Here is a 60,948-nt window from a genome sequence, read left to right as displayed (position 1 = left end):
TGCATCCTCCTGGTCTCAAAGCTATGGGACATCTCTGGGGTTCCCAGCCATGGGCAACATAAGGCAGCCACCTTGTAGGATACCTGCTGCATAGCCAGGGCCAGGAGTGCTTGGGAGAAATGTTTTTCTCCTCCCTCCATGAGGCTGGAGGGAGCATCTGGGTGAGCCCAGTTAGCTGGGCTGCACCCACAGAGGATGCCACCATGGGCATGGCAGGTGTTGGGGTGGCTGATGCTTGTGAGACATTGTGGTGGTGGATGGGGACAAAGCTTGCTGCTTTGAAGGCAAGTCCAAGCCAGGGAATTGTGAGTCAATGTATAGACAGGAGTAAAATACTAAATAAGAAATAAATAGAGAAGAAAGTCATAAATAGAATTGAAAAGTATTAAAATAACAACAACAATAATAATTAAAAAAGGTATCATCGTGGTAATGTGAGATTGCAAGAACAGCACTGACCCTGTGACCTTTAAGAAATGCAGTAGCTGTAGGCTGGCTAGGTTAAGATACACACACATATATATATACATATATATAAGTATATATATATATTTATACAGTTTTTCATGTTAATTTAACAGCTAGTTTTTAAAACCCTTTTAAATTAATTATTAAAATGTGTTTTAAGTACAGATGCATGTAGCTTAAAAACTACCAGAACAACTGCTTTTGAAGGTTTGGGACGGGCCCCCCTTCCAACGTTACCCAGAAGTTTGAGTGCAAGGGACTGTGCCGGAATGGCAGCAGCACCCGGAGAGGTGAGGCAGAGCCTGGTGAGCAGTGGGGCTGCCTGCAGCTGGAGGTGGGAAGGGAGCCCTGCACAAGGGTGTCCAGGGAACAATTCCCCTTGCCGCGTGGTGTTTTCAGGCAGGCTGAGGGCTGGGCACATGCAGTGGTGTTTAAATTATACTGAGTCCAACATGTGCTTTCCACATGAATTTTAAGGTGAGAGAAAGTGGGGGCCAAGTTTCTCTAAATGCCAAGTCTGCTGCCAGGAGACTCTCCTCTCTCTCTCTAACAAGACAGGGATACAGCACTTAATCCTCTGGGCTGTTAAACAGCTTAAATGAAATGCTGGCCCCATGGAAGTCTGTGAGGAAAAGCTACCTTTTAACTTCAGTAGGGAATGTAGCTAAGCTCTTGAACAGATACAGCCCTCCACTGGAGCTGCCTTCAGGCTTGCAGGCTAAGTGAGACCTGTCCCCATATGGCTGCCTGCTCCACTGCCCTCTCCTTAGCTCTGCTTGTTGCTAATTTGCCTTGTCAGCAATGGTACCGGACTGTTCAGGCAGCAGCCCTCCACTGATTGCCTGCTGACACTGGGAAGCATCAAGATCCCCAGTGTGCCTGGGAAAAAGCTCTCAACACTGTGCTCAGCTGCCTGCACAAACCTGGACCAAATGCCTCCTGCCACCAGTCCCTGGGTAGCTGGGAAGCTCAGTGGCTTCTGGGGTACCCAGTGGGGATGTATACCTCCAACTGATCAGCATGATCATGCCTGGTTCAGTGATCAGCATCGCTTTCAGCATGTAAGCCACCATGCCTGAGGTCTCAGCTGAGTGTTTACGCTGGGATGTAAATCCTGGCTGCTTGTGATGGGAGAGGCCCTGGTTATGTAAACGATGTGGTGAAATGCATGCTGGCTCCCTGTGCATAGCAGGAAATGCATCTCTTAGCATTTCTGAGGAGAGAAACTGTACTACTGGTGTTTTCTTATCCCAGTAAATATATTACTTTTGACCTAGCAATAGTGTATCATTAAGGCAGTGTATTGACAGTCTAGGCACTATGGAAATTCTTGTATGGCTCATTAACCTGAAGCTGGACATTTGGTTGTAGCTTATTTGGAACTTTTTCCAAGACCACTAGATATTCCTGGACCTTAAACCACAAGGTCCCCTAACACTGAGCATGAGGAAAGAGGGCAGAGTGACAAACCAGTTTTTCTGGGAGTTGTATCCTATAATTCCCTTGCAAATCTCGGAGATGGCTACCCCAGCTCAAGCCCAGCTTGCAGTGCCACACTGTGTGTGGCTGGTAGTGCTCAGCTGACTTTCAGCTTCTCCTTGGTGATATTTCAGTGGGGTAAAAGGATGTTCCAAAATTATTCCATGTACTATGATCACTGAAAAACTTGTAAAATGTTTAGCCTTGCAAAGGAGATCTTAACAGCTCTGTGCAGGTAAGAGCACTGGGACGGAAAAGCAGAGAGGCATGTTGGTTCACACAAACCAGAGAAGTTCTGGTCTCTTCTACTTCCTCTGCAAAGTGAAGAGGATCTGAGGTGGCTGGAGATGGGGCAGTATCACCTTGTTCTCCCCTGAGCCCCTTCCCAGCCTGTTCCCTTTGCCGTCCCTGGTGCAGAGATGCGTGCAGCCATTGTGTGCAACAGGGCACTTGGGGTGGAGGGCTGAGGGAGAGCCGGTCATTGCACATGTCTGACGCCAGGATGAGGTGTATGAGAATTTGGTGGCCTTGTGCTACTGTGGCAGTGTGCTAGTGCTTGAGCTCTTTCTTAGACAGTCTTTTTGGGGACTTGCAGATTTACATAGCAGTTGTGCTTCCCTGCCAGAGCTGCTGTCTCTAAACTGAAGTTAATAATTCCCGACCGAGTGAGACAGAGAAAATCTTTTCCTGTACCACCATGCTTGTGAGCCTCAACATAGACCACGACTAGGGAAAGCAAAGCCCAGGCACTCCCTGGGGCATTGAGCCATGCTGGAAAACTTTTGTTTGCTGGGGTGTGTCTCCATCTGGGTCACCAGAGGGCTGGCAAAGACTCTCAGTGTGATAACACCATGCCATGGTGGGTAAGGGGGCATCCCCTTCACAGGACTCTACAGCTCTGCTTCCTCTCAGAGTACAAGATGGAGTGGGAGCAGGGTAGAAGGAGGTGGGCTAATGTTGCCTTTTTTCTAGCTTTGGTTATCTTCCCAGCTCTATTTCCCACTCAGCTGTGGGAAGTCATAGCTCACGCTGAAATGATGTTGGCAGTGTGAGAGAGTCTCTTTGCTGGTGCCAGAGTCCCCATCCAGTCCCTTGCCCAGGGCAGAATATGTGGGGGGGTGGGGGGATGGGNNNCAGGGGGTGGGATGGGAGAAGCTGCTGGAAGGCCAGTGGCCTCTTGCTCTTTGGAAAGGCATGTCTGGTGTCAGAACAAACAGCGGAAAGAAAAAATGCCCAGGTTGTCGGGGAGGTGGCAGTGAGAAGGGATGCATTCCATCCCAGATCTTGATGGAAGAGGTGCTGCTCCACAGACTCCCTCTCCCTGCCTGATCCCAGGAAGCCGGGAGCTGCCACGTTCATGCTGGAAACACTCCACTTACATTAACATATGTACTTTATATGCCTAGGGTAGCTAAAAGTGCTGCATTCAGATCCCCGAGGAGGCAACTGCTGTCTGGAGTCCAAGCGGATGGATTTATGGGGCTGTCCCCACATGCTCTCTCCATGTCTGGCGGGCACTGGGCTGCAGCCCTGTCATGTCGCCCAGGAGATCGCGGCGCTGTGCTCCTTTGCTTTCATCCTCAGGGCAGCGATGCTGGAGGTCTTGCGGTCCGGCTCGCTGTTCAGCTCGTAGCCATTGAGGCTGGGGCTCATCCCGGCTGTGCCGAAGAGGCCACCCATGTGAGTCTGTCCCACGTGGCTGCCGGGCCCGGAGACTCCAAGGAACTCGGAGACACCGCCGGCCGCATGGGGGTGAGCATGGGGGGACATGCAGGAGGGCACCGTCTCGCAGGGGACCACGCAGGCAGGCACAGGGGAGGCGGCTCCATTGTTGCCGATCCAAGAGGGGTTCTGGATCTGGGGATGGGAAAAGAAGCGTCAGGGCTGCCCCATGCAGGATATTTTGGGCATCTGGCCTGGGGGAATGGAGTGTGCCCAGCCCCAGCGTGACAGGGCAGCCTAGTGGAGGGGCAGCCAGTGAGATGGGTATGCAGTCCGGTCTGCTGGGCCCTGCCAGCTGTGGCACACTCAGCCCTCCTGCAGGCAGCAAATCCACTCCAAAACGTGTATGCCAGCCTGGACAGGGGCAGGGAGTGCAGCAGGATTACTCACAGGGAGCAGCATTGTGCTCCTTCTCTGCCACAGCATCTGTTTATTTATTCCTCTCCCAGACACTCTTACTTTTTTTGTACCATGAGCACTTTTCTCAGCGCAGGAAACTTTGTGTCATCCATGGTTTTTCTGTGGTCCTACTCATTATGAAGGAATCAGGCAGAAAGCAGTGATGTGAGGCTGCTCATCCACCATCCTTCTCCAGCTTGGGGCAGCTGCAATTGCCTAGGCAAGGGTATTTTGTACCACACAGACATGCCTGTCAGAACTGAGCCCTCAGCACAGGCAGCTTCATCGCCCCTCTCCCCCAGCAGTGCCCATCCAGGCAGCATCACCCACCCTGCTGCAGAGCAGAGCCCTGCAGGGCCACCTCGAGAGACTATCTGGGATCCTGCAGTGTTACTCATAAAATGATATTGCAGAAAAGAGGAGGGCTCAATATTTGGCAGTGGAAATAGGTGTGCTGCAGCAGAGGGCACATGGGCATGCAGGATGAAAGCAGGGTGGAGATTAACAGCTGGCTGGAGCAAGAGAGCAAAGGGCGCTTCATTCCACTGCCCCTTTCCACTGCTTGCCCTTGGGTCTTCTCTGATCTTTTACCTTCTGCAAATTGCTTTTCAAATTTTTAAATCTCTTGTGCTGGGAGAGGAGAGCAGTATGGAGGGAGAGAACAGTGTAAGTTACAAAGGCAAGAGAAGGACATGCTAAAAAGGCTGCTGAGAGTGTTCTCTGCTTGAAAAGCTGCTTTGGCATCTCAGCTGTTTCAAAAGGGTTTCTTGTTCAGTTTATGGGAGACGCCAAGCGGGAGAGAGGTCAAACACTCCTGGCTTGGCTGCGGGGTAGCATTGGTACAGCACTGCCTGGGGAGGCAGCTGACAGACAGGGTGGCAGAGAGGGAGGGCTTCCAGCAGAATCTGTGAGGACAGTCAGGTTCAGAGCATCATGCCTGCAGAATTGCGCCCTTGAGCAAATTCTGGGTGGTGGGGAGAGGAGTGGAGGAAGGCGGGAGTGCTTTGTGGGGCACAGCCTAGCCCTGGAGCTAGCAAACCCCAGTCTGCCTGGCATCATCTGAAGTGTTGTGAAACTGGGGCTGGCCCAATGTTTAGGAGGTTATTGTGCTGACAGGTTTTCCAAGACAGGAAGCTAAGAAGGGAAGGCAACCCTGTGACTTGCTTCTAGGGTCAGGGCAGGAACGGTTTCAATAGGACTCAGAAGCAGCCTCAGGTACCCCAACAAGGCAGCTCCCTCCCTTCTTCCTTTGGAGCATAAATCTACAACTCCCTTAGGAAGCATCCCCAGATGTCACCAAGTGTGCTGCGTGTACCACAGCCCATCACTGGGAGACTGCTGTGGGAATTTGCCAGGGGAAAAATGCTTTTATCCAACCACCATGTCCAAGAGGCATCGAAACCAGACATGGTAACAGGAAGCCTCCCTAGGATCTGCTATTCTTTAGGCATGAATTAGCCTTTTGGATCTTTTCAAACCAGTGGAAAGTTAGTGGGCAGCAGCACATGTGATAGGATATGCTGAGCAGGGTGCCCAAGGGTGCTGCTCTGTATCACAGTGCTGTGCCTGGTACCTGCTTTAAAGATGGATGCTCTGGGTCAGGGCATGAGGGAGCCAAGCAAGACACCTGACTAAAAAACTGCCAGCCCTTTGCCTGGCAGTATAGCCCCGGTGTCCCTGCAGCCTTGCCTAAGGGCAGGTGGATGTGCCTGAGAAGTGAAGAATGGCTTGGGGAGGACTGGGACCAGAGGCAGCGTGTCCAGCAGGCACAGTGCCCAGGCAGGGGGATGCACTCACCTGGGCGTAGTTCTCAGCACGGGTGAGCAGAGGCAGCTCGTAGGCGGTGGAGAAGTGGGTCCGGACCTGCTGCATCTGACCGAACCGCTCCCGCTTGCGCCATTTGGCTCGCCGGTTCTGGAACCACACCTGGGGAGAGGTGACAGCAGGGCTGTGAGCAAGGGGAGCCCGGCAGTGGCTGGTAGCCCGGCAGCCCTGAAGAGCCCACCAGAGGGCAGGGCCTCACCAGGCGGGTGGTTTGGTATGGCACAGAGAAGGGCACTGCTCCACACACACGCTCTGCAGGGGAGAGACGGTCCTTTCCTGCTTCTCTTGAGGGTCTGGGGACAGCCTGTGCTCCTAGAAAGGGAACACTCTGTGCAGAAGGGGATGTCCATCTTCTAGTGCACAGCCTCTCTGGGGACATTCTCAGCTCTTGCCTCCCACAGCCTGATTTGCCTTGGAGTAGCCCATCTTTCTCTCACCCCTAAATCTGTGTTACCCAGGCTCTGCCTGCAGCTCTCCTGCTGTCAGCGAGTCTCAGAGGAGAAGTATGAATACATCTGTGTGTGCTGCTGCCAGGCTGAAAACAGCAGTGATGGGGCTTTCCCCAAGACTAATCCTGGCTATGATGATGTCATTGACTGCAGCTTGCATTTCTCACCAACTCCCTCATTTTTCTTAACCGCAACAAGAAATACAAAGCTGAACACCCCTTCCCTCCTTAGCTGCAGGAAAGGACAGGTGTCCTTCTATAGCATCCTTTGGTTTACACTGAGTTTTCTTTGCAGGGTTTGCTACTCTTTGCTTCACAGCGCTGCTCAGATCCCTTCAAGGCAAAGACCAAAACTCTGTTTCTGCTCTTATTTTTACTGGCTTGACATCAGTGTGGATTATTGCACTGTTGTCAGCACCATTGCTCCTGATTTGCATCAGCCTAAGAGAGATCAGAGCCTGGCCCAGTGTCTTCAAAGCCTCTTGAAGCTCGTGAGTCAGGGAAACACATCAATCAAGAGCTGCTTTGAAGGCACTGAGAGATGAGGGTGATCACCAGGGGCTGGGTTGTGCAGGTCACGCCAGTGCATGAAAGGAGCACTCCTGGAGCCTCTCAGCTCTGCTTCAAGTTTTACACGGTGACTCGCTGCAGTGGGCCAGAGAGGGTATTGCTGACAAGCAGCTTGGCCCTTCCCACGCCTGGCCGTGGGGCAGCTTTGCTGCTTGCCAGGCACCTGGGGAGAGCAGATGCCAGGTAGGAAGCTCATGTCTTCACAGGACAGCAGAACAAGCCAGGTGCTTGGTACAGGGTGGGATGGCAGGACAATTTTTGCAGGGGCAGAAGTGCTGTGGCACCTGCAGCTTGAATCAGTGCAGCCAGAAGCTGCTACAGGGAGGGATAAGGGGTTTGGGTTTCTGGTCTGAGCTGACCTTCCCACTTGTGCTGGAAGAGTTGTTTCAGGCTCTCCTACTTCAGTTTCTGCCTTCCACCACATAGACAGCCTTGTGCTGGTCTCTCGCAGCCAGGCCTGTGGTATGAGTAGGCAGCTGAGGGTCTGGCTGTGCACTGTGGTCTGCTTTGGGCAGGAGCAGATAATGCAGCTGCCAGGCACGTGCTCCTCATGTGGGCTGAGGATAGCACAGGGTTTAGTGCCCGGCCCCATGGCCATGGCAGTGCCACTGGTGTGGGCCATCCACAAGCTGGCCAAAGCAGCAACCTGCTTTGAACCCCCTACCCCAAATCAAAAACCCTGTGAGTGTTTTCAGTAGGTGCAAAAGCGTGGGGAGAAGCATCCTAACATTATCCCAGCTGCGCACACGCTGCACATGCAGGGCGTCCTACTGGAGCAGGTTTGATGCCTCAGGCATCTGTCTGTTTTTCTTCTACCTCTTCTTGGCACAGCCACTCCAGCCCAGCTGCAGGCCAGTCCCAGGGCTGGCCTGGATCACGCCGCTTTGATCTGCAGATTCAAAGTTAGCGGTGCTGACCTGGTTCCTCCTCAGGCGGAGGAGGCCCCGCTGTGCACAGAGGGGTGCAGAACAGGTAGGGAGCAGAGTGCTGGCTGTGCATGAGGCCGGGATGAACATATGCCAGGCATACGCGGCCGTTCCCCGTGTGGTGGTGAAGGCACGGGCTGCCTTGCTCGCCTGAGCATCCCACCTGGGAGCAGGGTGGCCGAGCTCGGGCCCCCACGGCAGTGTGTGGCTCTGCAGTGTGACCTTCGAAGCCATCAGTCTGTGCCCTCTTCTTCCCAGGACAGCACAACAGCTGCCTTGACAGAGCAGAGTGAGGTTTTGGCCTCTGCTCTAACACATTTACTTATTGGATTGACCAGAGCAAACTGATTTAAACTGCAGTTCCCAAATTGCCACGTGGCTGGTGGGCTGGGACGATGTGACAAGTCATCACGTTAGGCTGAAGAAGAGTGTCTTCAGTCCAAGTGTTGGTGTCACAGGCACCAGAGACACACTGACAGCTGACAGTGAGCTCTGAAGCACTTGTGGCAAGGTTTAGACCGCTTTTTAAAGCTCTCCTTTCTTCTCTGGTCCAAATCCTTATAGGTTCTTGGTATCTTGCAGTTGGGTTTCTCCAGGCCTCCACAGTGCTCCGAAGAAAACAAGACAGGCATGGCTACGTATAATGTGAAAATGTCAGCAAAAAACCTCAACTAATCCTCAGTATTTCCACAGTCTTAGAAGACACCTGCTTTTAAAAAGCAAATCTAAACCCAAACAGAAGTTCATTTTCCTTTCATTGCCTGTCACTCCTTGTCAGGAGCGGCTGTTGTGGGATGGGAATGTGGCAGCAGAGGTTGCACGGGCTAGTGCATGTCCTCTGGGGTCAGGACGGGCTACGTCTGCCATGCAGGGGCCAGCAGTCACTGTGGACTGAATCTCAGTGTTAGCAATTACAGCAGGAGTGTATGGTAATGTCATGTATCTGACTCCTGCAGACAATGCTTTGATAAGCCCTGATGTAGCAAATCAGCCCTGTAAAAATCTACAGAACAGAGAATGTTTCATGTGTCCGTAAACATTCAGCTATATGTGGTACCTAAATCCATATGCATACACAACTGATGTGCTGTTGGGGGTGGAGAGGCCAGAAGTGGCCTGAGACAAACCAAGGAGGCTCCTGCTCACTCTCTTGCTGCCTCTATCCTCGCACCCAGTGGGCACTGCCAGTCTGCCCCTGCCACTAAGCCCCGTGTGCCCTGCACAGGGCACAGGTGGATGGGCTCAGCTGGGACTTAACCCAGGCCACTGACTATGTCTGGATAGTTTGGGGCTGCATCACTGATTTGTCCTTCCTCCAAGTTAAAGAAAAGGTGTTTTCCCCTCTCTCCTACCCCTGCCATGGCAGTGGTGGGTGAGGCTGACCTCTGCACATGTCGTGGTGGGCTGGTGGCAGCTGTGGGGTTCTGCTCATGCCCTGTCCCCAGCACCTCTCACTGCATCACTGCTCTGATGCAGGTAAGAGCTGGCCCACCATGTTCAAGTCTCTTGTGCCTTTACTCTCTTCTGGCAGCCCTACAGCATCCATTCTCCCCATTCCTGTCCTCTCACCCTGCTACCCTCCTCTCTCTGCTCAGCCTCCATCTGTCTGTGTTCAGGACCCCATCCCTCTGTGAAAGGCCAGGCTGTCTCCTCTCTCACCAGAGATGGACACCAGTCCTTTGCTTTTCAGACTGCAAGAACAGAGCCAGAATTCATCCTTGAGTGCTGAAACTGGACACCATTTTATCAGTGGCCTGGAATGGGAAATTGGAGCCTGGGATGAGAGAATTGAATAACTCGAGCTTGTTTTCATTTCATGTTTAATTTCCTGCAGGCTTAGCTCAGTCTTTCCGCTCCTTCCACCAGCCTCCCAGGGTTTTATGGGGGAAAAGGGATCAAGATATATTACTTCTTGCTTTGCTTTGCTTTTTTCCTTTTCTTTTTTTTCTAAGGCGGTGATTTCGCTTCAGCGGAGTTTGACATTTCCCTCTCACTTTCAAGCCCCCGCTGCATCACAGGGTCACCGCCAAAAACATTTCATTAATGGTCCCAGCAATCATAAAGCTGGCTCTGAGGGGGGCCTGGCTGAGGGGTTATATTCCCTGGCTGTGAAGCCTCCTTCCAGTCCCATCCCTTTCTCCTCTCCCAGAGAGCAGTCCAGGAGGCAGATACTGATAACCCAAGAGAGATAAGCAGCCAGGGCCAGGCTAGCATGAGCTTGGGACATGCCTATGTGTGTTTCTGTGCAAAGGGAAGGAATAATGTGTGAATACATGTGTCTGCCTTGTTTTTCTAGCACCACTGCCTCAGACATCTGCTGCAGACCTGGATGAGCTGAAAGAGCCTCAAGCAGTTGCTGGTACCAAGCAGAAGCTCTTTCTGGGCCTCTGCAGCCCCAGACATGGAAGAGGAGAAGAAAGGAATGGGATGTATATGGTGTGTAGGACCTACCTGAACCCAGCACCCCCGTGCACACTTGCAGTTTTGTGGCTGAGCCATAGCAACCTCTTCCTGGCTGTGCCTCTGCACAGAGCTTATGCATGGCTCCCACTTTGGAAAACAGGGATGTGCAGTATCTTAATAGTACATGGAAACAAGGGGCAAGGCTGTGAAGAGTAGACAGGGAAATGTTGCACTGCATCACAGAGGGAATTAGCTTTGGCATTGTCAGACACCAGTACAGATGGCTGGAAACTGAGGCAAGCAAGGAAATGGAGCAGGAGAGGGGCCAGGCCATGGAATGCCATTGCTTCACAGACAGTATGGTCCACCTCGTGTATGCTGCTGGCATGGGCTCTTCTCCAGACACCAAAATCTCCGGCAGCTACTTCACTAATGAAGCATGAGCTTGGGAACGGGATGGAAAAATCAGAGCTGCAGAGCCTGTCTGGGCCCTGCATCTGCTCCTGCCTGCAGTGCAGCTGGTTATGCTCCCCAGGAAGCCAAGCCTGGCCAGAGGGGATGACCTCCAGCCAAAAGCCGTGGGAGGGAGCATCACACCTTAAACCTGTGCATTGCCTTTCTACCATCTTGCTTTGCTTAGTTCAGCTTTGCAGGCAGCTGAAGCTGACCTCCAGAAAACCATTCCAGGGCAGGATTATCCCTTAGATGACCATATCTTCTTTGGGAGAGGGACTACTGTGCTTCCCTCAAAGCTCGTGGGGCTGCAGTAGGTGTGTGTCCAAACACCCCACAGGAGCCAAGCCTTTCCCAGTGCAATGGAGGGTGTCTGAGTACCTAGCAGCTCTTTGGCTTGCAGGGGAAAAGTAGTGAGGGGCTTGTGTCTAATTTGTGATTTCCACCCTCTAGCCCTTGGTCCTGGCAGTAGGCATTTGCTTCACCATCAGCCTCCTGAGCTGCAGCCCCATGCCCGTACCCACTTTTGGGCTGGGAGCTAATGGCCCTTGATGCCACACTGCTGGTGTTGGAAGAGCAGAACTGCCCAGGGGGTGGGAGACCAAAAACAAGGCTAAACAAGCTATAGCACAACCCAGAGGTGGAGACAGGCACTAGGTTGATTCACTAAGGCTTTGTCTCCAAAAGCCTCTCTCATTGGAAGAGCAGCCCTGTGCCACCAGCGGAAGAGCCCTCAGACTGCACCTCCACGCCTCGCGGGGGCTGCCACTGCCGTGCCAAGGCCAAGCAGCTCCCTAACCAACAGTCTCATCCCCCTGGGAACATATCTGAGATACCAGAACCTGGGCTGCATCTGGGCCTGCCCAGCCAGCACCTGCTGCTCTGGGCACAAGCCTGCTGGTCCTTGCTCTCCAGTGGCCGGAGTGTGCTCTGCTGCTGACAGCACGGCAGTCCTACATCACGAGGTGGTGGCCTGGTGCCAGCCCACAGCCCAGGTCAGCAGGTCCTTCCCGGCAGAGCAAGGGAATGACTAAAATGCAAGTGCTTACCCCTTTCACCATGGGGTAAGTGCACGAGCAGCCAGGCCACTCAGACAAGCCCTTCAGCAGCTCTGTCACACGAGCCCTGTCATCGCCCTCCCAAGTGAGAGGTGGCACTGGCAGGGAGGCTGTTCTTGGCTGCCTATGGCAACAGGCTGCTGGCACGCTTATCTCAGAGTAAGCTGAACCCCTCTTTGCCAAATATACTCCAGGCTACCTAGGGAGTTCTTCTGCCCTCAGCTGAAGTGTGATCCAGTAGTGAAGTGGGGGAAAACCCCAAAATGAAGGGTCATGTGTAAGGAATGTGTAGATTGCATCTGCCTCCCCTGCCCTGGCTCTGATGGACAGCCCTTCACACTGCCTGGGACGACACAGTAGCTGCAAACCCTGGCTCAGAAGCGAGCAGGAGGAGCTCGCCACCCTCCAGCACCTCATTCTCATTCCTGAGCTAAAGGAATGTCATGCACTGTGCAGCCAGTAACCCGATGCTATGCCCGGAGTCCCAGGAGACCCCATTAGCACTTGTGGTGCGTTCTTGGGAAATCAAGAGCTGCATGTAGTGGCACAAGTAAAGAGCTGATGTTTGTAGCACTGCCCTGCTCTGCCCATCCTGCGGTGCTCAGCATGCTGCACTCAGGACCAATGGGAATCGCACTGCTGCCTACTGAAACGCAGCCATGTCCAGCCTGAAGAGAAACAGCTGTGAGGAGGAAGAGCACACCAGCCCTGCAGACCAGTTTAGGCCAGCACACAAGAAAAATTCTGCTTCTGGTTGAATTCAGAAGTGAATGTACAAACTAAAATGGACTTAAGCATGGATGTGGACCTTATTTGCAACAACTACTTGTAAAGATTAAAGCAGAGGCTGCCTGGGAGCTGGGAATATTCCTGGTATAAAAGATAGAATCAGGTGTCTCCATGGGCCAATTATTCTTGATGCTAGTGCAGGTTCTGGGGGTGGTGAGCTGACAAATGCCTGCAGATGGAAGTGACAGGATTAGCTGTGCTGGAGAAGGAGCTGGCCACCAAGGTGTGAGCTGCGGATGCCCACTGCATGCAGTGGTGCTCCTTTTTGCACATGCTTCTGAGCCCTGACATGCCTCCTGTTTAACCTTGGCTCACAGGAAAGAGCAGTAGTCAGAGAATCATTCCCTCCTGTGATGTGCATTTCGGGTCTGCTGGCCCCCCAGGTTAGTTCAAGAGAGCTAATTCATGAGAGTTGGCACCTGTGTGGGTGGGGATGATTGAGACTGTCAACAGTGAGGCTCTTTGACTCTCCTGCTTCTCCTAAGGTGGTGCGTGCACCTTTGGCCTCCAGATCTCCAGCTTTCATGCAGTCTCAGTACTGGCCAAGCAGCAATAAGAGCTGCCTCTCTTGCATCACCACGTTCTTGGCACTGAACTCTCAGTCACCTTGCAGCCCCATCTGCCAGAAGGAGCCGATGCTGTGGAAAAGCTTGCTCCCACTCAGACTAATGAACCTGTGTCCCCTGCAAGCCTCCTGAAGAGAGCAGGTTTTGTGCAAGCTTTGTTCAGGGTGGTGGTGAGGCTTACCCACCTGCTGTCCCATTAGCTCAAAGGCAAGAGTGTTTCTGTGAGCACTGGATTGCAGGACACCAGACCAAATAAAGGAGGTAACACCAGTGTCACATGTGGATGTACCTCCTTGTGCTTCCCCAGTGCCACAGGTTCTGATTAGGGCTCAGCTGCCTGCAGCTTATGGCGGGGCTGCAAGGGAACTTCAGAGGTTTTTTGCAGCTCATCCAGCCCTTAGGCAGCCCCAGGATTTCCCCCCATACCTGTACACGAGCCTCGGTGAGGTCTGTCCTCATGGCTAGCTGCTCCCTGGCATAGACATCGGGATAGTGGGTCTTCTGGAAGACCTTCTCCAGCTCCTCCAGCTGGTAACTTGTGAAGGTGGTGCGGTTCCTCCGCTTTTTGCCCTTGTTGCTCTCCGAGTCAGCCTTGTCCATGGGGCTGGGGAGGTCTGTGCTGGCCCTGTCCTGGGGCACCTTCACCCCGGCCTCCTTCACGCTGAGGTAGCTGCTGTCCATTGCTGAAGGGTCGGAGCTTGGCTGCAAGTCAGGCTCTCCCAATCCGCTTTCCTTACCTGTTTCAGTGGGAGGTAGGGGAGGGAAAAGGAGGGCAGGTTTGACCAGGGGTAGGGGGCAGGGAGAGAGAGAAAAGGAAACACATGTAAATATTTTGACCTATTTTGCCCAGCACAGATGGGCAAGAGGAGGTTGGGGCAAGCTCTCTCAGTTCCTGCTCCCTCTCAGAGACCCAGGTGGGAGAATGAGCCCTGTGCACTCAGGTACACACACCCCAGCAAGACTCTCCTTCAGCCTCTCAACACCCACATCAGGGTTGAACACCATGGAGCACTACATTCCTTGGTCCTGGTCACAGGAAAGGTCTCTGAGAGGTACCCCTCTGCTCCTTGCTCCATGCAGGTCCCCTGTAACCAGCCCATGAGTGTTTCCCTGCTGAATAACACAGCATAGAAAACCAGAAGTACAGAGCAGCCACGAGGTGCTTGGTGGGATCTGTTTTCTGCTCCTGCATCCTCAGGCAGTGCTAGTGTGTCAGCAGAGGTGCTCCTGACTGACAGCCCCTGTCACCCCCACAGCCTTCTGCCAGGACTGGCACTGCTTTTTGGCAGAGAGGTTATGAAAGGGGAAAAGGACAGGTCTGAGACACCTGCAGAAACAGCACCCCCTGTGTGCAGGGCAGAGGAAAATGAGAGGAGTGTGACAGCAGTCTGGGGGGCTGTTCCCACCTGGTTGCCCTCAACAATTGATAATTAATGAGACATGACATGTGAGAGCAGTATGGCAGGCAGGAGGAAGAGGTTTTAACCACTGAACTGAACTGTTTCCTTTCTAAGGCTTAGCAGCTACAGTAAAACCACCATGTAGCTTTGTAACAGGGTATATGCATCCTCAGGCACAGGCACCGTGTGTGTCCTCTCCTGCACACCTCCTGCCTCCAGTGACAGTCATGTCCCTTTCATGAGCACGAGTGATGCTACGCCAGCAGGACCCTGGTGGGGATCCATGGCTCTCCCTTATCTGATGCCACTGCTCTGCATGGTGGGCTGAAACCAGGACAGAAAAAGAGGGATCTGTGTGAGCAACTGGCCACCTGCCATATAGTGCACAGCCAAGTGTGATGCCTGGCCACACTTCTGCCTGGGACCTGAGGGCAAAAAACATGGTAGCCCTACTGCAGGCTTTAACCTTGAGCCAATATGCTCAGTTCCTAAATGTGTGGGAAGTGATACTGTGGTATTTTCTATCCATGCTCTCCTTACCAAGCCAAGAGCACATCAAGTGTCTCATATTTTTTTGAAATTTCCCTTTAGTCTATTTTTAGAACTTACCAGGCCAGGATCAGTCTTTCTGGGAAACAGTTCCACTATTTAGTGATGTCCCCACTGGGAGCTTTTCCCAAGCAATGTGATAGGGTCATTAATGCCAGCTTAGGCATCTTAGCCTGTGTCTTTGGCAATACTCATCTCTTGTTACAAAATCCTTTTGCTAATTCACTGTATATTTACAGTTTAGCCCTTCTGTGAACAGATCTGTCACATCTTCATAGCCAAAAACCCATGAAAATTGTTATGAAAAGGTGCACAAGGTGTACAAGTCCTTGCTCATCTCTCACTCTTACAGCTGAAAGGCTGCACTGAGATGACTGGGATGAAACCAGGAGGGTGAAATGTAGCTATCACCCTCAGGCATGAGGGCAAGGGTGGCAAGGTAAGCCTGGAGGGGTGAGCTATGAAAGGGATTTGGGAAGAAAATTGCCCAGGTGGTACAGAGGGCTTGTAGGCAGACCTTGGATGAAGGCAATGGAATCACCTGCCACTTTCACCCTACTGTGATTTCAGATTTATTGCTTTCTATAATATTGTTCCTTCAGACTTTTGAAGATCTTCCTATAAAGCTTACCAAAGCTTGATATCTATCTCAGCATTCTTTGCTTTGATCCTTGGGAACATTTTGCAAAGATTTATGCTCCCTGGGTTCCAGGACCAGTGTCTAGGCCAGTGACTGACACACTGCCTCTTCTTTGAACCTGCCTTCTCCAACTGGCTGACCTCTCCCACTGTTCCTGGGGGATGCAGGTGGACAGACCTGTCCAAAATGGGCTGGGACAGTGCCCTGCCCCACAGCCTTGGTAAGTCATAAGTTACGGACATGATATTTATAATTTTTACAACTGAAAATAAAACAGTTCCAGAAAGTCTGCAGCAATGGACTACCACCTATGGGACTCAGTAGAGACAGAGTAATAAATAAAGTATACCAAGGGGTTGGTTTTTGGTTGGTTTTTTTTTTTTTTTTTTTTTCTCTCTTTCTTTTATTATTTATGATGTCAGGAAGCTCAGTACATTTTCCCCTACAGCTCTGCTCTGGCTGCCTCCCTAACTCCTAAGCCCCCTGCAGTTCCAGCAGCAGCAAACACAAGACCTGAAGCCTTTCCTTGGGAAATCCTCTGCTGGTTTTTATCTGCTTCAGAAGCTCAGTTAGCTGGGGAAGGGTCTGCACAAACATGCACAAACACAAACACACAAACACACACACTCAGAGGAAGAGAGAAATGCTCTGTGTCTGTTCTAATTTCGTTGACAGCATAGCTCAAACTGCAGCTGAGAGCTGGGCCCAGGATTTTCAGCAGTGATAAGTTATCTCCATCACAAACTATCAGCCCCAAGGAGCAAGGACTGTCCCTGCTGCACACACACTGGGTGTTCCCATGCTGCTCCAGTGCTCCTGCACTGCAGCAGACATGGGCTTCTTCACCTCCAGCCCCTGAGAGCCCTGCTAGGGATGAACTGTTTCCATGGGAGGGGCAGAAACTCTGGGATGGAGGGCCTGATGGCAGTGCTGGGAGGGCATGGTGTGCATCCACCCTCAGCTGAGCATCCCAAGAAACAACTCTCATTCCCTAGAAACAGGCTCCCTGACCTCAAAACAGTCACGCTAACTGCTGAAGTGAAACAAATTGCATACATCTGCATATGGATATGCCCAGACTTCCTGTAACAGGAGATGGCCTCAAAGTTTCAGTGCAAAGTTTGGGGTGTCTGTTTCTAATCAAACCTAGAGAGACCTTGAGTTACATATTGTGAAGATCTCTATGACAAGGAGTTAATGTGAGCACCACTGCACCCTTGCAAGCCCGACAGCAGAGCTTGGTGCCTCCTGCACTGCTTGTCATCCTTGCCCTTGTAGCAGTAGAAGGAGGATATTTTCTGACTTCCCACAATTATACCCTGCTCTTCCAGTGCCTTGGCTCCCTGCTCTTCCAGTGCCCTGGCTGCCTGCTAGACCATCAGCACTCCCAAGACCTTCCCTGAGTCACCCTGTGTCAGCTGACAAGGGCAGTCCAGGATAACTGGGCATGTGGGCCCCAAGCATCTTGCAGCTCCTTTTGGGCAGGAGGGATGCTGCATTTCCACTTCTGCAGGGGATATGCAGAATAATGCCTTTCAAATCTCACCACATCTGTCCTGGGAACCCTACAGAGGAGAAAGGGGGTGCAGGAGACACAAGACCATGTTCACCTGCGGCCATGAGGTAAGGCCCTGAGACAGCAAGGCATTGTGCTGCTCTGCTGACATGCTCCTGAAGGGAACAGCCATCTTTATCATGCTGTCAGAATGTCTGGATTCACAGCTTGTATCTGTTTTGTTCCTCAGGTGTGCTATTTTGAGAGGGTGCTGAAGTAAAATCTTGGCTACGTACAAGCTTATCCATGGAATTTAATTCAGAGCAAAGTCAGTTTTGGTGCATCCACAGGGATGGAGACTGGGACATTTCCAACACACAGCTTTGGGTAGGTCTGCTTTGCACAGCACATGTGTGACAAGCCACAGCTCCTGCCTGACAGGCTCCTTCACACAGATCCTGGGGTGGCAGTCCCACAGCCCATAAGGCTGCAGGAGAGCTACATGGCCAGCACAGCACAGGGACACAGCCAGCACAGCCTGGGGACACAGAGAGCACAGGGCAGTTTCCCCGGGGCTCCAGGTAAAAAAGCCTGCTGGGTCTTGGCACTGCTAATGTACTGCTCTGGCAACATCTTATCCAAGCTGTTAAGTCTCAGTGAAGAGCTGATGCTATCCCAGTCCTGGGAGTCTTCGAGAATAGCCTGGAACTCCTGCTGGCATGTGGCAGCTCACAGACATTGTCTGCCTGTGGACAACCCATGCCCAAAGAGCACGGCACAGGTGGCGTGGGGCTGCACCAGGCTGCCCCTCTGCTCCCGCACTAAATGGCACTGGGGCCTTCTGCCTTCCTGTCCAAGTGTGGGCACAGGAGTGTCCCCCCCTGCCCACCCACAAATTCCATGGTCTCCAGTGCTGGCCACTTCAGGGTGCCTCTCCTTGCCTACACAGGCATGGTCTGACTTTTCATAGCAATGGCCCTTTAAAATAAAAAAAGCTCTTAATGTCATTCTCTCAACTCTTGCTTAAATACCAGTGCTAAAATTTTGCCTAGAGGGGGTTCAGGCAGTGCATTTTACACTTCTTACCAAGGCAGATTTGCACCACAGCCCAGCCAGCACACCTCAAGGACTTGGACAACTATAGGAACCTTATCCAACTCCTGTGATCTTGCCTTGACACATGCTGAAATGATTATACTTGTTTCTAAGCTGTCTGTTGCAGTCTTCTGCCTCCTATCTGTCATTAAAGTCTAGAAGTCAACACAAGACTATTATTTTTAAAACATTCACATTTTGGGTTATATAGGAAAAAACGAAGTGACTGAATTTTAGACATATAAAGACCCAAATATTCAGGTTTATTTCTGTTCAGGGAGTCAATGCTCTTGCAGTCTGCACATGTAGAAAATATTTTAACATATTTTAAAACATATTTTAAAATATTTTAACAACTTTTTTAGTTGTATGTGACATCACTGATTTTATTTGCAATGATCAGATGCTTAATCATACTTTCACTCTTGTGCCCAACTGAAGTGTAAAACTGGGCAGCATTCATCTCTTAAATGCAGGTGGTATGATTCTAGATAGGACACAAACAATTGGCTTCATTCTGGAACCTGCAGTTACCATCTGCTGCTCAGCAGAACCTGGTTGGAGCATCTCCATTTCAGCTCTGGATAAGGATGAATATACAGCCTGTCCATCCCTCCCAGACTGGGCCTCCTTTGGTTGATTCTGCAGAATCTGAAGGAAGGCTGAATAAGGTCTATGCTGTTCCTCTGCTCATGGTACAGCATTCACTGACTTCCCATTGTGCTCAAGAGACCAGTGCATGAATGTTCTCATCTGCATGGACACTCTGTCCATCTCTGCTGAGCTTGTCAAAGCTGCTGGCACTGCTGCTCTGCTGCCTGCAGCCACCTGAGGCTCTACAGCAAAGAGGGGACACACTCAGTGGTTACTCACGATGGAACTCACAGACTAAAAGTAGCTGTGAAATACCTGATCACCTTGGGGAGCTAATTACAGGCAGAGTGAAGTCCTACAGAAAAGTCTACTTGTAGAAGATTGAAAGGGAACAGGAGTGTTTCTCACTACTGTGCCCCTCCTGACCACACCTAGGACTCCCCTCTTTGAAAAGAGACTTATTTTTCTGATCAGAGCATACAGCAGGAACAAAAATAAGGCCTGGAGCAGAAAGGTCTAAAAACCTCCTTCTGTTCCTGAAAAGCAGGCTGGAAACAGTGTCAAAGGTCCCACACAGCAAGTCCATGGGTGGATTTTTGGTGGCCCTGAAGCCAGTGTATAACTTGAGTCACTGGCTCTACCTCTGCTGTGTCCTTGGGAGATGTTTCTGTGGGTGTTAAATTCACCTCAGCCCTGGCTGCACTTAAGCCCTTGTTCCTGGCTGGTTAGTTCTCCTGGACTAAATCACTGCGCGAGTCTGGGGACAGACAGCTTAATAAACATTAGCTCTAGTGCTGCTGAGAAGTTTACATCACAGCAAGCGTTGGGAATATGCACTATTTACTTGGGAAAATTGCTCTTCCTCTCACTTTTATTCTGAACTAGTTTTTTATTTTTCCCCCAATACAAACATCTGTTTTTAAGGGCATGTGTTGCTTTATTGCCTGATTAGCTGGATTCACACACCCTGTGGCTACTTGGGGAGGGCTCAGCATTGTCTGTACAAATGCAACATGTGCTGCTTGCTCCTCTTTCATGTTTTTTAAAGGACGCTAACAAAACTGGCTTTTACATAAACAAATCAATTCTGAAAACTCTGCATAGAAGCTGTGGCTAGAGAAAAAGGCACAGCTCATTCCCCAAGTCCTTTTTCATGTGGCACATCCATCTGAAAAGTAGGAAAGTGCTGACTAGCAAATTTTGAAAGCACAAAAATGCTTCTAGCAACCTGCTGCAATTGCAGTTGACTTTCTGGCTCCCAGAACAAGATATAAGGAAAGTGCAAGAAAATATACTGCCATTGCCTCCATGAAGAGAAAATGAAACTGCTCCATTGCATACCATAGCTTTTTCACTACTGAATGTGAAGGGAGATTATTGTTTATGCCAGTATTCTGGAGTTGGACATCTCAGTTCTCTTGCTGATTTCCCAGTGACATAGTTTTTTCCTCTCTGACACCTGAAGGTCTTCAGTGTTGCAGGGGGTGGCACAGTGCCTTGGGGATATGCCAGGATCAGCCACAAGATGACTTTTTAAGTGACAGCAGATGGAAGTGACAGCCACCTCGGTGACATCAGAGCCTTGTTAGATTCCACACAGGTGTCCCAGGCACAGGGCTGGGGGTGATCAGCTACTGGTTTGCAGCATGCCAGGCCATGTGCTAAGTTTGACAGTATGACAGACAAGATGGGTCAGCTAATGAATTTTAAAATGTCTGATTTCCCACATGTCCCCCTGGCATGTCACAAACAGCTAGGAAAAAATGGTGGATTTCTGCTCTATCCTACTTGTGGCTCTGCCTAAAGCAGTGCATGTGAACCAAAAGCCATCTAGAACCTCTGAACTGATATATCCCCAGCGAGTACCAGCCAGGGAAGATGGATAAGGCAGACAAGTAAGAGAAGGGGGCTTGAAAGGGCTTTCAGTTTCCTCTTGGCTCTGGTTTTGATACCTTTTGGATTAGTCTCCTCCTTCCCAAGCAGTCCTGCATGCCTTGCCATGACAGTGATCACCTGAGGGTCTTGCTTTTTCCTAAGCTCCTCAGAACCAGATGTAAGCACCTAACTGCTCTGAAGACTTAGATCAATGCTGAATGGATGAAATATATTATTCATTAAGAAAAAAAAAAAAAATCAGCATCACTAATATAGGGAAAAGTATTGAATGGTATAATCTCAGTCATAGGCTCATACCTACACACAGAACTGACAGGTCCTCAGTGCTGTTTGCTGAGGACGTTCTCCACAGACAGGCACTCAGGGTTTTGTACAACTTGATGCTCTGTCCCAGTGTTGGAACTCTGCTCTGCTCCTCTCTGAGTTCTCCTGCTGGGACATCCTTACTGGCTATCAGCATCTGGAGCAACGTCTGCCCGACCCACCAGGTCTACCTTACTTTGGGATCATTCAGTTATCCCTCTGTTGTGTTGTTAGATCCAGCAAGGTTGCTGATCCTCTGCTTGGATGCTGTCTCCAGCTGAGTTAGTGACAGTAGCATCTAAGGCAGCCAGGATTCAGCACCCTCCCTGTGCTGGGCCCTGTGAAGTCAGGCCCTGCACCTGCAGCAGGGTAAGTGTGTGCTGTGGAGCTCTGGGGCTGACAGCACTCAGTGCCACTCAGTGCCTGCAGTAGCACTGAGTGCTGTTCAGAGTGACAGATGAGGCTGATGCAGGGCTTAGGGCTAAGCTCTCGCTCAGAGGAAAAGCGTAAGAGTTCCCATCAGATGCAGATTTATGTGTTCATCTTAACCTCACCCGTGCCGTTTGGCACTGCAAGGATCTGAAAAGATTCCTCTCCCCTGAGAACTGCAAGAGGAAAGGGGGTTCCTCCACAAGCTGTTGTCTTCTCCAGAGGTTTCCCCTGCAACCAGTCAGTGCCACTCTCTTCCCCACAACATGCCCTGGACATTTCTGCTACAATTTCCACCCCAGGATGTGTGCTGGATGAACAGGACTTCTGCTCTGACAGGGTGAGAGGGAGGTATGAGGCAGTCATGCACCCTTCCACATCTCAATGTGTGTATTGCCTCCCATGCCAACCACACACCAAGTGAGGCACCACTGGCCATCACCTGTGACAGAAGGTATAAATCAGCCATCTAGTTAAGGAGGGAGTGGGGGATTCTCCTTCCTGCTGGTGAGGAAGGCTGGTGAGACAGAGCTGCCTGAAGGGAGTTGATCCTTGCTCTGATGTCTGGCTACGGCACAGTTTAATTCCCTGCTGCCAGCTTGCAGAGTGATTCACCCCACCCTGTGGGTCGGTGCCTGCCCGGACGCTGTTCACGTCATTGGGTTAGTTGGTCTGTCTGCCTCTCTCTGCATTCTTCTGTCTGTCTGCTTTGCAAAAGCAACCTGTCTGCAGCAGAGACAGCCAAGTATTGCTGAAGTTTAGCTGCCTCCCAGAGGTGACTTCTAGTTGCCTGTTTTGTGCTGCTGGTAGCAGGGCTGGACCTGCAACCTGAAATTGCCAACTGAGAAGAGGGGCAGGAGGAGGGAGGTCAGGACCATTTTGTAATGGGCTGGGCAAGAGCTCAGCTCCGTCTGCCTTATGAAGTCCTGGTTCAGATTAATGACAGATGAACTTCAATGGCTTGTGGGCCCTGGCCAGGATGGTGTCCAGCAGGCTCTGCCAGGCTGAAGCAACCAGCCTGTGGCCCTAGTCCAGGAAGGCACTGCAGCATGTGTGTCCCTGGACTACCCTTATGCTAAAGTGCAGCGTTATGTACTTCAGATGGGCAGTCAGGCAAGCCCAAACAAATCTTCCCAACACCACTCCCATGGTGCTCCTTGTGCTTCTCAGTCTGGGCCCTCAGGTGCCCCCACGGAGAAGACCTGGAAACTGCCGAGTCTGGATGAGATGCTGTGGCAACCCATTGGAACCCAAGTATGACACATCTCAGGGGGATTTGAGTGCTACCAGTTACACTTGGAAATTGGAAAGCTGGACTAAAAACAACCAAAGTTGGCTGAACCTCACAGAACCACAGAAAGGGTTGAGTTTACACATTGAGACAAAGTTTGGGCAAGATTTCTTAGCAAAGCAGTTCTGTTGTTCTTCAGTTTTATACAGCTGATTAGTAAAGAAAGGCCCAGGCGAGGGAAAAAAACCTTCAGCCCTCCCCAAACCTGCCTGTTCTTGGAAGAACATCTATAATTTATTTTCATTCCAACTGCACATTGCAAAACTCAAGGCCAGCCGGGTCTGGGATAACTCCTACAAGCACTAGGCTTTTAGAAACATTCCAGAAAGAAATTAGGTTTCTGGCTACCAAACTCACTAATTCACCATCACTGGGCCTGGGCAACAGACTGGCATCAGCTTTTACTGGCAGAGAGTAGCAGTGCAGCAAAATCCCAAAGAGAAGCAAGAAGCAGCACAATCAAACTGGGAACTTGCCAGCCTAGAAGCAAGATAATAACCAACAGCAAATCTGAGAGCAGCAGGTTGTTTCCCCTGACCTTTATACCCTCATCATGAGAGTGGGGCAGTGCTGCAGCTCCACAGGGGTTTCCTGCAGAGGAGATGCTGGTGCCAGTTGGGGTGGGAAAGTCCAGGCTCCTGACACGCTCTGAAGGTAGCAGCAGCAATGCCTGGTACCAGGGACTCTCATCCCTTGTCTCCATGAGCCCACATGCAGTGCAGGGGGTACACAATGACATCAAGGTCTCTCTGAGCTTGAGAGTTGTTTTGAGGTATTGAGGAGACATGGCTGCACTGCATGGCCTGGCCATGAACTGCAGTGTGTCTACGCCACAGCTGTGGAGAAAGGGCAAAGACAGAAAAATCCATCTAAGGCCGGCTTGCTTGGAAACTCCAGTTGAACCTGACACAGTCTAAACAAATATTTTTTTAAAATTACTCAGAATGCCCCAGTCTACTTATATGTATCCCCAAAGACTGTCATAAAATGTCTGCAGAAAGGACTCCGTGAACCTCTCCTGCCCTGCTCTAGAGGCACATATTTCAGCTCCAGTCAAACTGAAGTTTAATAAACCTTTGGCCTCTGTAGGTTCCCTCCAGCCTCTGCAGCAAACAAGTCTCCCCTGCCTCAGTCTGGCTCTGGGTCTGTGTTGACCACTGGTGTTTGCTGTGAGCTGCCAACACCACTGCAGCCTCTGATGGGAGACCACCATTAGCTGTGAGTGCTACTCTCTTGCACCTCACATTTAGTTCTGTTGGGGCTGTGAGGAGCAGGGAAAGAGTGTTTGAAACTCTCCCTCATTTGTCATCAGCTCTGAAACATATATACCAACTTTGGACTTCTCTGGGGCTTTAGCTCCACACCCTTCATGACCCAGATGAGAGAAGGTATATGTTTACTATGGAGAAAGGATAATCTAAGTCTTTTGAATGATTCCAATAGCTGACACAAGCCACTGTGCTTAGTAAAATGCTGGGAAACCCTGCTTGCATCATGGTTTAAGTGCAATGCTTTCCTCATCCAAAAAAATACTTATGTTTTGTTCAATAACCCCCTTTAATGAAGTTTTGCCAATTCATCAAGGAGTAAAATTGATACTCTCTGACTTGACCAATTACTCTCATGAGACACTCGTGCAAGAGCCCAAACACATGGTTCCCAAAGGAAAGGGATGAAAATGATTTACAGAAGCAGTGAGGCAAAGGTTTATTGATAATGAGGCACTAAGAGGAAATGGAATGGATGTGCCTAAGATTCCTCTAGTAAATGAACAACAAATAGTATTCACAATCAGCAACTTACATTTTTAATTTTGAGCTGAGAATAACAACATTCACAGACTCACAGATTATTCTGAGTTAGAAGAGACCAACAAGGATCATTGAGTCCAAGTCTGACGTGAATGGCCCATATGGGGATTGAACCCAAGATGCAGGTCAAATGACAGTTATTAAGGAAAAAAATTCCATTAAGTACTGAGCAAGGAAAACATCCACAAAAGTATGCTCTTACTTGTGAAAGGGGAGTCATTAATTGCTCAAAGGGTAAACTGTTCTTGTCAAGTAATTCAGAGAGCTATGCACTCTGAGGTCAGAGAAAGGGATTTCATTTCACTTGAGAACTACTTCACCTTGCAACACATATAATTGTCACCAGGGGGGAAAAATGAAATTAAAAAAAAAAAACCCAAAACAACTGAAAAAACCCAGAAGTAGGTTTGCATGAGCCAAGAGCATTTGACCTTTACTTTCTCCTCCATCTCTGAGTGTCAGTTCTTTTCCCAGACTGTGCCTGGTGAGCCACATTCCCACAGTGACTGCCCATTCTGCGCATATTCTCCAGCTAAATACTTCTTGCTTTCTGGGTCTTTGGATCACAGACACTGGATCCCTCTCTATGGTGAACACTTTTCTCATCATCATCCAGTGTTGGAAGGTGATCATTATTTACTGCATGGCATCCACACCCTGTCAGCAGTGTTGTTTGGGCTCCCCGCAGCATCCACCGAGCTGTGCCAGAGGGTCCCACAGAGATGCCCGAGTCACAGCAAGCCCGGTGAGGTCAGGCACTGCTATTTCTTGTGTTGTGTAGATGGCAAAGTGACACAGAGCCACCAGGCACACAATACACACTCTAAGCCTGAGTTTTAAAAAGTACTTAGCACTGTCTAATGTTTTTGCAGCCTGGAGGTGAAGGTCCTGTGTCTCTCAGATGCCCTGAATCATGCAAAACCTTTGTGTCTTGGCCAAGTAGATCTAAACCCTCATTCAATCTAAACCGCCATTCAATTCAGCACACTCCTCAGCCTTCAGAACGAATTTCTGCCACATCAAAATTCCTTATCCTATCCCAGCCTTTGCTCCCCTTCATTGTCTGGGTCCAAGCAAGGCTGGACCATCTACCAGAATAAATGGCCACTGCAATCAGAGTAAGTTCAGACCTGGCTGAAAACACTCCTAAAACATGAGAAATCTGCAGTGTCTTTAGGTGTGAAAATCAAAGGTGTCTCTACTGAGACAGCTCAAACCACAACTCCTTATGGCTAGTTGTTGAATGATCTTTCAGAGGAAAGGCACAAAGCACATTTCCTACCCAAAGCCTAGCTCCACTATATTATTATCTGATTATCTTGCTCCACAGCACAGTGCAGCAGAACTTCTGAAAAAAGTCATCATCAGATTTTTTTTCCTGACATGGAGAAAACAAAAATGTGCTTAGTTTTAGTTACATTCTTGGAAATGGCTTAATTGATTCAGAAGAACTTTAAAAAAAAAAAAAAAAGTATTATAAAAACAGCCAGAGGCAAACAACTGCTGTGGGAGCTTTTAGGCAAGATTGTTAAATTTTGATTAAGTTAGAAGAAACTGGATGCAGGATTGTGGTATGAAGTGTCAGGCGGTAGACACAAACAACAGTGACTCTGGTAACACATTTTCCTAACAGAAAACAAAAAAAATCATGACTCTTGGAAGGAGAGGAACTCCTGGAGCATCACTAGTTCTCAACCAAACTAGATGATTACATGAAAGATAATGACCATGAAAATCAGCCTAAATTAGACAGCTGGGTGCATGCCCACTTTTGTGTTTGCTTCCAGTTAACATTCCAGAACGGGATCATATTGACATGAGTGACTACAAATGTGAAGTAAACATTAGCAAACATTTACAGAAATAATCTTTAGGAACTTGTGAAAAGGAATATCTGTCCCAGAAACCTGCTTCTGCCAGAGGTGCTCATCCAATCAGGGAACAAAGACTCATCATTTGTGACCACTGTGTCCTACCTTCCACTCACCACCACAGATGCCCTTCCAGCTGCCTGCTCCTTGCACCAGTTCACCCACACACACTCACAATCTGCTGACCAAAGATTACTCACAAACATCATGCCAACAACAATCCTGCATCCCAGACAGACCTCAAAATCTCATACCTTGCTCACAATTTGCAAATAAAACACAAGGGGTGTTCATCCCTCCTGCCCCGTCTCCCAAAATACTTCCTTAGGGGACCTCTTTTTTTGGGAGATACCTCATCTCCATTAAGGTGGCTGCATGCTGACATGGAACTCAACTCAGAAAGTCTCTGCCTAGAGACATCATGATGCCAGTGCCACAAGCAGAGCTTCAGTGCTTAAAAGCTGCCTTTTCTAGCAGGGTGGGAAACAGCAGGAGGCCTTAAAAGCAGATGGAAAGAGCGGCTGCAGACAGGATGGCCTAGAGAGGAGAATAAAATACACAGTCAGAAAATATGGGCTGGAATCAATACCCCTGGAAAGCAGTGGTTGGAAAGGTACATGCTCTTTCAGTTTCCTAGATGAGAGCAAGCAAGACCCCTTTTCACCAGCTGCCTTCCTTTTCTCTTCAGAAACAAGCCTGTCTGCAAGGGTCTGGAAAGCTTGAAATTTAGGAAGAACAGATAAAAACTTCAGTCTCCAGTGTCTGAGGGCTCCTGGAGCTAGTGGGACCACTAGGCACCAGCTGGCCTCTGTTTCCCCAAAGCATCTCCAGCTCATGGGCTCAGAGTGCTTGCAGGGAAAGATGCTGGGGGCTGCAGTGGGTTGCTTTCTCCTTCCTTCTCATCTCAGACTAGGCTTCCCACACACTGCCTTCTCAGATTTACTATCTCACAGTACATTTGGGTCACAGTTTTTCGGATTCATGAGAGACAAACATGCCTGTGTGGGAATGTGCGATTTCTTCTGCAATTCATTTGGTTTATAGGACTCTCAGGAGAAAATATACAGTCAGATGTAAATAATAGAACTCCAAACTCCAAAACCCCTTCAGCAAACGCAGTTACGAGTATGTAGCTTCCAAGAAGCCAGGGTTTTAGAGCCAAGGTTTTAGTGCTAGAGGAAACTCTCCATCCCAAAGAAGGGAGCACCGCCCTGGGCTCTGCCTGCTGGTAACGAGACAGTTGCCTGGCATCCGGGACCCTCTGAGTATTTGCTGCTTCTGTCCTCTGTTTTCCAAAGCAAAGACACATCTTCCTGACTTGGCTTAAAGCACATTGTTCTTCCCACTGACATCTCCTTCATCTTATGAAGCTGAAGCTTATAAATTGCTATAAAGTCAAATTTGCTTCAAACTGTAGTACACTGTGGACTACATGACATGAGTTTTTAACTTTGTCAAGAACATGATCTGACAAACAGAAAATGAAAGGTCACTTTGTCTCCTGTCAACGGATGGACTGTGGTGTTTGGATGCTGCAGTAGGAAGCTTCATAGATTATGACCAGGCAGGGAGAGTCTGGAAGCCTGTGTACCCGCTTTTTGTTTAATGGTTTTTGCCCAGGAGAGCTGAAGGCTGTGGAGCAGAACTGCCTGCCTGGAAAGGGGGTGGTCTGACATCCCTTTGGGCAGGACAAAGGATAGGGTGAGGAGCAGGTCACCTCAACCACAGTGCTACATTGCTGTCACTGTCATGCTGCCAGCTGCCCTGCTTTCCCCTGCCACCTGGGCCAGGCATGCTCTGGGATGTGCTTTGGGCAGTCTTCAGTGCCCATGCTCACACCACTGTGTTAACACTTCTGGCACAGGACTGAACAAAAGGGAACTGCTTTGCTCACCATATCAGGCATACCTGCAAAAACATGCCCTGCTCAGACTCCTTCCAGAAGAACCCAGACCCGTGGACCTACCTCATGGCAGGCAGACAGGGAGGAAGTGCCAGAGCAACCAGTGTAGCTATTTACACACTCATATCACATTTTCCTACTGGGATGTTTTCACAGGGCTTGGATTGACTTTGCTCCCACTGAGATGCCACCACAGGCTTTCAGCTGCTGCTCCCTTTTCTTTTGAAATCCTGAGGAGGAGTTCTCAGCAAAGTTCTTGGTTTTAATGAAATCTGTGGGCTAAATAAGGCCATTCCCTGTTTTTCCCCAGTGGGGAACTAATTTCTACCAGACCCAACAACCTTGGCTGTATTCTTGGCTTTCAGGACCCACTCAGTTACCCTCATTACTTCTCCTTGGCCAGACCCACTGGACTCTTACGTGTTAATGGATGTATGTGGTCAGTGCCACAGCCCATGGTTTATCTGCTGCAGGCTCCTAATATCTCCATCTCTGTGGGAGGTGCAATCAGCCAGATTAACACACAAAAGCATACATCAGAGGACATTCACATTGCCTGAGGCAATATTTGCATCAGATTTTCTCTAGAAAAACCTAGGCTGTTCCACTTGATTTTTGCAGACTCCAGATAGGCCAGACTTACATAGTCCAGATTTAGGAATTTCTCACAAGGACAGTGCTGTGTTTCCTGGCTAATGCCTGAAAAGGACAACTGGGGTGAGACAGCACTTTCCCTTTGCACTGAAAGTCATTAAAACCCAACAGAATAGACAAAGGGCTGGATCAGTCCTGGTCCTTCTGTCACTCTCTTGTGAAGTGTCTGGGGGGTGATTCAGTTGCACGCTCATGGGGTTTTGGTGCTGTGCAAAACACACTGAAGTCTCTCAGATGCTGATATGGGGCAGGTACCCAAACCTTGAGGAGCACCACAGGGAGAGGAAGGAGTGTAAATGGAGGCATCTCAGGCCAGGCGGCCCACAGTTGGCTCTATGCCTTCTCTCAGCACCAGCCAAGCTTCTCCTCCCTACCATCTTTAGGATGCTGGATACCTCCTATTGCCTTTACTAGCATCTGACAAACCTGTCGAAATACTTCAGCATCAAAGCCTCTGCCTTGTTGCATGCTCTTTGTGTCTTGGTCCCCAAATATGGTGAAAAATTCAGCCCTTAGAAGCTTGGTTGCTATCATAGCCTCTTGGTTCCTTTTTGGGTAAACTTCAGGTCATTTTCTAAAGAAATCCATAGCTACCAACAAATATTGTCTGGCAGATTCTATCTCAGGCAAAGGCCCAACAACATCAACGACAATGAATGGCAGCAAGGTCTCCAGGAGACACTGCTCTGTAGGGTTTCTCCCCATCTTTGGAGACCCACTTTAGAAATACAACACATGCAAGAAAAGTATCACACCTCCTTGTAGTAATTTACCATGATCTGTCTGCATTTTCCTCAAAACTGGCTCTCTCGTGGCTTGACTAAAGACTTTACAACTTCAAGACATCATAGCAAAACATCAGAGCCTCTTTTTTGAGTGTTTTGTTGATGAGCTCTCACGAGTGCTTGTCATACGTTGTTTTATTTTCCTATCTCCTATAAAACATTTCATCTTTAAATTCCAAGCTTTCCCACCATTACCAGAGGGCTTTTGCCTTGCTAGTCTGAAAAGAGTCAAAAAGCAGACAAGGTTGCCAAGCGAGGGTTTGGTTTTTTTAATCGCACCTTGTTTGACGCCAGGAGCCTTTTTGAGGAACACTCCCCCTTAGTTCCATGAACTCTGCTCTTGCAAACTTACACCTATGGATGAAACAGGAGAGTTTTCATTCCTGCACACTGTGGAAGAAGGAGGTAAAAAAGGATGTAGTCTCATTTTTTTCTTGCTACCCTGCTGAGGGAGGTATCTGCACCAAAAAAAAAAGCCTTTGAACAAGGCACTGGCAGAACTAGTCTTTGGTGACTGTGATCTTGTGTCAGTGCTGTTCCGACCCCACAGGCACCCCCAGCTGTGTTCAATGGAAACTGCTTCAGCCCTGAAAATGCCTGGCTGCTCTCCTTTCACTGTCAGGGTAGCTTTCTCTTCTCACAAGGGGCATGTGGAGCTTTTGTAATCCTGGCAAGCCTTCAGCTGAGCCTCCAGGAGCAGGATCAGTGCCCTGCAAGGACAGACAGGCTGACAGTTCTGTGCTCCCTTCCCTGACATTGGGGAAGCACTGCCCCTTTGCTCCTGGCTGAGCTTGCCCAGGGTGCATGTTATGCCTCTCTCCAGCAGTTCACCTTGCTCTGGGTTCAATTTAGCTTGGCAGCCTGGAGCTCAGGACAGCCTGTTTATAAAACATCATTGGTTCCTATTAAAGGGCTCACCCCACACCAGGACATCCCAGCTGTACCTCAGGGTCTGGTGGCTGCCTGTGCAGTGCCTGCTGTCTCGGTCTCTTGAGGGAGGGCTGCTGTACACAGGGGATGGGAGATGCATGCTACGGTATTTGATGGACTTGTGCTAACATGAAAGCCATTTTCACCTCCAGATATTCACTGTAGAAACCAAAATGAGCCGAGTAAGGCACATCCCAGATATTATCTAGTAATGGTAAGACACAAGCACCCTCTGGTTAATGTATCACACAGCAAAGCTCTTGCTGGCCTTCTTCTCTAACCAGGACAGCTGATGAGGTCCAAAAACCTGTGTGGAAGCTCAAAGAGACAGCTCAGGGCCTGCCCACAGAGGCAGGCACCATCAACAGATTGCTCAAACCTCTTTCTTTCACATGAGCCATGTTTTTGAAGGAAAACACCGCAGTCTGAAAGCCCTGGTGCTTTCAGGACTGACCAGGTCCCAGCCCCAGTGATGTGTATGCTCAGCGTTAGCTCATCTCCCACCTTGGCTATGCTGTGCCATTTCCTGGATCCCAGGAGTCCAGTCTGCTGTATGCATTTTTTGCCAACAAGGACATTTTCCTCAGCCCCTGCCTTCCCTCAGACCCATGCAAGGGTGAGGGCTACATGTTGTTCTGTCCTATCATCTCCCTCTCTGGTTTCCATGACCAACTGCAGTAGGGTTTCTCCCCATCTTTGGAGACTCACTTTAGACCGACAACACATGCTGGAATAGTATCCCACCTCCTGGTAGTAATTTTCCATTATCTGTCTGCATTTTCATCAAAACCAGTTCTCACATGGCATGACTAAGGACTTTTCAATTTCAAGACATCACAGCAAAACATCAGAACCTCTTTTTTGAGTGTTTTGGTGATAATGAGCTCTCAAGAGTGCTTGTCACAAGTTGTTTTATTTTCCCATCTCCTATATAACATTTCATCTTTAAGTTCCACACCTGAATGAGCTCCTGTGATACCTGTAAATCACACAGGTGATAAATCCCTCACCTGCTACTTGGCTATTCCCATTGCCACCCCTCTGAGGTGGAGTGCTGACAAATGGAGAAAAAGGTTGTTCAACCAAAAACTCCATTTTTTACCACCCAGGCCAAGGAAAAGGGGATTTTCAGGACAACCAGCCACAAAACCAAATGAATTAAAGGCCACAAGGGACCAGCAGGGTTCTCTGGATACCAACTTAATATCCAAGCCTAGGCACAAATAAGCTTTATTTTAGCTTCAACTCTAACTTAAAACCAGCATCACCCAGCTTTGCATGTGCAGCTACAGGTTCTTATTTTTCCTGAGCTGACTTTGGGCCTTTCAGTAGATTTTTATAAGGCTCTGTCCTGACCAGCCATGTATTTATAACAACCCTTTCTATGGATATTTCCCTCGCCAACAGAGCCACAGTTAACTGAGTTGCTGTGCTCATGTTTGATGTTGCAGCCAATACCCCATTTCTTTCTATCCTTGATAAATCCCTTTTTCTAAAGGGTATGATCTGGATGGAAATACTAATTTCTCTAGCGCAAGAGCTCGCGCCTATATAAAGCAACCAGCTTCCTTCTCTTCCAGTAGCAGCTTTCCAACTTCTGTTCAAGAGCTGAAATGCAATATGCAAGCTCTGCCATAAATCCCACAGCTTCATGGGGTGTTTCTGGCCTTCTGCACATTCTGTCTAACTGTCTGGTCCATCGGCTATTTATCTTGGAAGTCCTCACTGGAGATGTGAGAAACACAAAATGTCTGCAGGTCCTCTGCCAATTTAGGTAGGTTCTTCTTCCTCTTGCCTTCTAGCATTTGGCTGTGTCCTGTCTAGCTCAGAGTGATATCTGGCTCCAATCTGCTTAGGAAGGTTCAGACCAAATCTTGATAAGCCAGGTTGTGTCTATAGTGCAGGGCTTCTCAGCTCTCAGCTATGGGTCCTTGCCACAGCTGTGCTCCTGACTCTGCTCCAGGAAGAGGCCTGGGCATGCACCATCCCAGGGAAGGCTGCGAAAGAACCACACAGTGCTCCAGAAGGTCTGGCTGCCTCATGAGCTGCAGACCAGCACTGTGGCCCCAGCTCTAGGGCATACCCTGCCTCGCTGCTTGGCCTGGGGCTCCCCTCTGGGAACAAGCTCTGCAGAGCAAGGCTCTGCCCATTCCCCTTTCCAGCTGGCCACACAGTGGGAGCGGACGTGCATCAGCCTCCCATGCAGTAATTCTCGAGTGACATCCCTGGGACAGGAAAGCCCTGCTGCTGTGGGCTTGTGCACACACACTGGGAAGGACCAGTCTCTCAGGTGACCCATCCCCACCTGGCAGACCCAACAGCCTGAGAACAGCTCCGTGACCAGCAGACTGATACCCTTCTGAGCCTGTAGTACAATTTTTGAAGTGCTTTTCTTTTCTTTCAGAAACCTTGCTGTGGCACAGGTCTCGTATTAGGTTTTGGCCTGAGCAATATTTTCCTGTTTCCCCTGTTTTGTAAAACAACTTCTGGCCTGTGTCACACACATTTCTCAACACCTTGCAGAGTCACGGTCTTGCAGATGGGGCTTCAGAACTCTCTGAGCACTGTCCCAGAACAGAGTCATTCTCTGATTGTTTTTGACCCTTTCTGGGAAAATTCTCTATATTGCACTCTTTCCCTGTGCATACTGTACAACTTGGGTTTGTTTTGATTTTATCCTGGTGTGAATTTCTTTCATTTCCCACTGCTCCTGAATAGATTAGATACCTGCAAGCACTTTTGTTATCTGATCTCTCTTGCATCAAAAGAATGAATACAGTTCCCCATTTCCCTTTTTGGAAAGAGCATCCTACCCAAAACTGATGTTACAGCTCTCAAGTGAAGTAGTCAGTCAATATTCAAAGTCCCGAGGGGAATGCTTCCACTACAGGGAGGAACTGATGTGACACGAGATATTTCTTTTAAGCAGCAGTGCTTGCACCTAGAGCCCAGATGGGGAACAGCAATCAGATAGGAGTTACGTTGAGATTTTTCAAATTTATTTTATTTCCCCCCAACACCAGTCTGCCCAAATCATTCGTACTCTTCCTTGGTTTCCTCATTCCCCATTGATAACACTTCTGTGATGGGCCTTGGTGCTGTTGACTCCCTGCCCTCTGGTTTTGTAGGGTTTTCAGACTTCCACTGAATAAAGGTGGCTGTTATGTGAAGTCCCACAGAGTTTGCACCCAGGCTCAGCAGGCAGCATACAGTCTGTTGGCGAGTAAACCAGCTTACCTTTCAGGCTGCACCACCAGCTCACCCACTGCCTTACAGCTAATGAATCTATTAGTTCTTACTAATAAATAATATGTTTAGAAATAATACTGATTCAACCATCTGTTTCCAATAAGCAGATTAAATGTAAAAAGGATAACACTTAAACTGCATCTTCATTAAAAAAAAAAATTAGATACAAACAGACTTAAACAGACATTTAGTGCTGAGTTGGATAATGCAACAGTCTTCAGTCAGTGCAGATGAGAGACCATAGCTCATGATATACCAACTTGTCATGACTAAGTCCTGCTGGGACCTGAAGACAGCAGCTACAAAATGTTGAATCACAGATATTCTCAAGGGAGATATAAAGAATTTTATACTGGTGGGTTCATAGTTAGATAGTTTATAAAATCTGTTGTAGACCACCTTCCATAATAATCCCAAGTCTGTCACTGCTTATTACCCATCCAAGATATCTTCTCTTCTTCTTCTTCTTCTTACCCTGCCTCTCCTCATTCATCTCTTCTTCCTCTCTCCATCCATTTACCCTATTTCTCATTGATTCCTCTCTTTGACCAAAAAATGACCTTAGAATTATCATGGTGATCACAATTGCTCTTTCACAATGTGTCTACTTATGTGACAGTCAAAATATGATTTACAAGCATGAACAAAAAATATGGCCAAGCAGATTCACCAGTATGTATAATAACACTGAATCATCTGAACATACACAGAAAATAAAGTGGAGGTCATTTATTTATTATATGTAAGTAGCTTTCCTCCTTTACTTATGAACTTTCCTTTACAAGTTGAGGCTGCTGAGACACATGTAACTATGACAAGTTGCTCTGACATTTTATTAATATGAAATATTTCCATGCATCTCTTAGTAAATGTTTCTCAAGTCACAGTGGTTCTGTATGAGCTGCATTACCACTCAGGCTCTCCTGATCCACAGCTATCTCTTTTTTCCATTTGAAAATGTATCTACCCAAAAATATTAGATCTGCGCTTTCCAACATGATTAACAATTGAGATGGGATTTTTTTTTTCAGATGTGTAGGAGGAGTATCTCAGAAACATATGACTTTTGGGGCAGGAATTGCTCGGCATTTTCTGAAAAGTACAACTCATATCTTGTGTTGGCCAATATAGGTTGCCTACGCTGATGAATTACTTTTTAAAGATTAGACCATTAATGTGGATTGGCAGGTTGAGCCTATTTTACATACCAAAAAATCCGAGGATATGAGAACACAATGATTGCTTACAGCTTTTTGCACAGAATAAGGACATGGCTGTCAAGAAACCTAAATTAAAGCCCCTACAAAACCACACATGGGACCTCTATTCTGTGAGTTTCTGACTCCAGCAGTGGCTCCTTCTCAAGCTGGCTGAGTGCTTCTTTCTGCCTGAGCCACGGCCCTGCAAAGGTCACACTGATGCCACTGAGTGGCCACAGCTTCACCTTGCACAAACCACTCGGGTATTCCAAGTGTCAGTTTTTCCAACTGTAAAATGAGAATAAAAACTTCTTACTGCTCCAAGACACATTCACACTTTTAACTTGAGAATTGCTAAGCTACAAAAATTCCCTGAACGAGTAATAAAGCATCTTAAGGACTCCGGGGAGCAAAACTGGCTAAAGGACCAGGAACTAGGGTGACTGAATGGACAGGTCTGGAGATGTCCTTTAGCAGCAGACCTTGGCTCCGAGCCTCTCAGACACCACCTCCCTCTTACAAGGGAAACTCATCATGGCTTTGAACGCAGGGCTTGGAAAATGAATAAATCCTCACGATCTGAGGGATTGAAGTCTGCACATTAGCTCCCCTTAAACCGTGGGTGCATTTAACTTGGGAGGTTAGAAACCACAGCCAAAGAAATCTCTTTTGATTCACAACTTGTTTTGAGCAGTCACCCATAAAGCAGCCAGTGAATCACTCCAGCCAGTTAGTCATGCAACCACACTGAATGTACACTCAAAAGGCTGCACAAAATAAACAGCCTGCAGCTCCAGATAACACACACAGAGCTCATTTGCGCTATCTGGCATCAGCATATATTGTTAATAGGACTCCTACACCAAACCCTTAGGAAAAAAACGCACTCAAATAAGCATCTCCAAATCTCTCTCTACATCAGTATTTTTCTTGTCTGTTTCGCTCTGTGTTGTTCTCAAAATAATTAAGACTAGTAAAAGTTTTAAGACGCTTTCTCTCTCTTTCCGCACCTTCTTGTTGCTGGTAACATCCTGCTGGGTTTACAGGCGTGCGCTGCTGAAGTGTGGGGCTAAAGCGGAGTTAATTCCAATCGGCAGCGGACAAGTCGAAAATAAACAGCTTTAGTGAGAAATGAAATCTTCCTGCAAGGAGGGAGCGGCAGGGATACAGGGGGAGGGAGTCTCCCGGTCCTTTGACACATGAGTGTTATAAACAGCTCGGGTCAGGAATCCTATAAAAGCCTCCAGCCAGATCTATCAATTCTACCGTCCAATTCAAGAGAAGCGCGAAACACCTTTTGGAAAGAGCCGCGAATAAACCTTCCTGCGCGGCCCTAGGGGTAAGGAACGTGAGCCCTACCTTCGCGTCTGGCTCCCTGAGGAAATCCCGCAGGTTTCCGCGGAGGAGATCCCGCACCTCCGAGTGTCTGTTCAAACAGAGGCTTAGCCAAACTCCTGGCGAGAGCTCCCTCCCCTCCCTGGGAGGGTGCCGGAACCCTTGAATGGCAGATCTGGTGGCCCTATTGTGGAAAAGAGAGGGCTATTGCCAGGGCGGCGTCAGCAGCACGCCAGGAGCCGGCGGCCGAGCCTCGCCGGGCAGCCGGTCCCACATCAGCGGGAGGGAAGGGCCGGCTCTGCCGCCCTGCTCCCTGGAGCTCGCCTCGCCTCCCCGCCCTCCTGGCTCCGCTGGCCGGTTCCTGCTCCCTGATGCCAGCTTGGATCGCGTCTCCCCTTGTTCCCTTCCCCCGCTTCCCCGCTCACGCCTGCCTCCCGCGCACCTCTCCCCTTTATACTCCCTGTTGCTCCCCGCGGGGATCAGGGCAGCAGCATCTCCCCACCCCGGCGGAGAGAGGTGCGGGGGAGGCCGCGCACCCCGCCCGCCTCCCCCGTGCGCTCTCGGCCGCGGCGAAGGAGCCCGGGCAGGAGCCGAGATCAAAGCCGATGAAAGAGGAAAAGGGAGGCAGGACCGAAGGGCCGCCGCAGCTCGGGACACCCCTCCCCAAGCCCTCTGCACCCCGGCCTCTCGGCGGGCGAGGGGCAGGGACCGCCATCCCCTCCTGGCAGAGCCGCTGCTGCGGAGATCCTCAGCAGGGCGGCCCGGACGCGGGTGCGGGGACGCGGCATCGCCCGAGGCGGGGAGCCGTGCGGGAGTCCCAAGGGGAGCACACGGCCCCCGTTCCTCTCCGGGCGCGGAAGCCGGGGGAAGAGGGCCCTCCCCGGCGGACGGCGAACCCCGCGGAGCCTTGAACGTCGGCGGGGGCTGTGCGGGCGCCGCGGGGAGCCCCGAGCGCCTGGCAGCGAGCGGTCTCTCGCGGGAGGCGGAGAGGGACCGCCAGCGAGCTCGGTCCTGCCGTGCCTGCAGCTTGCGTTACATCAGGGAACGAGGAGGAGGAGAAAACCATTAAAAGTGTCAATTTAAAAAGCACGCAGCGAGCCTCCGATTCCTACATCAGTGGCTTTCTGTACTTCAAATAATAACGCACTTACGGCCGCACTTTTTATTTGCTAGCCAAATTAAAAAAAAAAAAAAAAAAAGGTCGTTATTTGCATAACGGGGTACTTAAAGAATTTCCTCTGTCAGAGAAAGCCGTTTCCTTTCTCCTGTTTCCTTTGAGCAAACATCCCCATCACATTCGCCTTCACTCCCGAAAGGATTTTGTTCCAGCCGGTATTTCTAGACAGCAATATACGTATACATTTCTCTGTGTATAGAGGTATGTGAATACATATGTTTCAAGAAATATAACTTACTTCAGCTCCACGCGGTAGAAATAGCAAGTCAGATTACTACAGCACATAAATCATCCGAAAGCTTTTCCCCCTCCTAAGCCAAGATATATAACCTGTTCTCAGGACTAGATGATTTTGAAGGTCTCTTCCAACCTTGAAGATTCTCTCATTCTGTGACTGTTTTTTAAGAATTCGGCTTTCATTGCCCGTGCCTGTTTGTGGAACAAGCCGTACCCCTGTTCGAGTCAGGGAGCGCGGGGTAAGCAGTGCGAGGCTGCCGGCCCGTCGCAGGGCAGGGGCAGCGGGCTGCGGTAGGCACAGAAGGAGCCATGCCGGGAACCCCGCAGTGACAGGCTGGCAGCCGCCACTGCGAGGGGGCCGCGAGGCGCCCGGCCGAGAGCCAGGGCCGCCCGGTGCCGCTGTCCCTGCCAGAAGCCGGCCTGGAAGCGCTCCGACGATTGCCGTCCGTGTCCTCCGTGTATTTACGGCCGCAGTTCTCCCTGGCCTATATTTATCCGTACAATGCAGTGGAAGGTCTTAGATCTAGAAATAGAAGCCGAGAGCAATAGATGGCAGGCTCGGGCTTTTTATAACTAAAAAAAGACTTGTTTATTAAAGAAATAAAATGAAATTAAGCAACTAAAAAAAGGAGGGGACACCCTGTCCCTCTGGCACCCGGAATGCCCGCCGTGCCCCGCCGGCCCGGCCGCTCGGCTCCGGGCTCTCCCGGGCCCCACTGCGACAAGGGGAAAGGCGGAGGCGAGAGCTGCGGGGCCGCCGTGCGGGGAGCAGCACCCCCCAGGAGGGGACCGGGCCGGGCGATGGCCCCGCCGCAGCGACGGACGCGGAGGGAGCCGCCCGCCTGTGTATCGCCTGGCTGGAGAGCCTGCCTGCTTGTTGGCCTCGGTTTGTGTTTTGCTTAGTTGGGGTTTTTCCCCCTCTTCTTTTGGGATATTGTTGCTTTTAAAATTGAGGGGTTTACGGTCACGGCGTCCCACCCCCACTCCAGCACCCTGTTCAGGCCCGGACAGCAGGGACGCGGGCAGCCGGGACGCGGGCAGCCAGCGGTCCCCGACGCGCTCCTTCACCTCCGCACAACGCGCACGGCAGCACCAGCACCGAAGCTGCGGCGGGGTGTCGGCGGGAAGCAGTGGGACAGTCGCCTGTCCCCGGCTTCCCGAGCAAACCCCTCCGGGTAGCTCTCCTGACCGCCCGGAGCGCCGTGTGTGCGCTGGCCGACCGCGCCTGTGCCCGCTGCAGGGAACGAGGGCGGCTTTCTCTTGGCCCGGGCTCACCCGCTCCAAGGGGATCTACCCCGACTCGGAGGTTTCCCTGTCCCTTCGGCCCTCGCGGGGGCTCCACGGGCGCAACTCCTGCGCTCGGCTCGGTGGTCTCGCGGTTTGGGAAAAGGCGGAGAGGCACCTATGGATGTTGCAGTTGCTCCGCGAAACCCTGATCTGTCTGTTATTAGCGAGTCTCTCTCTTCAACCATTAAGCACTATTATTATCGCTATTGCTATTAATTATCCTTGCCGAACCATGTGTCTCTCATTACAGCCCACCGTCCCCAGCCACATCACAAGGGGCTCACAACGAACGCGGTCTGGGCCGGGCCGGGCCACCCGCCGCCGCCGCGGGGCTCCCACTGAAGGAGAACCCCGAGACTCGCTTGAAAATAAAGCAGGGGAACCCCGGCGGTGTCAGGAAGGCAATAAACTCGTGTGATTCTACCGGGGGGTTGTGATGTGTCATCACAGGCTATGCCGGCGCCCTGGGCCTTGCAACCTACAAAAACAAGAGAGCCGATTAGCAAAGGAGAGGATGTCGGGGCGGCGGGGAAGGCACGGGAGACTGACCTGCGATCCCATTCCCAGAGGGAGCGGGGACCGGTTACCTCCTGCATGGGCCGAGCCCCGCAGGTCTCCTCCGTGTGTCCTTTCCCGCGGAGCCCGGGCTGGCCCCAGAAGGCCTCCGCGGATGCGGAGCGGGCCTGGCTCTGGTGGGGGTTGTCCGCCCACGGGTAAAGGGCAGGGAAAGAGAGGGAGCGTAAGAGACGGTCATTTCTGGCCAGCAAATGTGTGCAAGCAGCCCTCAAAGAGAGCCCTCATGCCACTGCGCGGGCCGGTGAGGAGACACGCGCGGGAGGATGGTTGTGCCACCGGCAGCGGGAAGGACCGTGCGGGTCCGGGCAGGAGCCCGTCCGGGCGCAGCGTAGCTGGGCTGTGCCTGCGGCTCCCGGGCACGGCTGTGTGGAGAGGACTTAATGTCCTTTTCCTGTGAAGGGGAGTCACCCGTGCGTGGGGGAGCTGGGGCTGTGGAGCTGGATCCGGGGACACCTCAGCTGCAAGCCGGGGGTGAGGGACGGCGCCTGAAGGTGACCTGGCAAGCCGGGGTTTGGGAGACAGGCAGAAGTAAGGCGCCTCTACCCTCTTTCAAGTTTAGAGATGGAGGAAAAAGGTAAAGAGAGCAAAGAGTGCTCAAATGACGGCGTGAGCCTAGAAATGGGATTGCTGGCCTGACCCGGACCTCTTCCACCTCCTCCGTGCCCCCAGTCCGTAGTCACTGTCCGTCTTAGGGTCTCCCTGGAGACACGGTCCTATACTTGTCCTTGCCTTTGGGACTAACGCATCGAGAATGAGACCCCGTCAGCGGAGACGCGCTCTGAATCTAGGCCGGGACAGTCCCTCTGCCCAGAGGAGAGATCACCGGGAAGGAAAGGAAGAGCTTTCATTTCCATCTTTTCTTCTAAGGAAAACTTAGGGGGGGTTTATTTGTTTCGTTGTTGAATTTTTCTGTTTGTTTTAAGGGGGAGCTGTTTGTTTGTTTTGCTTTTCCCTAACTGCCACGATACAGCGGAAACCTCCCGAAAAAACCTTTTAAAGCCACGGTCGGAAACGACATGAGAAGCGCCCCCGTTCCCGGCTGCGCTGTCGAGCGACAGCGCGAGGGAGTGTCTTAATTGCCGCTAATGACCCACGGAGGGGATGCGAGGGGGTTATCTGCAGCCGGGCAGAAATCAATTAGGGGAGTGGCAATTAGGGGAGAAAGTGAGAGAGAGGAGAGGCCGTTACCGCGAAAATGATGATTTCGGCGAAATTTTCCAGAAATTCTTTCTGCGGAAAACGGTCCCCGCGGAGAGTACACTGCGCAGCCCGGCGCTCCGCTCTTTCTGTTTCCGTCCCGGTTTGCGCGGAGCTCCCCGCATCGCACCAGAGCTAACGCTTTGCGGGAGCGCATCGCCCGCAATCCGAAACTACGACTAAGATCAGGGCTAAGCGGGACACGGGGGAAGGACGGCTTCCCGCGGGCATCGCGGGCTCCAGACCCGGCTGGGAATGAAGATACTCCTGGGGCACGGCGGCCCCCGCTGCGGCGAGAGGGGGCTGCGCGCCGGAGCCGGGCAAGGTCCCCTTGACCCCGGTAGGGTTTGTCATGCCAGGCAGCCACCCCCCACATTCCCGGGAGGTCCTTCCCAGGCCCGGGAGTCTCTCTCCGCTTTCGCCTCCGGTGCTTCCCCGCCGCACGCCAAGGACTCACCGTAACAGGAGACCTGCAGGGCTCCGTTGTGGCCGCTGCTCTCTTGCAGCTTGATGTTGCTGTCCGGGGGGGTTTTGCAGGGGCCTCGCTGCATATAGAGGTGCGGCGGCTGCTGCTGCGGAGGGTATTTGTTAAAGGAGGCCGGAGACCCGGCAGAGCCGGGAGCCTGCACGCTGCCATCCAGGGACTGACATTCCTGCTGGCTGTAGCGGCTCCGGCACTTTGTGCTGCTGTCACCAAAGCCTTGTCCTTTGCTGGCCAGGAAAGTAGGGCTGAACTTGTCACTTGCTTGAAATGCCCTAAAAGGCGAGGAGCCTTCTGTGTCCTGGGAGGCTGCGTTGTAGTAGGAATCCATGGCAGCCGGATCACAATAAGAAACACAAGTATCAGCATTCATTCCTAAAATTAAAAGGCCCGAGTGTCCTTAATGCGCTTGGAGGGGCACCAGGAGCCACTCTTTCTCTCTCCCTCTCGCATAGACACACACTCACAGCTGGGCCGGGGAGCTCTAAGAGGATTCAGATGTTTGTGAAAGCTGACCAGATCTCCAAACCCCCTTAAGTTCTCGCACAGTAAAAGGGGTCTTTTTCTTTCCCTCCCTCCCTCTCTCACATACGCTTGCCCTCCGTGTCTCCCTCCAAACTACATTCTAAAGAGGCTCTTCTCTGGGCTTTCCCCCCCACCACATAAGAAAAAAAAAAAAAAAAAAAAAAAAAGAAGAGAGAGAGAGAGAGAGGGAGACCTCTCCCCCAATTAATATGTAGATGATGACAGTGGAGGGGAGGGGGCCTAGGAAGGGGTGTGTGTGAGTGTGTGTGTGTATGGGGGTGTGTGGAAGCAGGGGGAAGATGGAGGTCATATATTTTGCGTTTAAAAAAAAAAAAAAAAAAAAAAAGCAAACCAGAAAAACAAACCAGCCCCAATATTTTTATGATTGTAAACCAGAAAATCAAGCAGATGACATAAACTCCAAGAAGGGATGAGTGCGGGATCCGCGCCGGCGGAAGAGCCGGGGACGATTTAATGCTCGTGACACGCTCTGTTCACTCCGCTCTCTCCTCTGCTCACTGCCCCAGCTGTGGGGACCCTCGCCTCTGCGACCCCCTTCTCTCTATTAAAGGCAATACGGATTTTCTCGCAGCTATTTGCCTTTAAGCCTCCCCCCGCCCGTTAACCCCTTCAGGGCCGACAGCTCTGCCAGCGTGCTGTGAGCCGTTTCCCCACCGTGGCACGGCGGAGCCGCGGTCGCCCCGCACAGAGCCGGGCAAGCTCTCCGTCGGGTCTCGCCACACGTTTATGGTGGTCATTATTTATTTACCTCTAAAAACGTGCTCTCTTCAGGTGTAAAACTACTGGATCCAAAACGGGAGGGCACCAGGGACGGATTTTAATAGAGTCACCAAGCATACAGAATTGGACCAAGCGTCTGGGATTGCCAGAGGTGACTTGCAAAGGGACAGAGGCTGGCAGGAGCCCTTTTTGGTTTGAGGGGTCAATTACAACCCAGAAAGAGCTTAAAAATAAATCAATACTCACCTTTCGTCGTCCTTCCCCCCCACCCCCCATTCAACCTGATTCCCCTCCTCCCCCAGTTAACTCCTGCTACCCCTTACTCTTACCCTGCCTTCCTCCCATCCCCACATCTGGTTTCTATTGCTCACTTACCTTGAAGTTTTCAGTAATAAAGATATTACGCAAACTAAATCCCCAGTTCTTCGGAAGAAATGAAAAAGGAAAAGGAAAAGAAAAGAAAAGAAAAGAAAAGAAAAGAAAAGAAAAGAAAAGAAAAGAAAAGAAAAGAAAAGAGTTTAACGAAATAAAAGAAAAAATGAGTAAGAGAAAGCGAAGACAAGAAGAACGTTAACCCCTTCGGGAGCGCGGGCCGCAGCCGAGCCGGCTGCGGGCGGGGAGCGGGGGCACCGGCTGCTGCTCTGGGCTGCCAGCGGGCTCCCGCCGGGCCCGAGCCATGTGTGCTCCCTTCTCCCGCGTAGCTTCCCGCACCCCGTGCAAAGCGGGGGGCACTCGTGTCTTTCATCTGTGTATGTGTATATCTGGGGCGGGGAAGCGGGATGCGGCTCAAGGGGGAGCGGGACGGCAGAATGGGAATGTGACCCCCGAGACGACGGCTCGGGAGGGGCCCGTGGCCACCGCCACCCTCCAGGCCTTTGCTCCACGAGCAAGACCGGCACCGCCGTTTTCAATAGCTCGGATCTGACAAGAATAGGCGCCCACCCCTCGCCCCCCAGATGCAGAAGGGATTTCTAGCGACGTCGTCATTAAAAACAGCCAGAGACGGATTCATTTACGAGATTTTAAACTATTTTGCGAGTTTCCCTCAGAGCAGGACCGGGCTCGCTGAGTTTTCTAGTCCGAGAAAGCTTTCAGCGGATTTGCCTTCCTTATTCTCTTTATTACCTCTACTTAATTATTTTCTCGTCCTTTCTTTCTCCCCTCCCAAACTCACCCACCCCACTGCAGGCCCCATTCTTTCCCTCGTCCACGACATAATAAAAACCAAACCAACTCAATGCATGAAAGCCTTTCTAAAATCCGCTTCGGGGCGGCCAAGGGAGCCTGCGTTCTGCCGGTACCGGCAGCCTGCGAGCGGCTCCGCCGAAGGGCAGCTGCCCTGGGTACCGGGAGCACCTCAGCTCCCGCATCCCCCGCTCCTCCGCAGCGGACTCGCAGCATCGCTCACTCTGGAAGGGCACTTTAAATACGTGTTCCCCGGTTCCTTTCCCCGCAGTGTTTTGAGGGAACGAAAAAGAAGCCTGAAAGAAATGATGTGAGGGCAGTTGTCGATGATACAGCATTACACTCGGCCTCAGGCTTTCTCTCTTCGGCGAAGTTAAACAACAGCAAGAGCAAAAAACTAAAGGGAGTGATTTGGAGATTATAAACACACATATGTGTGTGTGTGTGTGTGCGTGTGTGTGAATATATATATATGTAACATTTTTATTCAGAAACGCTGCAACGTGCCGGCTCGCAGAGGCAGTACAGCGTGGCCGAACCGAAGGAGAGCTGCCCAGGGTTCCTTTGGTCCGAAGTCTCGGCTAGCCCCTCCTTGCATTAAATTATAACGAAAAATCCATTAACTTCAAATCAGGGCTAATCCGCAGCCCTCGGAAAGGACAGCAATGGAACCCTCTGCCTAAGAGCCAATTTGCATCCCTAGAAGCGGAAGGTTAATTCGGGAATCGTTACCGGGGGAAAGGATGTACACAAATACCTGGCGATCTAGCGGGCGTGGGGGGGAATAACCGGGAAATCACTTTTTTCCTGACTGTTTTCGTTTAGCTGGGCTAGGTTTGGAGTGCAGCAAGTGTGACGGGGGATTCCCCCGGCCCCCGTTAGCCGGGAGCGGAGCCTTGCGAGTACAAAAGCACACAGGGAGCCTGTAGCCGCCCTCCCGTTCAACGAGGCGATGGAGCTGCGTGTCGCGGCGCAGCCGGCACGGCCGTGTCCGTCCGGCCTCGGAGTCCTGCCCGCCCGCTCGCTCCGCACTCTCGACTGCGGGAACCACGATCCGCAGAGCAAGGGGCAAAGGGATGCGCACCGTTTGAAACACGGTCTCATCATATTTCCTCCGAGTGACCTCAAACCTGTCCTGTCCGTGCATCAAATGCGTCCAAAAGGGAAGGGAAAAAGAGCGGCCGAAAGGTCTGCGCTCCGTAGGAACCGTTTGTCAATTCCATGTGTAAATGGGCTTTATATCGAGACAATTTTCAGGTATGGTCCCTGTTGGTTTCGGAAGAGGTCACGCCCGAGGGTTCCTTCTCCCCGCGAGCTGCGGGAGCCCGTGTGAGAGCCAACCGGTCCCGCCTTTATGGACGGCAGCTCACACCGACCGAGTAATAGATGCGGGAATCGTCAGGAATCTGCAGTTCCGGGCCTTCCAGGTGTCGCCTGCCGGCGACACCCCAGGGAGAAGGGACAGCCCAGAGCAGCTCTGACTAGCTTGTTTCCGAAGAGCTGTTTCCTTTCCGCCGAGGCAAGGGCGGGCGTCACTCCCGGGTGAGGACCCGGAGCGAGGCGCAGGCGATGGTGGGCATATCCTGCATTTCGATTTCTGGAAGAAAAATAAATCTTTATTCCTGTGTGATTTAAACACTCAGGCTTGTGTTAAGTCGAGGGAAAAGGCAGAGGTTTCCGCCGCTCCCTGCACACCGGGCGCGGCAGCGCAGGGCTGCGAGGAGCGGGCAGGCGGGACGGCTGCTGGGACGAGCCCGGCTCTCGCAGGAGGCCGGGGGGAGGAGGCAAGAATGCTCTTCCCCACTTTCCCAGTCACCGCCGAGGGAAACCAGCGGCTTGAGGGGTGTCCCCTCAAGCCTCCGCCGTCCTCCTTGTATTCCCGATGGCTGCAGCCAGAGCGGCGGGGGGATGGCTGAGGAGAGCCACGGCAGGAGTCCGGGGTGCCGAATCCAGCACCCCAGAGGAAATACCTCGGTTTAGGGAGCGGGGTCATTTCACTGGAGAGGGGGATCAAGAGAGGAGAGATCTTTCATACTCTTCCCTCCTGGCACTTCGGCAGAGCCCTGCTCTTGAAAACTGTTTCGAATTTATTTCCCCAACGGATTGGTTTGTGTGGTCACTTCAGACCTGCGGGCTCCTTTTGTACTGGACCGAGATCTGAAGGCGACCTATTTATAACACCACTGCAAGGGGGGAGTGAGGGGAAAAAAGTACTCGTGCTAATCTCCCCCTATATATATATATATATATATATATATATATATATTTTTTTTTTCCCCCAGCGGGATGAAGGCTGCATCGTTATTTCAGAAGTGGAGCTTGCTTAGTGACCTAAACTGGTACCTGCCGCCTTGCACTCTGGCTCCTGCTTCCTGCCGGGCACCGGCTGGGGCCTGAGCTGCACGGTGCGGGGGCTTTGCTGTCCTTTCTTTTGAGCCTTTCCTCGGGAATAAATATCGAATGTTGTTAAAACGCGTTCCTCGTGTAACGAAAGCACTCGCAGAGAACTGAAGCTGACCCGCTTCCCTCCTTTCCGGGAAGAAGGAAGGATCAGGCTCCGATGCTGGCCAGGCTAGCCCCTGCCTCTCTGGGCTTGTGCGGGCAAAGCTTTTTCATCCGCCTCCTTAGATCCCGCCCCGCTGCCTCTTACAGCCACCTCAGCAAGGGAGCCCCGCTTCCCGCAGGCTCTCATCCCTCAGCCCTGCTTTCCGGCCGCGGTCCCGCTGTCCGCGGCTCTCGGCCCCACTCCGCAGAGCGGCCCGTCCCGCAGCTCTGGGGACGGAGGGTTCCATGAAGATCCACATGGCCACCTGTGCCTGTGAATCTGTGTGTTGTCACCAAAGAGGGCACCTGCTGGGTCGCTCGGACGCTGGGTGAGGGACCCGCCGGACCCAGACTGCCGCCGCTGCCGCTCCGCGCACGGAGCAGCTCATGGGGGGGGCCCCGGTGCCCGCTCTGGAAGAGGGGGTCCCCAGCCCTCTCTTTGCGGGGTACAAGGAGAGGCGGCAGGAGGGGGCCAGAGCAACCACCGCCTGCTCTGCTCGCACGACTCCGGGGTCCCTAAGGTGCCTTAGGGTGCTGCTCCGGGCCGCAAGGGCTTTCCAGACGATAATTGTGTTCCCTTGGTTCTTATTTTAATTTTTACATTTTGTTTTCTTTTCCAGACAGTGTGGAGCTCGCGCCCAGCTGCGGGCAGCGAAGGGCGTTCACGTACCCTGTCCTGCACGCAGACCCCGAGGCTGCCGCGGCCGGAGAAGGGCGGCTGGGCCCACTCCGCGGCGGGCTGTGCCCTGCGCTGTCCGGAAGGAAAGCGGAGCCAGGGGTCCCCGGAGCAGCAGTAACCCTTCGATCCCGTCCTTTCCCCAGTGTTCCCAGAAAAACACGTAAAATCACCTCTTTTGGCATCGCGCTCGCGGGGCCCCGGGTGACGCCAGTACGTAAGGACCAATGGGGAGGTGGAGCAGGGGCGGCCCCCGCTCCCCCCGCACCCCGTTCCGCACCCCACTCCGCCTCGCGTCCCAGCTGGCACCGTGTCCCGATCCGGGCCGAGCCGGGTCTGAGTACCACAGACTGGCTTAGACGTTAAAGCCGGGCGGCTCACTTCGTCCCGCTTCCAAGCACCCCGGACAGATCAGGGAGATCAATCAGATCAGATCAGATGTCTATATTGAATATGTCATCCCTGGTGGCTATCTGTAAATTCCTTCAAGCGGGGAAATATGCACTTGTTATTAATTTGCTCGATACTTTCCTTTTGCGTGCAACCTTACCAGAACTGCCTCTGAAATCAGGGGCTATTTTTTGCGTAAGTCAGAAGTTCGGGCGCAGTGAAGGCAGGGCGGCTCTGCCTTCAGGGGAAGCGCTGGTGCTCCGGGCGGTGACGCCGAGCTCGCCCCGCGGCTCCTGCCGAGGGCTCCGCGGGATGCTGCCCGCCAGCACCCACGGCAGCTGAGGCAGGCGGCGGGCAGGGCGCTCGGTGGGGCAGCGGAGCCCTCGGGATGCGAGATACCGCTCTGGGTATCGCCCCCCAGTCCTGGGAATGTGCTACGGGACCGGACGGACCCACCGCCCCAAGCGTGCGGGCTCTGGTCCGAGGAGCAGGACAAGGACTGCCCCCGACAGTGACCCTTTGAGGTGACCTTTTGAGGCCGGGGCCGCGATGCGCCGCGGGATAGGCATTTCCCCTTGGGGTGCGTCGGCCTGTGAATGTCCTCCTTGCCCTGCGCTTGAAACAAAGAGGTCAGGGAGGAGGGAGCTCCGAGCCGAAGGCATCCAGCGGCAGCTGGTGCACCTGTCAGCGCGGCGAGAGCGGCTCTCCCTGACCTTTATGAGCAGGGCAGAGCTGGGACAGCCCGCGGCGGCGGGGACGAGGGAGAAGAGACGGGGACATGCTGGGGAGGGGGGGAGGTTGAGCGAGAGGGAGCTCGCCCCGGTCCGTCACGCCTGGTGCTAGACCCGGCCTCGCAGCACAGGCCGCGGGACAGTGCTGGCCCAGCACGGCGACCCACCTCCAGCATCCCTCGGAGAACAGCAGCTGGTGCCGGCTGCCAGGGAGGATGAAAAGCTCTCTCAGAGAAGCGTGGATAGTTTTTATTACAATTATGAGGCACTCAGGGCAAGGCGGCTCCAGGAGAGGAGTGGCAGAGCCGCGCCCGTTCCCGCACTCTACAGCGCTCTGCTCAGCCCCCCGGACCTTCGGGCTGCCGCGATGGAGCGGCCGGCTTAGCCCCGTCCCGGTCCTGCCTGGCTCTTGAATTTCGTTTGCTCCTCTCCTTGCTTTTCCCTCCGGTAGATATTTGCGGGGCTGCTTGTAACAAATGCACCTTTCCCGTTGCAATGTCCAAGCAGCTCCCTTAAACCAGCTGTAAACCAAAGGAAAACAGATCTTCCCAAATAAAGCAACTCCCGACCCAGTGCTAGGAATTATAGTAATGACGATTTTTCTTTTCCTGATAACAATTGTGCACCAATTACAGATAGAACAGCACAATTTTTGGCGGACAGTGCACCATGCACAAACTTATTTGCCTTGTGATTTGCATCAAAATTTGCTGCCCAGCATGGTTTAAGTGCTCAGGGCGATGGCTAAATGCACCGCGGAGCTTCTGAGCTCCTGAGCTCCTGGCCCGAGTGAGGAGAGCCCGCGCTGGGCTCCCACGCTTGCTCGGGGGCCACGGCAGCGGCTTTCTCCCATGCCGCTGCTCCGAGCGCTGGTTTCCAAGGCACTGGGGCCGGAGGAACCCCCCCTTTTATCAGCAGGTTCATTCGAGGAGGAGTACAGGAAGGGGAACGTGTGCTTTTTGGGGGGCTTAGGCAAGCCCTGGAAAAGTCCCTTCCAAAACTGCCCCGAAGAGAGAGGGGAGCAGGACAAAGGGGATTTGCAAAAAAAATCTTCGGGTTTTTTTTGCACGGTGTCTTCTCCCGGACACCCCGCAGCCGCCCTTGGCAGCCGCGGGCGCACAGCTCCGGCCCGAGGGCTGCCGGCCCCGCCGCCGCTCCCCGGGGGCTCAGCTTTCCACCACGGCCGGGTCTGGCAGCCGCAGAGGCGGGATCTGATGTGATTCCTAGCAGGGCCTTCGTGCTGCTCTTCCAGTCTCCTGGACTATAGATATGACCCCTTCTTTCCTGTTACTTTTTGTTTATTTTTTTTAAGACTTTCAGGAACACTGCTGTTCCATATATATATATATATATATATATATATATATATATATATATAACTTGCAAAAAATCCTATCAAGGCTTATTGTGTCAGAGCCATGTCTAATTAAGGGGAAGTCAGTTCACAGGGTTTGCAAATTCCCTCCACAGGATGGTCCAGAATTGGTCTTACAGAAAGCATCCAAGATATTTTGCAAGCAGTGGAGCAGGCTGAGGACATGCCTGCCTGCATGGACATCCCATGACAATGTCACGTCCTTACTTTAAAGTCTCACACTGAGGGAAGCACCCCGATTTAAGGCAGAGAAAATGAGCCTCAAACAGTGATTGCCGAAACTCACACTCAGCCACAATATCTGCTGTCCACTGGATGCTGGGAAAGAGCCCAGGAGTCCTGTGGGTCTCTGCGCCTTCCTTCAGCGAGCAGCTGAGCAGCAGCAGCCCAGGTGAGCAGCATGGCCAGCCTCTGAATTTCAGGCAAAAAACCTTATCTACTGACAGACACAGGGACAAAAGTGACTGGTATTTCTCTGGGTCCTGAACTTCCTCAGCTTTCCTGGAGCCTGTATTAAGTACTAAGTTAGCAACCTTGCCTTGAAGTGCACCCGTCTCCAAATTGCACACTGACAACCTTGCCCAGTCCCAGTGACAGACCTCTGCCCAGCTGCCATCCTCAGCTTTTAGGGGTCATCCACTCATGAGGACTTCTCATCAGGACACACTGCTGCCGGGGCACAAGAGAAGGTCACTGAGAAAGTCCCAAAAGGAACAGTGTTTGAATGACATCATTAGGAAATTTGCTATCAAAGCAGGAGCAATGACAGTCTGACTGGTCATTTTTGGTGGCTTAAAAATCAGAAGGACAAAAAGAATGCATAAACCCAACAGCAACAACAATAACAGCAAAGAATCATACAATGGTTTGTGTTGGAGAAGACCTTAAAGATCCCCCAGTTCCAATCCCCCTTCCATGGGCAGGGACATCTTCTACTAGAACAGGTTGCTCAAAGACCTGTCCACCCTGGCCTGGAACACTTCCAGGGATGGGGCATAAACACCTTCTCTGGGCCACCTGTTCCAGTGCCTCACCATCCTCACAGTGAAGAATTTCTCACTAAAATCTAATTTAAACCTACTCTCTTTCAGTTTAAAGCCATTCCCCCTTGTTCTGTTACTACATCCTCTTGCAAAAAGTCCCTCTCCCTCTTTCCGCTTTAGGTGGAAGGCTGCTGTAATGAAGCAAAGGCAGAGCCTCCACAGCCCTTGCAGTCTGTGATGGAGACAGCCTGTGGCTGTGCTGATGCTGGGATGGGGTGGGAGGACAGTCAGACAGACCTTCCCCAAGTTTAGAATGACAGTCCAGTCAGCTGAGCCTCGGGCCCACCTGTGTCCTCCCTGCTGCTCAGATTTATAGAGTGCAACATTTTAATAAAAAACACACACACCTCTCCACTTTGGTGCATTAAGAGATTTCTAGCAAAACACAGTAATGTTGCTATAAATTTCCCTCCCAGCACCCTCACAAGTAATAACTCAAGCCCCAGCATTTTGCATTTAATGTTTATTTTGATGGCTGCATTCCAGAAAGAAAAGGGAAAAAGAGGCAAAATCTACTCAACCACTCTCCCCATTGCCATTAGCCTGATGTTTTCAATAAAATTTAGTGCAAACTGGGAAACAAACACTTGGAAAAAGAAAGGAGGAAAACAAGCACACTTGGGCAAAATTCTCCTAGACATCTGCCAAGGCCTGGGTTCAAATCCTGGCTTAAATTAAAGATGCCCTGCCATGGGTTCTCATTATGCTCCACTCCCTTGGCATGTTTGAACAGCACCCCAGGGAGCCATACCTGTGTTATACAAGGTTCAGTGGTGGGATGCTCTGAAGGACTGAGACATATGGAGGCTTGAGGTTGAAATAGCCAAGTCTGGAAGTTAAAGGCTGAGGCTTCTTGGCCAAATAATGCAGGGCAGAATACTAGGAGTGCTGCCAGTCATGTTTGAAGTATGTGGCAGAGCTATTTAAAGCTTTCAGAGCACCTGCTTTTCTGTGAAGCCACCAGTCCTTCACGTGCACCAGCACTAAGCCCACATTTGCCGCTGAAAAAGGACAAAACCATGCAGACAGATGGTGATACGCCCAGACAAGCCATGGGCATCTGCTTGATGACTCCTGACTCTGCTGAGAGCAGCTTAAACCCTCATGTGATGGTGAATATTTATGCTGATGCAGTTTAAACTTTTGATTGCTTACCCAGAAGTAGCAACCCTCATTCAGATGTGATTAACAAAAATGTGCTGAGAGCAGCAGCACTACGCAACCAGGTTGCTCACTACTGAGAGATGTGTCCCAGGCCCACAGTGAGTGTGTGTGAAGTATGCATGGGCTAATCATGTAGAACTGCACATCCAGAGCATGTGAAACACAGCTTTGTGCATCAGACCAGGAGAAGCCAATGGGTTCCAGGAATTACCAGATTTAATTGTCATAAAAGCTTTTTGGTTGCCAATTCTCCAAGGCACCCTTCACCTTGCATTCCCGGTAGCTCAGACACAGCTGGCCTGGCTGTGTCTCTGCCTTGAGGTGTGTATTAATCCAGTTGTGGCTAGACCTGAATTTTTCAGATTTCCTTCTCTCCTCAGATCTCTCTAGACCCCAAACAGATTCAGAGACTAACCATACTGTGAAGTTTCACTGAATCATCAGTGCCTGTACATATTCCGTTGAAGAAATTCCATTGGTTCATAAAGGTGCCACCAGCTCAACCAGCTCTCCCTTTTCCATGGGGTATCTCTGATCTCTGAGTACTTTTTATGGCATTCACTTCTCCCCATTTTTTAATAGTGAAATCAGAAAGATTCTCTGCCCTGGGTCAAGGGCACCAAATCCACCAAACAGTTCTGCTACAGTGGCACACAGTGACTTCAATCCCTTTTTACATTCAGACCATGTGTCTTGAGTTCACATCCAACACTTGAGGTTTCTATGGACAAAATGACTGTCTGTTGTTTGGCCTGTGATATTAGATTCATTGGACAAGTGGTATATAATAAATTAGAAATTGTGCTCATGACTTCCATATGTGGAAGAATCTGTTATTGCACACTAATTCTTATGTTTTGACATAAATGACCAATTTGTAAGTGTTCACAATACCCAGATTCTCCTAAAAGGGACTTCATACTGTCTGTGACTCTCTGAAATTTCCACGCCATCTGGGTGAACCTCTGCATTGAATCCTGTCATCAAAGGCAAAAAACCCCAAATCACAAAGAGACAAAATTTATTACTCTTGCCCATGGCATCTTGCAGTATGCCTCTGGTTTTCCAGTGGTATGAAATAAGCAACAAGACTTGGTCCTGAGCATACTGGTCAGAATGAAGGTGTCACTGCCTGTAAAGGTCAATAAGGTTTTTGATCTCCATCTTTGAGCTAATGTGATTGTTTCTATTTGAATTATTCCTAGTCACACACGTCATGAGTGCATGAGGCATGCACATGATTGTGAACTCATGTCTACTTTACTGGAAACAAAAGGCTCATGGCAATGGTGAGCTGCCCACCAGCAAGCACTCCACTGACAGGAATGGGAACAACTGTCAGCTCCTTGCCAGTATATTATCTTGTCAATAATGCTGCCAGAGCATGGCTAGAAAATGTCAGATTTTTCCTTGCTTCAAGTTGTTTGCTCTATTGGCTTCAGAGTGGTTTCAATGAGGATAACACTAGTTTTACACCTAGAAGCTGGTCCTTTGCTTTCTTTTCACTCTCCTTTTGAACAGAAATTTAATTAAAGAGCCTACAGCTCTGTGGGGCAAATTTTAAATATGCTGGTAAAAGAGTATTTATCAAGCAAGCTTTTGCTGTTACCTGGAGAACATCTGCTCAGTGAATAGTATTTGTGACTTTTTGACTCCTTTTAAGAAATGCATCAGTCTGTGACCCCATGGGTCTGAAATATGAACCTGCTGTTTCTACAGGGGTTAAGGCACATCTTTTTACCTCTTGTATTTTCCCATCTTCCTTCTCAGCAGAACTGTCTACAGAAGCCTTAGTGTACTGAATATCCAGGATGGTTTTTCACCTCACAGAAATTGGCATGGCTCTGATGGCATCGTTGCAATTCACACAAGGCATTTGACTCTTTAGTATTTGTCTACATTAAAAAAAAAAAAAAAAAGTCTATTTATGTTAAAAAAAAATGCTGTTCAGAAGGAGGGCAGCTTGGGTTTGGGTTGATTGTATTTCAACAATCAGAATCAGCAAAACTTCCAGCCAACCTGGACAAAAGGAGAGAGTTCAGTGGTGCGTCTATCTGATTTCTTTTTTTTATACAACACGCAGCACTGAAAAATATTGGAAGAGGTACAGTATGGCCTCTTCAAGGCCTCAAGCAGCATGAGGGAAATATATTCACTAAAAACCTTAAATTGACCCACTCAACTGATAACCAGTTCCAAGAAAGTCAGCATTCTTTTTTTTTTTTTTTTCTTCTTTTTACCTTGGTTAATATTATTTTTATAAGGAGAATGGGAATAAAAGTTCACTCTGGATGACTGGCATGATTTACTTCAACTGCATCAGCACTCTCCCAGATCTTATTTGAGGCCATTTCTTGGTGATATTTCCGGGAGGGCAGTGGAGTTGTGTGATGCCATTTAAACAAAACAGAAAGCTGAAATATGATTTTTTAGGTTCCTTGAGGGACAAGAAGAGATTTGTTTTAAAAACCTTCAGTCACCTTAAATCCATAAATTTATTTTACCTTGGGACAAGCAGCAAGGATGAGATCACTGAACTGCACAGATGAACAGAGACCCCACAGATACCAAAGAAACATGAATCCAGTTACTTCCATGGCTGAGGCTGAAACGGAACTCTGTCCATTGCCTCGTGTCCAGTTCCTCCTCTCCAGGGGCATAATTCCTGTGTTACCCTGGGTGCAAGCATCACAGGTGGAGTCAGTGCCCTGGCTTTGGCAACTACCCAGGAAACCTGTGCAAGAGGCAGTGGGGATGGTTTGGTGGTGTCTTCTTGGACACTTGACCCTGACTTCTGATTCATGTGACAAGCTGCTGAGCACTGTCTAGGTTTGCTCTCAGAAGCTATATGGTGTTTGCTGAGGTGATCCTTCTGGTCTGCCCTCTGAAATCCCTAAATAACTACGGCAGGTAAAGAAAAATGCTGTGGTTATGACTGGCTCTGCAAGGCTATGTCCTTCCTTGAGTGGCAAGTGTGGTTGTGGGGAACTGAATTTACCTGGAGATTATATTAATCCCCTGGAGGAAAAGCCCTCCAGTAAAGTTTGCTGCAGTGATGCTGCTGTTCAGGTCTGCTGAGGATACACCTCTTGCACAGTCTCCTTACAGAAGCAGAGGCCAGCTCAAGGCTCTTGCACTGATATTTCCATCTCCTGAGAGATTCTTCTCGTTAGAATATGAAGGACCACATACATAGAGCAGTGTGGACTCCCTGCAGCTGTGGCTGCTCACAGTGTTAAACCTGTAAAAAGATGTTGGAGCTTGAAGAGCGCAAGAACATGCAAGAGTCTGCAGAAGTGTTAAAAATATCCATTTTTCAGCCCGTCTTTACACAAAAAGTACACCTACGCATATGCTCTACTAGTACAGGTATGTGGACTATGAAGTTTGCTTTCCTATCTGCTAAAAAGAGAAATATATATATTTTTGGAGCTGTCCAAGAAGAATACATCCAAGACTGTGAGGGAAGTTGAGTTTAGGGAACTCTCTCCTTCTCTTAGTCGTATGAAACACCAGCATTTCAAGCATTTTGGGTGGATGTGTTTCCAAAGGGAAATCTCCCTAACCTCTAGAGACTGCGTTATGGTGGCTCATACAATCTAGATAGCAACTTTTCCTAATTTCTCTGTGCCTGGGCCCAATCTGGCCTGTGCTAACATCAATAAAATTTTTGCTGTTCAACATCTTGGCAGCAGGATTAGGCTTTCTGTTTGTATTACTTCTTTATCTGTGATTTAGATTTTCTGCCAAGGCCTTTAACTGTTGATGTCAATTGATGATAGGGAAAGCAAGAGGAGAGGGAGAGAGGATTTATTTTTTATTTGAAATACTATACACTGAGCGTTTAAGCATCTTACTATCTGTGTACAAAACTTATGATTCTATGCAAATGCCTACGTCCCCAGATTACAATAACTTGGCAAAGTTACTCTGTACTTCACCTTTGCATAATGGCTTTTAAAGATACTTGTACATCTTACGCACTTAAAGTATTATGCAAATAATTTAAGAGCCAAGACCAGGAATATGGCCATGAGTTGTTCTTCAAAATGGGGTAAAGAAGAATCTAAAGTTAACTTCTTTCCTGTCTCTCTGTTTCTCACTGTCTCTGTCTCTCTCTGCCTCATATAGGCCGTAAACTAATATCCTCTATTCTCCAGAAGCAGCAGGAATGGTATCTAGTAGCACAAACATGGAGATATTAAAATTTGAACCTATTCAGCCGTAATTGACCAAAAAGAAAATGAAGTGAAAACAAAAAGCTTAGCTACACAGCTAAGAAAAAAATAATGTATTTCCTGAGCACATAAGGGTACAATTCTCTCTCTCCGATTAGAAATCCTCAGGAGATTTGGTTTTCAAGTGGGGTTAAAAGCTTCATGGTTTGTTTAGCCAACACATGTAAACCCAAAGGCTATTTTCAGCCAGGAGTGTATCCTTGGTGCAGGGAACATTTGCAAACAGACACGGACAGTGTCCCCTCTGTGCTGCTGCCCAGCTGGTACGTGAACATCCTTTGTGTGCCATGCTGGGAGGCAGCTGCTGGAGAGGCAGCTTGGGAAGGGCAGTTGTGGGAGTGGAGTTTCTGCACCTCTGGACAAAGACCAGGATGGCCAAGGGCTCTGGCAGGGACTGAGAGGACACTGTGTCCTGGTTGGGGCAGCTGAGTTACACCCTGCTCTGCAAGCAGAGAAAGGAAAACTGAGTGCCTGAGGATTTCCTCTGGCTCTCAGTCCTTCCTCCCTCCTGAGCAGGAAAACTTCATGTCCAGTTCCAGGCTGGAGCCTTAACACAGCCCAGCTCCCCAAAGCTTTGACAGACAGATGCTCTTCTATAAAAAAATCAAAGAACAAATGCAATTTTTCTCTACCATAGTAACAGACCTACAGGCACAGGAATTTCTTGTGGGTTTGATCATTGCTGCAAAATGTTACTGCAAAATATCCTCACTATATCCCTTCTCCAGCACGGATGGTTAGACCTGCTCCCGAGTGCCCAGGCTGGGCTCTCAGTTACACAGAGGTACATCTAGGGCTAATCCACAAGAGTTTGTGAATAAACAGCGCTAAGTCTGGGTCTGAAGGATGATTCAGGGATCTATAGACAGAGCAGTCTGATGTTGGTCATGGATTAAAAGTTTTGGTAAACAGCAAGGACAAAAGTCTTTTGCCAATACACTGTTTCACAGGAATGGGTCTTGTGAGAGGAGCTACTTGTCCTTTTGAAACAGGAATACAGCTTGCTTGTAAAGCCAACTTACATTAAATCCATCTACTTGTATTTCTTGACGATGCCTGTCTTAATACCACCAGATGAAAAACTTCTAGTATGTGGAATTAAGATGGAACTTCATAAACTGAAAGAAAATTTGTTAATGTATTTAATGAAAATACTGCCAGTGTGACACCAGTAGAAATGCATATTTCTGGGAGCAGAGTTTGTATGACACTTGGTAAGGTTGCTACTCAAATGTTGCACCTTGAAAATGTTCTGACTTTTTCTGGCTGGAAAAGTGCTGGAGGAAGTTGAAAATATTTTTAGCAAGACAATTTAATGAATTTCATAGAAGGAGGCTGTCCTATTGGAGACAAAATTTGGGAGATCACTGACTGCGTGCACTTGCAAACAGAAATATCTACCTTCATGGGGCTTTTCCATCCTGCAAGCAGAAATGCTTTTTATGGTGCAGTGGCTGGATTCTGGAGTCAAGCAAGTTCGTCGTTAGAGCAAGGTATCATTTATTGTCACAAAGTCACCTCTGCCTATCCTGGCCTCTGTGCTGGCACGTGGAAATTTTCAGTTTGGGCAGCTTTCAGAAAGACATGCTTTAACCCAGCTTGTGGGAGAAACCTATTGCCTGTGTAATACAGGAGGCAAACAAGATGATCACAGCAATCCACTCTGCTCTGGGAGCCTGGGAATAGGAGAGTGGAGGTGCTTTGCTTTTGCAGTGGCATGTGGTGATACAAAAGCTTCTTGGTCATTTAAGAATTTTGGGGTCTTTATTTTATGGGCAGGGATAATGTCTAAATACACATTATTTTTTTAACACCACCACCCCCTCTTGTGCTTTGTAGAGTCCCAAGCTACAGTTGCAGAGCTGTGGTCAGGATAAAAGCCGACAGTCCAACCATAAATCAGCCAGAACCGAGTTCCTTAACCTTTCATATTAACCTCTTGCATTGACTTGAGTTAGGTGCTACGCTCTGCTGCTATAAATTGTCCTGCAGTGAATTTATGAGCCTCAGCACAATAAAGGAGTTTTTCTTTGCCCCCCGCCCCACCCCTGCCCCCCACTTTTCTCTTAGTGCATTATAGAAATTATGCAGGAAAGGCCTAATGACTGGGATCTGTGAATATTGCTAACTCTCTTTCCCCACCAAAGGGATCTGACAGGAAGATGTGGGGGTTGGGAGTGGAGGTAGAGAAATTCTTAGTTTTGTATATCGGTGACATGATGAGGAAAGCCTGTTCTGAAAAACCCAAGGATCTGTTAGCTGTCCCTTGGAATAAGGAAAATAATTCCTAGTAATCAAATCCATTTGAGAGTTAAAATAGCAATCTATTCACACCGTTGCAGTCATCACTCTGCTTGTCCATCTCCTCAAGTTATTGGTACATCAGGACAGTGGGATGATTTGTCCCATGAGCACTCTGCTCAGGTCACCCCTGCACATGTTCCAGGGGCAGAAACTCTCTGTGCTCCTGGATGGGGTATGTAGGAGCCAGCCTGTGGCAGCATGAGGAGAACTCTTGGAACAGCACTTTCCTCTCTGCTTTTCTCCAGCGAGGCTGTGGCACTGAAATGAGAGCCAGCAAAACCCCATGGCTGGTGGGAGTGCAAATGTGCCTTTCTGCTCCCAGGCACCTGGGGGGAGATCTGGGGCTGGAGCTGCTGAGGATGAGCATGCAGGAGAGATGGCTTTGCAGTTCTTTACTGCTGTTGGGAGGGAGAGGATATTTTTGCACCATGGATGCCTTTTGGTGTGAGTAGGGGCCTGCCAAATCCTTCCTTCCTTCCTGCCATTAATCTGTAATGCTGCAGTTTGCTATCTGCCGCCCTCCATCCCAGAGCTGGCTGCACTTCTGTGTTATTCAGAGGTTTGGAAGTATTTTGAGACATTTATACAGTGATGAAGTATGTGACTCACATCTGCATCCTGGTGTCTTTGAGCCTGTCAATCTGCAGTATTTCCATGGTGCTGGTGACTGCAGCACCTGACCCAAGAGCTATGAAGAGCTTGGTGTCACCACGCTGAGTTTGCTCCCACCTCTAGATGTGACCCTGCAAAGCAATTAATGCTGATAGACTTCACATTGCGTAGATGACCAAGACCTGCTTGGCCTTGCAAAGCCAAGCTCTCTGACCTCATGGCTAAAGGCAAGACCTTGTGCCCTCTGAAGCTCTTGGGGGTTTTGCACCCTGATATTTTGACGGCTGATGTGGGAGCTGCTCTCCCACACAGCAATGCTGCTGGGGCTGGGGGCTCGGAGACACAGCCTCGCTCTTTCCAAAGCAGCACCTCTGGGCCCCACACCATGAGGTGGTGTGGGTCACAGACACTCCAGCTGATTTAGACAGAGCTACCTTGGAGGCAAAGAATGAGCATCAGCATGGCCTGACATCTTCCTGAAGTATCTATTTTTCTGTGGAAAATCAGAAAATGAGTAAAAAAATGAGACTTCTTCTGTTCCACCTGTGGTACATGCAATTTCAGTGACTCAAAGATAAAATGGCCACTTCAAGTAAACGGAACTGGAGCTCCAGAAAGCTTTTTTTTTTTTTTTTTTTTTTTTTTTCCCACAGGGTAGGTGATTTTATTCCCTTATCTGCATTTATAAATATAGGTGGTGCTCCCTTAAACTGGAGTGAATTTGCTGAGATGCAGGGAGTCATCTGGGCTCTCCTGTCTGGGTGATGGTGGGGGGCAAGGCTGCTGGGGATCAGTGGTGCTGTGGATCAGTGTGGCACTCCCGATGGAGAGGTGCAATCCTGAGGACTCTGTTTCCCTACTGGGAGAGCAGCACAGCTGTTCCATGGCTAACCGGGCAAGTGTAGCTGTGTTGGGGAGCCAAGCAAATATCCAGCAAAGAAAAATTTAAAAAGAGCAGCTTTCCTGGTTTTGTGCAAAGCGGGAGTGAGGACCTGCATATTTTTATGTTGTTTTGTTTTGGTTTGTTTTTTTCACATTGTGAGAAGAAAATTGCAGAGGGTTTAGCTGGAAGTTTTTCTCGTGCATTCTGTTTCTCCTACTCTGGCCACCATTCTTGTCTCTGTGTCTGTGTGAACTGGTTGCTTCTCTCCTTCCCCATATTTCTCCAAAGCAATCCCAGTGTGTGCCTTCTCTTCTCTCCCTGGGTCATGCAGCATGGTCAAGCTGTGCCCGGGTCCCTCAGCCCGATGGGTGCCTGTGCCTGCGCGGGACTTTCCAAGCTGTGGAGGACCCTGGTGAAGCCAGCAGTAGGGGAGGGAGTGCAGTCTGTGATGGTGAGGAAATGCTCCCATTCCCCCATCATATGGTGGTCTCAATTTGTTATCCTCCTCAGTGCTGAGAAGCATTTGCATCTCAAAAGCTGTGGTGCACCAAGGGCAACCTTTGGTGCAGCCCTGGCTCCTCTGCGCGGGTGCTCTCAGCCTTTCCCGCTGCTCTCCTGAGCCCCTGCTCAGGTCCCCTCAGAGCCCAGCACGGGGGCACCTCCTCTGTCCCTGCCCTGGCAATGCGGGAAAAGGCACTGAAAATAAAGGGAAAACAACAAAAGGCCGGACTCCTCCAGTCGGATCATTCGTGGGTCTATTTCCAGTTCCCCGTTTGTTTACCTTATAGAAAAGTTAATTGGCTCCTTTTGATCTTACAGTGAAAACCACAAAGGAAATTTTGTTAGAGTAGGAGCAAACTGAAGCCTGTGAGTTTCTCCGATATTCATTAAAGCAATTCTGTTCGAGTCTTAATTTAAAGAAAACATTAAATTCTTTTCCCCCTTGCTTATTATTAAGAGCCCACTACGTCCCTAGGCTAAAGCGCTCGCTCCACAAATAACCTTCCCGACAGCTGCCAACTGGGTGCACTTTATAACCTGCCTTTGG

The 60,948-nt window shown here is 50.3% G+C and overlaps 1 protein-coding gene across 1 annotated transcript; it reads right to left on the bottom strand.

Moving 5' to 3' along the window:
• Positions 1 to 3,426: 3,426 nt before the first annotated feature.
• On the bottom strand, positions 3,427 to 41,862 carry ALX4 (ALX homeobox 4). The gene is made up of 4 exons (XM_041460030.1): positions 41,466 to 41,862; positions 13,532 to 13,842; positions 5,866 to 5,994; positions 3,427 to 3,804 (listed from the first exon to the last, which is right to left on the bottom strand). Exons 1-4 carry the CDS (start codon positions 41,860 to 41,862, stop codon positions 3,481 to 3,483), a joined length of 1,161 nt encoding a protein of 386 aa, XP_041315964.1. The 3' UTR covers positions 3,427 to 3,480.
• Between the last annotated feature and the right edge of the window lie 19,086 nt (positions 41,863 to 60,948).

This window comes from Pyrgilauda ruficollis, unplaced genomic scaffold, assembly GCF_017590135.1.
Source record: "Pyrgilauda ruficollis isolate IOZ18807 unplaced genomic scaffold, ASM1759013v1 scaffold14, whole genome shotgun sequence".
NCBI lineage: Eukaryota > Metazoa > Chordata > Aves > Passeriformes > Passeridae > Pyrgilauda > Pyrgilauda ruficollis.
The sequence above is the reverse complement of the archived record's forward strand: the minus strand, read 5'-3'. Positions and strand labels throughout refer to the sequence as shown.

Bases quoted from the DNA above. Each gene is read 5' to 3' on its own strand.
- ALX4 (XM_041460030.1), bottom strand. From the start codon at position 41,862: ATGAATGCTGATACTTGTGTTTCTTATTGTGATCCGGCTGCCATGGAT. The intron at 5,995-13,531 runs GTATGGGGGGAA...ACCTCTCCCCAG, and splicing joins TCACCGAGGCTCGTGTACAG to GTGTGGTTCCAGAACCGGCG. The intron at 3,805-5,865 runs GTGAGTGCATCC...TCCCATCCCCAG, and splicing joins GTGCTGAGAACTACGCCCAG to ATCCAGAACCCCTCTTGGAT.